Here is a 69,855-nt window from a genome sequence, read left to right as displayed (position 1 = left end):
ATGGTGTCCCCACTGTTTCCCCACCAAAACTACCTGCAACCAAACCATGTGAGAAATGGCCTTTCACTGCAGGGTGCCCAGTCCCCACGAACAGTGGGCCCAAATTCAGACAAATGAGGTATAAAAGTGAAGCAAAGAAGAAGAGAGGTGGGAAAATCTTCTGAACACGAGATGATGGGTGCCAGGATGGACACTGACCTGTAAACTCAAGCTGCCCCAGATGGCAACCATAGAGAAGAGCCCATTGTCCTTCCCAGGCCACCTCCCCACCAGCCCTTCCCTCCCACAGCTGTGACAGTTCTCCCTCACTCTGGCACATGGCAGAGCTTTGCCTCCTCCTCCTCCTCCTAATAGAGATGTGTGAGGGGGCAGAACACCTGAGCAGAAAGAGCCCGTTTCATGGCATTTTGGGGCCTGAACAGTCTGGCCCTGCAGGCTGGGTCCGGTCTTTGTGGCAAAGCGGGATTGTCACTGTGCCCTGGGTCTGTGCCTGCTCCTGCAGCTCCCATGGACCTGCCTGAGAGACGGGAGGGTGAGACCCCAACCCTCTGCACTGGTACCCCACGCTGGGCAGAGCACGGCTGTGGAAAGCCCATGGGAGAGCAGCGTTCCCAGGGCGAGACCCCCTCGGCGATGGCTGACACATATGGTCACTGCATACATGGGACCAGCGTGGCCCAGGCAAAGCTGCAGGAAAGGACAACTGGGGAACCCCGGGGTGAGGAGATGGGCGCTCGCACTGGGTGAATCACAGGACTTTGCAGAGAATCCTTTTTGCTGGAAAGTGTGACTGGCAGGGTGGAAATGTCTCTGTCAGCAGAATCATTTCCAAGGGACCATGGGCTCTCACAGCCTGCTGTCCCCAAGACATGTCTCTTCCCCACTCCCATGTTTTCCTTCTCTGTTCCCCCTAGTTGGCCTCAGGGAGACACTACAACTCCTGGGCAGGCAAGAAGAGCTCTGGCTCGAAGACTCAAAGGCTTTTAATAAGACCAAATACACGGGCACAGTATAAAAACAGGGGATTAAAAATAGAGCAACCGCCCAGCAGTTTCTGTTGCCCATGGAAAAGGGAGACGGTTCCCTGGTGCTCACGGCTCTCCCAGCTGCACAGAGCTCTCCTCCCTCCTGGCTGCACCCCGCTGCACAGCAGGGACGGTCTCTCCTGGCCCGGGGCTCAGGGACTGCTGTGCACTGAGATCCGGTCTCACAGCCTCTGTGTCCTCAGGGAGATGCGCCAGAGACACCTCTTCAGCATCATCGTAGCCCGTGCTCTCTGGGGACAGGGAACAGACATCCCCCTTAGCTCCAGGGGCCCCAGCACTTCTCTGGGAGCGCAGGGCTGCGTCTGCAAGCAGCAAGGCATGCTACTGCATGTTCACCCCATGGGGTGCCCCTTCTGGACTCTACATCTCCTTCCTCCCTTCTCACCAGTCCGGAGATGTTCAGCTCCCTCTCTCACCGTTACTTCCCCCAAGGAAAACTCCTGGGGCAGGTGCCCCCGTCCCAGCAGGTCGGGCTCTCAGTATGGCAGCGATTCATCCAGCACCAGGGATGGCACCCCAGGAACCGGCAGCGCTATCTCCCCCTCTCACCTCCGGGTGCATCCTTGGGCCCTGCTCCTTCCTCTGGCACCCTGGGCATTTCCCAGTCTTCCTGCCCAGGGGCAGGATCCTCCCCCGGGTCAGAAACCTCCCTGGCATCATCATAGCCATCCGCTGGGTCACCTCCGGCCAGGACAGGGACGTCTGAAAGGAGAGGGGAGCTGGTGACAGAGAGAAGATACATCCGCAGAGCAGAGGATGGGAGGATGCGCAGGGACATGGGGCTCAGACATTGGTGTTGGCAGCCCCACAGAAGACCCCCCCATGTCCTCTCCAACTCTGACGCTGACACCCAGTGACGCTGCTGTCCATCTCATGTCTTCAGGGAGGAGAGATCCACCCCTTCCTGCTCCACATTACCTGGGGCTGGCCCCGGACCATCCTCCTCCTTGCTGTCCCCGGGGTAGGACTGCAGCTTGGTCAGGGACCCCTCTGAAGAGGCGCCTGGAGAGAGGCACAGTGGGTGTTATGGGAGTGCGCTCTGCTGACACGGCTTGTGGCCAGTGCTGCTGGGGATGGGGGACCCACAGAGCCACGGCTGCATAGGGACGAGGGCTGAGGACTCACCCTGCTCCCCTGGGACAAACCCCTTCTCAAAGGGCCTCCCAGAGCTGCCCTGGGACAGCCCCTTCCCTCACTCCTCATGTGTCCCCCAGGGTGCCGGGGCAGGCAAAGAGGGGCCATCCCCAGCTGGGGCGGGCAGAGCTGGTGGGGAGAAAGCTTCTCTCCTGGGACCAGGACCTGTCTGCTCTCCCCACACACCCCACAGCCCCAGAGCTGCAGGGACCTTTGGCCAGGGGGCTGCAGGGGGTGTCAACCCTGGGTGGGAACCAGGGGAAAGGCACTGTAGATGTGTCCTCAATGAGGGACGCGCACCAACCTGAGCCGCTGAACCTTGCCTGCTTCTCCCATGCTGGGCTGTAACCGATCTCCTCGTACACGGCCTCAGGGAAGGGCTCCTGAGCTCTCTCAGAGCCTGCGGACAGAGACAGAGCTGGCCCAGGGGTGGTCAGAGAGAGGATGGGATTCCGCAGGTAGGAAAAACTTATTCCCCCAGCTCTGCCTGTACCACTCACTGACAGCCCACACCAGCCCTGGCCTTGCCAGGAGGCATCTTCCCCTGGAAGGGACCCACCTCTGCGCCCAGCCCTGGCGCGTCGCACTTGCCCGGCCAGGAGGGCCAGGAGCAGGCAGAGAAGGGCTCCCAGGATGATGCAGATGATGACGGGCAATGAGAGTCTCCCGCTGCCACTCAGACGGCCCCGGGTGAGATCTGCATGGAAGGAACCAAGGGCAGTACCAGGCCTGGGAGAGGTGAGGGGCTGGGACAGCCCAGTCCTGATCCCCACTGCATCTTGACTAGGGGACTCCAGGGCATAAGGGATGGGCACGCTCCATCCTTACTGGGTAAATGACACTCCTTCCCAACCTCCCCACCTCCCTGCTACCCTGGTGCCTCCTCCTGGGAGAATTCACACCCCAGAAAGGAGCCCCTTCCCTCTGGCTGTGGGTCACAGCCTGGGCCCAAGGAGAGCCAGTGCCAGTGGGGAGGACAGGTTACCTGCTCGAGGGGTTGGTGCGGTTGTCCTGGGTGCATCTGCAAGGAAGGAGAAGGAGAATAGGGCTGATGGGTGGGTGTGCAGGTACCAGGGAGCCTCCTCTCTGTCACATAGTGTGTGTGTGTGTGTGTTTGTGTGCACACGTGTGCATGTGCAGACATCCCTGACACATCCCACCCAAACTGCCCCTCCTGCACGGCTGGTGAGGGTGGCCAGAAAGGAGCCCAGGGCCCTACTCTGGCCTCAGGGCAGGACAGAGCAGGCAGCCCGGGAGATGCCCCTGGGGGCTGCAGGGCCCTGCGGGCAGAAGCTGGAGGACATCCAGCCCCACAGAAGCTGCTGCCCACTTGGCAAAAGGCTCCCGTGCTCTGCAGCGATGGCCTTGCTCTCAGGACCTCTGGAGCCATGATGGGACCCAATGGGGAAAAGGCTCCTTGCTGATACGCTTGTGAGGGGCACCAGCCCTGCTGCTCACCTGAGCAGCGCACAGCAGCATCCTCCTTATGGCGGCAGGCACCGCTGTCCCCATGCCGGGCCCAGCAGTCCTGCAGAGACAGCTCTGTCCCCCGGCACTCCACCTGCTCCAGCCAGATGGGGCCGGTCCCCTTCCCAAATGCAGCCTCGTGCAGGGCAGACACCGCAGGCCCACAGCCCAGCTGCCTGCATGCCACCTCGGCATCCCGCATGTCCCACCAGTCGTCACACACCGTCCCCCAGGAGCCACGGTGCCAGACCTCCACTCTGCCAGAGCACCCGTTCTCGCCTCCCACGGCACGAATCTTCTCCCTGTCTGGAGAAGGCAGAGAGCTCCCAGGGCAGCGGGACAGCAGGCAGAGCCCTGCCAGGCGAGAGGGGCACGCGGAGAAGCAGCTACCTGTGCAGCTCGTGGTGCTGGGGCACGCAGCCGTTGGGGCCGGGGGCAATTCTGGCTGACGCCCTGCAGAGGGAAATGCTGCGGTGAAGGGGCTGTTGCAGGGCATGGTGCAGCAGAGAGCGGGGCTGAGTTATGCACGTGCCACCTCAATTACGGCAGCACCTGAACCCCGGTCACTCAGGGGACACGCAGTGTGAGGGACCCTGACTGCTCAGCCCCAAAGGGACCCTGGACTTCACAGCAGCAGCAGGGTGTCCATGGAAGGGACACTGCTGGGACCCCTGGCTGTTCCCTTCTGAGACCTTGCCTCCAAAAACCTCTTCCCTGCCCAGGCAAAGCTAGGAGCCCAGCTGGCAATTCCCCTGCTGGTGAATGTGTGGGGCTCTGAGGGCTGAAGTCCCATTTTTGCTACCAGCAGCAGAAGTATCTGGCATGGAAAGGAAGAGCCTCGGCAGAGCCTGTCTCTGCGTTTGACCATGCCCAGCAAGGAGCAGGAGCTGGGGAGAAGCTGGTGCCCGGGTAGCTCAGAATTACCATTGCAGGTGATGTGGGTCTCATCTCGCAGGTCATCACATGACTGTGGGTTCCAGGGATCAGACAGACACTGCCAGAAGGAGCTGTGTTTCTCCCCACACTCCACATGATCCAGCCAGGCAGGGCCAGACAGCCTGCCGAAGGGCAGTTGTGTTTCCAGGGTCTGTATGTCCCCGCAGCCCAGCTCCTTGCATGCCAGCGACATCGTTTTGCGAGTCATTGAGTTGGAGCAAACGCTCCCCCACGTCCCATTGTAGAAAACCTGCAGGCGCCCGGAGCAGTTGTTGCTGTTCTCCAGCCTCAGGGCCACAAACTCTGGGAGGAAAGGCACCGAGGGGGAACAGGCTGGTGTGGGGCTGTGGCAGCAGGGACACCCCTGCACAACCCACACCTTCAGCCAGGCAAAGGAACGGCCAGCAAGTCCCTCTTGCACCCACGGGCAGAGAAATGTCCCTGATGGACAGACAACCCTGCCCTCCCTGCAAACCCTCAGGGACAGCTGAGCTCCCCAGGGACCCCCGAAGGGACTGAGGGGACCTGTGGGTGGGTGTCCCCAGGATGGGCTTTGTCAGGGGCTCAGAGGTGGCCAGTAACAGCCTCGGCCATTGCCGGCCCTCCCCTCATCCCAGCCTGCCTGGGCACTGGGCTCCCACTGCAGCCCCCAGCACAGACCTGAGCAGACGACTCCTGCGTCCTCTTTGTGCCCGCAGTCGTGCTGCCCCCAGGACCCTGCCGGGCAGTCCCAGAGAGCAGCTTCGGCCCCGGAGCAGTTCACTCCATCCAGCCAGATCTGACCGGAGCCTTTCCCGAACCGAGCAGAGCCAACCACCTCCACCGCCCCTCCACAGCCCAGCTGGTGGCAAACGACGGCAGCATCGGACAGGTCCCAGTCGTCATCACAGACAGTCCCCCAGCGTCCCTGGTAGTAGACCTCCACTCTCCCAGCGCAGCGCCCAGGCCCGTTCACCAGCCGCACCCGCCGGCTCCCTGCAGCAGGAGGAAACCCCAGCTGCCGTCACGGGCTAGCTGCCCACCCAGCCCAGAGCCTGGGGGGCCCTGCGGTGCCACTCACCCCAGCAAATGACCCCCACGTCCTCGGCAATCCATGCGTCCAGTGCACTCTCAGGCAGGGAGGTGTTGCAGAGGGTCAGGTTGGCCTCGCGCCCTGCGCACCGGACCCCTCGAAGCCCCACGGGACCCGTCCCTCGCTGAGGCTTTGGGGGGTTGTAGGCTGTCTCTGCCTCTCCGCACTGCAGCTGCCGGCACACCACGCTGGCCTCCTTCAGATCCCACTGGTCATCCAGGACTCTGCCCCACGTCCCGTACTGGAAGATCTCCACTCGCCCATCACACCGGCTTCCTCCACCCACCAGCCGCAAGGATGCAAACCGATCTGGGCCTGGGGAGAGCAGCCATGCCCCAGTCCTTGGTGGCATCGGGGAGCCTGGCAGCCTGCAGCATGTCTCCAGGCTCTGGCACCCTTGCAGAGGGGCCCAGAAGGGAAATTCCTTGCAGAAGCAGCTCGCCTGCCTGCCTCCAGCCCCCAAGGAGAGCTCCTTGTGCAGGGCTCCATGGGGTGCTTTCCCAGTCCCCGAGCCTTCCTGAGTAAGACGCCAGCTTTGCTCTTGGTGGGGCAGAGCCACAGAGCACGTCCCTGCCAAGGCAGGTGGGGCAGTTCCCGCAGGAGGGAGCAGCAGCCAGAAGTGGCCACTACTGAGACATGGGACAGAGCCCACACGTCTCTGTCCATCTGCATCCCTTGGGATGGGCGACTGGGAGCCAGAGCAAGGTGGGCCTTTGCCATCAAATGGGCAAAATTTGGGTCCTGTGCTGACCAGAAACCAGCCCTACTCTGCAGCTCACCCCCAGGTCTGATGCTGCTCCTGGTGGCCCCCGGGCAGCACCTCTGGCTGTGGGATTGGGCTCTGTGCGACTCTCTGTGGGGTGGGACAGGGCTGCCTGCAGGCAGAGGGATGGAGACAAGCCCCACAGCCACATCCCTGGCCCATCCCACTGTGAGAAGGTAAAGGAGCCTGGGCCTGGCGGTGGCCCCAGGGCCGGAGCTGCTGCCCTGAGGGGGAAAGACACTGACCCCCGTTCAGTCCTCTGCTCCGTCACAGCGGAGTAGTCAGTCTGAGCAGGAAAAGTGCTCCAGATGTCCCCTGGTGACGCCTTGCACTGCCACAGGGCCCCCTGCTTTGGGAGACCATGTAGCACGTAGGGAGAAAACAGAGTTAATGGAGTGTTTCCCCAGCACTCACCTGAGCATATGACAGCAGCGGCGTTCCCATGGGAGCATGGTGACATCCCCAGTGAGGTCACTAAGCACTGGCCCAGGTGGGATTCAGTCCCATCACAGTGGAATGAGTCTCTCCAGATGGGGCCAGTGCCTCTCCCAAAATGTCCTCCTCTGGGAACAGACTCAGCGAATCCACAGTCGAGGTGACGACAGAGAACGTGGGCCTCTGAGAGATCCCAGTGGGAGGCACAGAGGGTGCCCCAGGTCCCCAGCACCTGGACCTCCACCCTCCCCTCACACGCCGTGCTGCCGTTCACCAGCCTGAACCCTGTGAACTCAGGGACAGAGAAGGATGAGAGAGGGTGGACTTGTGTTCTCACTCTCTCAGGAGATGGAGGAGAGGCCAAATGGAGAGGAGCTTGTCATCCTTCTCCCTCTGCATGATTTTTTTGGCTGCAGACAACCACATCACCCCTTCTCTCCTCATGCCCAGCACAGCACGGTCGCTGCCCTTCTCCCCCATCCCCAGCACGCCCCTTGGTGTTTAACACTCCAATGTGAGTCCTTACGTGTGCAGGTGACACCAGCAGCGTTCATGTGGGTGCAGGGCTGGTCTCTGGGGGACCCCTTGGGGCAGAACATGAGGAAGGATTCATTCCCCACGCACTGGAGCTCCCTGTCCCACATGGGACCAACCCCTTCTCCAAAGTGAGCTGCCCCATGGACAGACAGGACTGTGCCACACTGTAGATCCCTGCAGACCACGTCGGCAGCTTTGGGACCAAAGTCTGAGTCACAGACGGTTTTCCATTGATTCCCATCATGGATCTCCACTCGTCCTGAGCAGGGGTTGTCCCCTCCAACCAGCTGGACAAATCCTGCAGAAATCAAAGACTCCTGCGAGTTCCCAGAGCCCTCTGGGATTCACGGGCCCATGTCCCACCTGGTTTCTGAGGTGGCCACAGGCAAACAGCCCCACAAGCCTCTCAGCAGCTCCCAGTGGGTTCTGCTGGCACAAATACCCCAGGGACACCCTGCCGCTCCTCAGACATCAGCACAGCACTTGCAGTCTTGCTTCTCTCCCAACCCCCAGCTGTAGGCACTGCTCAGACAAACTCCTGCCATTTTGGAGACCTTGAGCTCCCAGGCAGCACCCAGAGCACGTTGAGGCCCAGGGACATGGGCTCAGACCCTGTCAGCTGCTGCAGCCTGCTCTGCCCATCGAGCTCAGGGCCAGGCTGAGGAATCCCTTGGAATCGCACGAAACACACCCTTCTCTCAGGGCCGTCTCAGGCTGTTGGGACACTGCTGTTGGATGGGACATGTCACATGGTACAAGTGTGGCATGGCTACATCAGCAGTCGGAGTCTGTGCCAGCCCCTGACTCTGGCACCTGCCTCAGTCAGGGCCAGGAACACAAATGTGGCCATTAACGGGAAGGCAGAGGGCAGAACAGCGGGAGAGGAGCAGCCCTGGGCTGACACCAACTCCCATTGCAAGGACGGGCACTGAGCAGCGCCAGAATGTGCCGGCAAAGCCCCTGTGACACAGGGCAGCCCGGGCCTGGGGCAGGTGGGTCAGCACTGCCTGCACAGCGCCATGTCCCCATGGGCTGGCTCTTGCAGAGTGACCCTGGGAGAGGAACGGGTTGCTGTGTACCACCCTGCTCCTCTGCCCAAGGCCAGCGCTTTTCCCCTTTGAGCAGCCCCTTTGCTTTGGCTGAGGAACTTCTGTCTGCCAGAAAGCACAACCCGAAACCCCCTGGCCACTCTGTGCCCGTCCCTTGGGCTGTGGGTGGCCATCTGAGCAGCTCTTGGTGCACCTGGCACAGGGGAACCTAGCCCTCAGCAATGCCAGAAAGGTCCTGGCTGAATTGGAGGAGAATCACAGAATCACAGAATGGTCAGGTTGGGAAGTCCCAGTCCCACCCCCTGCCAGAGCAGGGGCACCAACAGCAGTTGCACAGGATGGTGTCCAGGTGGGTTTGGAATGTCTCCAGTTTGGGAGACTCCACCACCTCTCTGGGCAGCCCCTGCCAGTGCTCTGCCACCCTCAGAGTAAAGAAGTTCCTCCTCATGTTAAGATGGAACTTCCCATGGTCAAGTTTGTGCCTGATCTCTCTTGTCCTGTCACTGGACACCACTGAAAAAAAAGACTGGTCCCATCCCCCTGGCACCCCTCCTCTAAGCATTAAAAAAAGATGAGAACCAACAAAAAATGCGGGTCATGGAGGGGGATTCATCTCCCAGACTCAGGCTCTGACTGAGGGTTGGCTGGGCCATCCTGGGGCCTGGCAGTGGGTGGACGCCCAGGGTGGGATCCCACTGGTCTTTCCTCAGACACCAGGGACACCGGCAATGACAGCCCCAGCTTGGCAGTGCACCAGTCACACCGCACCCTGCTCTGGCACCCGTTCATGGGTCCCGGAGGGCACAGACAGGTCCCTTCCCCTGTCCCGGTCCCAAAGGTGCGGAACGGGTTGGCTCCTTACCTGAACATATCACTCCAGCATCCTCAGAATGATCACAGTCGGTTTCACCCCATCCGAGGTGTGTACAGTTAGACAGGGCAGACTCATTGCCGTGACACTCAACATCATCCATCCAAATGGGGCCAGATCCAGCCCCAAAGTGTCCGTTCCAAGGAGCTTCAAGAGCAGACCCACAGCCCAGCTGCTTACAAACCACTGCAGCATCATCCAGGTCCCAGGAGTCATCACACACGGTCCCCCACTGGCCCTGGTGTTTCACCTCCACTCTCCCAGCACAGCGCCCACCGCCGTCCTCCAGCCTCACCTCTGCAGCCCCTTCAAACACTGACATGGGACTGGTCAGGAGAACACTGAGCCCCAGACATGTCTGGGGTCCCCCCTGCCTGGGCCAAGCCACGGCCACCAGGGTGGGAGCCCTCTCCCCTCCGGGCTTTCCCTGGGGGAGTGTGGGTGACCCTGCACTCCCCGTGGGCTGTGCAGGCTGGGGGTGCTAACTCCAGACCCACGGGGCCATTTGCTGCCCCACAGCCCTCAGCACCTCCTCCCATCCCAAAGGCCCCCTGCCCTTGCTCACCCAAGAACTGTACCCCCAGGCCCTGCACAGGGTACCTGCTCCTCCCCAGACCAGCACCCCTTAACAGCACCGTGTCCCCAGGCCTGAAGCTCCGATAGCACACCACCTGCCCTGGCACAACAAAAACCTACCACCCCAGGGCTTTCCATGTCCCAAGGGACCGCCGACACAATCCTGAGCATCGCCTAACCCATGTCCCCTTCCAGCTACTGGCATCACTTCTGGGGCCTCAAGAAGGACATCTCCACGTGCAGATGCCCCAGTCCCCTTCTCTGTGTGGGGCACAACTGCCCTCCTGGTGTTAGGGTCCCCAGAACCTGGGGGCAGATAGCAGCACACAAACCCTCTGGGGTGCTCTGCAGGTTTGCTGAGCCGTGGGGACTGCTGAGTGCTGCTGTCATCAGCTGAGCCACCACCAACTCCAGAGGAACAGCACTGGGGAACAGGCGATCCCAAAAGGGTACCCTGGGATGGGGTGTCTATAAATGCAGCCAAAAATGAGCTGACCTAAATACTGGAGCCCTGGAAGTGGAGATACCCTCTCCTACCCAGATGGATGCAGGAAAAGGCATGGAGTCCATAGACCTGAACGCCCTCTGACCCTCACCTCAGTGTCAGCTACAAGGAAATCCCATTCCCAGAGATATCCCAATGACCACACTGGTGCTCACTAGAAGGGAGCCAGCACTTACCTCTGCAGAGCTGAACCAAGAGGAGCAGCCCCAGCACCAGACGGGAGATGGATCCCTCTATTCCCATCCTTCAACTCCTGCTCTGCTGGCACGGCTCTGCTGCACCCTGCTCCCTGTCACGGATCCTGGGGACTCATGGGGACAATGATGCTGGGAGGGTAATATATCTCTGCAGATGCCGACCCAGCTGCAGGAGGAGCCAATCGAAGCAGCAGCACCTTTTTAGACGTTATCGGGAGCTATCTCCCCTCCGACATAGCCCAGTCCTCCAATGAACTTCTCCAGCGCCGTTCATGACCATATATGAAGGACATACATGTCCCACTGCGCGTATCACGGTCGCTGTGGTGGTGGTGGATTGTCGTGGGACAAGCTGGGTGTGGAGGGAATATGAGTCGGTCACTCCTTGCACCTCACTGTGGGGACCAGGAGCACTGAGCATCTCTTACGCTGGCTCATCCATGAACCCAAGAGACAAGTGTCCAGCCCTCCCCGAGCCGTGGGAGCCATGGAGCTGGGTCTGCACAGGGGTCTGTGTCAGGATGGGCAGGAAACCACCCCTGCCCCTGCTACAGACCCCTCTGTGCTGGGAACAGCAGCCGGGAAAAGGCCTTGGCCAGGGCAAGAGCTCCATCCCAGCAGTGCTGTCTTGTCCAGGCCTCCCCAGAGAGCCCATGGTCGGTCCCTCGCAGCAGCTGGAGCTGGGACACGTCCCTGCCCTGGCAGCAGACATGCAGCCCAGAGGCTCAGACGTGTCCCTGACTCTCAGCCTGTCACCAAGGGGCCGTTATTCCCCGCGGGCGGATCGGGAGCTGGAGCCTGCAGGTGCACAACCCACAGCCCACGTGGCCTCGCAGCGCTCCCCGCGCTCCCCCCGCAGTGCCCGGGCAGGAAGTCTGTGGTTTCCTCCTGGCGCCGTGCCCAGGCACATCCCTGCTGTGCCCCCGAGACACCCCCACCCCGACTGCTCCAGCCAGGGCTGCAGGGGCTGCTCCTTCGGCCTCACAGGCACGCCGCCGGGCAGCTCCCGTCCCCCATGAGGCCCCTGTGATGCACGCGGCCGCTCTGCACCGACCCCACGGCCACGGGGTTCCATCGGTGACGTGACCTCACATCCCTCCTCCTGCCAAAGCTGTGTGCTCATGGGTTATACTGACGGTGACCTCACACTCTCCTACTTCTGCCGCTGTGTGCTCAGGACCTATACTGATGGTGACCTCACTATGGGCTTCTGCTGAGGATGGTTCTTCCAAAAGTCCTTATTTGGGTGGGGTCTAAATATTCTTTTCATGACATCAGAAGCACCCACACAACCATATGCCTACTTCTTGCATAAAAGCTACTCTGGCACCCGTGAGATCACAAGATCATTCCAAAGCCACGTACATATTCTTGGCCTATCTGCCACTCAGCCTCTGATGATGTCAGAGCATCTAAGCCTGACATGGGCCTGCTCCTGGTGATGTCAGAGCATCTAAGCCTGACATGGGCCTGCTCCTGGCCTATCAGGTGTTCGGACAACAGTGACCTCACAAACACGTACACAAGCTATTGTTTGGCTCTTAACCTATCAGAAACTCAGGCACCAGTGACACCACAACAATCGACACAACCCAGGGGTCTGCTCCTGGCCTTTTAGACACTAGGACAGCATTGACCTCACCAGCACCTAAACAACCCCTGGGCCTCTTCCTGGCCAATCAGCTAATTGGTCACAAATGACCTTGCAAACACCTACACAAGACAGGTGCTTACTCCTGGCCTACCAGATTCTCAGGCACCTGTGACCTCAAAATATCCAACGCAACACACGTTTCTCCTGGCATGCTCAGGCACCAGTGACTTCACAAGCACCTACACAATCCATAGGCCTGTTCCAGGCCTACTAGCTACTCAGGCATGAGTGACCTCATAAGCACAGACACATACCATGGGTCTGCTCCTGGCCTGTCAGGTACTGAGGCAAGGACGATCTCACAAAACCTACACAAGCCATGGGTCAGCTCATGGCCTGTCAGCTGAGAGTGACCTTATAAGTACGTATCTGCCCACCTGCCGTGTACTTCCTGGTGAGGTACTCAGGCTCCAGTGACCTCACAAGCCCCTATACAAGCTGTGTACCTGGTCCTGGCTTATCAGCTACTCAGCTGAGAGTGACATCACAAGTACATACACAAACCGTGTGTCTCCCTCTTGCCTATCAGCACCACAAGCACCAGTGACCTCACAGGCTCGTACAAGAGCCCTGGCCTTGCTCCTGCTCTATCAGCTACTCTGGCACCAGAGACCTGACCACCACATACCTACCTATTTGCTATCTGCTCACCTATGAAATAGGAGGAAAGAAGTGACCTCACAAGCTCCTACACAAACCATAAGCCTCCTCTTGGCCTGGTCTCTCAGGCAGCAGAGGCCTCAGAGGCACATACCAACCTATTTGCTCTGTGCTCATACTTTAGGGGTGACCCAAGCCAGTAGCTAAAACCCCTCTCAGTCACTTGCTCACTCCTCCACAGCAAGATGTGGGAGAAAACTGGAAGGGCAAAAGGAAAAAAAGAAAAAAAAAAAAACCAACAGAAAAAAAAATAGGGCTGAGATAAAGACAATTTAATAAGGGCAGAGAAAAAAAAGGCAAAAGAAAGAAGTGAAGGTGAAGCAATCACTCTCACCAGAAGACCAATGCCCACTCAGTCTTCAGGCAATGGCTACTTTGAAGAAATTCCCCTCACAGGTTTAGCGCTGAACAAGGAATAGTTTGGCATGGATCATCTCTCTGGTCCATTTAGATCATCTGTCTTGACTTTGTCTCCTCCAAGACTCTTGCCCACCCTCAGCCTCCCAACTGTGGGTGCAGAGTGAGAAACAGTGAAGGCCTTGATGCTATGCCAGCACTCATCAGCAAATGCTACATCAGAGTGTTCTCAGCACTGGATTAGCCACCAGCACAAAGCACAGCACCATCTCATCTGCTATCAGGGAAATCAACTCCATCCCAACCAGACTCAGGACAATCTCCACCCCTTATTCCATACCGTTTGCATCCTGCTCAGGTCCTGCAGTGTTCAATGCATTTGCAGCAACCACCAGCACCCCCTTCCCCATCCTTTGACACTACATACACACAGCATACTGGGTTTGGCTGGTGTGGCTCAGGTGGACGTGGACAAGTCCCAGCCCACTGCTGACTTCTCCCCTCACTCGGTTAGTTGGAGTTTTTTGAAAATTTCCATCAGACCATCAACTTAAGGACAAGGCAGAACATGTAGCACTGCCCTGCACCCCACGGTGGTCTGACAGGGATCTGTCATCTCCTCCAGAACCATGGGGAAAGGGAGCTCCCCACCACCACCCAACTTCTTGGCAGGACACCTCAAAATGTAGTTTGCAGTTCACTGGCCCATTGGCTGTTTTCTCTCGAGCACGTGGTACTTTTGGGGAAGCCCTTTGAGTTTTTTCTGCTTTGACCCCATGTGCATGTTCTTCTGCAGGTGGCATTTTGTCCTGGTTTTCCATTCTCATAGCCAGCATGGCCTGTGTCTTGCAGCACCGCTCAAAGCCCACACTCTGCCCCAGTCAGCCCACACGGCCGCCCTGCAGCGCTGGGCTGGGCTGTGGGGGCCTCCCAGTGCTGCTCACAGGAATGGGCCCTTCTTTGCACCTGACAGGATTTGTTCTGGGGGCCCCATGGAGGTCTCCAGGGAGGGGGCAACAGTACCTGGGCATGTCCCAGCTTGTCCGTGCCCCAGCACCTTTCGGGTACCCCTTCACCCTCTTGAATCCCCCCCAGCCCAGAGCTGCCAGGGCGTGTTCTGCCGCCTGGAAAAGTGGGGGACCCTGACCCGGACTTTTCCTTTTGTTTCTGCTCACACTTAAACTTTAATTCTTCAGTAAATTAATCATCATTACAGAAGGTTTCACACATCTACTTTTGTGTGTATATTAATTTCTGTAGCTTTAAAAAATGTTTATTTGTGAAAAATGTGTATACGTATATACATATATAGAAGAATATATATGAAAATACTGTAAATATTTATATATAGAAAATATTTCACTAATAGAATTATATACTTCCTTTTGCAGATCTATTTCCATACGTGTATATATTGAATATTAATGTATTTATTTTATATCCAAGCATTTCCTAGGCCAAAGGAGGCAGGCAGCCAATTACAGGGGCTGCCTGAGAACACGTGGGTGTTGCGATGTCCCAAGATGGCCATTAGCCAATTCCAGAGCAGAATGATGTTTAACAAAATGGCCTCTCACTGCCATGAATGGCGGCACCCTGACCTAAAATGGTGGTCAAACCAAAATGGCGGCCCCTGTGCATGTAGGTGAAGGGCCTTCTGGGTCTGATGTATTTCCGGGTGAACTGGAGTCCTGAGTCCTGCCAGCCAATCACAACAGAGCACATGACCAGAAGAGAGAGAGTCCTCTGGGGCCAATGGCCCCTGTGGCTGCTGGGAGGCGTTGGGACTATTTGTTTTCCTGCCGGGTGGTTGATAACACCCTCAGGTTTGTGGTTGTTGCTCCGCAGTCGAGGCCTTTTGTGCTCCTCACACCACCCCGCCAGCGCGTAGGCTGGAATGCACAAAGGGTTGGGAGGAGACACAGCCGGGAGAGCTGCCCCCCACTGACCAACGGGATGTTCCACACCGCATGACGTCGTGCTCAGCATATAAACTGGGGGAAGAAGAAGGAAAGGGGGACTTCTGGAGTTACGGCGTTTTGTCTTCCCGAGTAACCGTTCTGCGTGATGGAGCCCTGCTTTCCTGGAGATGGCTGAACATCTGCCTGCCCGTGGGAAGTCGTGAGGGAATTCCTTGATTTGCTTTGCCTGCGTGCGCGGCTTTTGCTTTACTTATTCACCTGTTCCTGTCTCAACTCACGAATTTCCTGACTTTTGCTCTTGTGATTCTCTCCCCCATCCAACTGGGAGGAGTGAGCGCGTGGCTGTGTGGTGCTTCGCTGCTGTCTGGGGTTAAACCACGGCACTGGTGCTCCCAGCCAGAATGAAAGTTTTATTAAAAGAAAACAATCTCCAGCCACTTTGGAGCTACTGAAACTTATTTCACCGTCAGTGACACTTTCATTTGCAGCACTTTGGGAATAGCCACACCAACCTGAAAGTAATGGCTCCTGCCAGAGTTTAAACGTTGGGCAGTGGCAGCAGTGGAGCAGCAGTTGTTGCGGCATGCTGAGAGGACGTCAGGGCTTGTGAGGTGCCCGGAGGAGCCTGAGGGTGTCTCTGGGCCCCTGGCACCTGTGGGCTGTGTGTGTGGAGGGACCAGCCGGCAGGCAACAGGTCTGGCAAGAGGGGTCAGCCGAGAGTTGTGCGGTGCATTGGTCCCCGCGGCCAGTTCAAACCACAGGACGCCACATATAACTGGTCCCTGAGGAGCAGCACGACGAGGGCGTGCAAACAGGGAGTGGTGTCAGCTGGGAGCAGTGTGACACTTTGCCCGGCACTTTGCACAAGAAGGGCAGCGCACTCTGCCCATTGTCGGGCTGCTGCCTCCTCTGCTCCCTGGGCAGGCGTAGGCTGCAGCCCTGATGGTAACCCCAGCACGCTGGTGGCTGTGCAAGCCCACCCAGAAGCTTGAGGTCTCCAGGAATTTAGAATTAGAAGGACAACATCTTTCAAAGCATTTTCCCTTTTAGATGTAAAAGAGCCATTTTTCCTGAGAACTTCAAAGAGACTGCATCCTGTGTGCAGTCAAGTGCAAGGTGGAGGCTGAAATGCAAGCAGAAGCTCTAAAGGCTTCCTATGCTGTCACCTCCACCCAAACAGAACTCCCAAGGACTGAAATAGCTGTCCAGACCTCAGGTTGCATGGAGCTCCAGCACCTGGAAGTCCCCCTAGTAAGCAATGGCCATCATAGCTGCAAGTGTGCCCAGCTGGAAGAGCTCCTCAAACCAGTAGGTGTGTTACCAGAGGAGCTCAACAGGCAGTGCAGTATCCGGGAACGTGAGGGAGAGATGGATGCACGGTCCTGTGCGCTGTGCCACGCTGAGCACCAGCCCTGCCTTAATGCTGCCCAAGGGGAAGGTAAGCCTGAATTCCACCTCAGGCTGACTGACACAAGTAAGTCCTGAGAGGAAGGAGATTGGTCCCTTGTCTCTGGTCAGGGCAGGAGGAACCTTCCCCCTTCCCCTGAAGTGCCCCTGTGTAGCAGATGTGATGCTCTGGGGATGGAGAATGAAGAGCAGGTGAGTAATGGGCAGGATTCAGGAAAAGCCGACCGTGCAAAGCTGATCCACCCACCCACCCGCATTAGAACCAGTGCCACCAGAAAGCACATAAAGTATTAGTAATTGGAGATTCCTTATGGAGAAGCACCGAAGTAACCATTTGCCTTCCAGACAGTTTCTCTGGAGAAGTTTACTGCCTACCAGGAGCTCACATTTGCGATGTCATTGAGAGGCTGCTGAGCCTGGTGAACCCTACATGTTTTCACTCACTCCTCTTCTTCATAGGGACTAATGATACTGCCACAAGGAAACTGAGAACCACCAGAAGACACTACATGTCCCACAGAGCAATGCTAAAAGGATCAGGGGCACAGGTGGTGTTCTCCTCTCTCCTCCCAGTCAGAGGAAGGGGCTTCAGAAGGGGGAGAGAAACCCAACAGGTGAATGCCTGGCTTTGTGGCTGCTGGTGTCACACTCAAGGTTTGGGCTTCAGTGATCATGGAGTGAGCTTTGAGTAGCTGGATCTTTTGGGAGCTGATGGGATTCACCTGACCAAGTGGGACAAGACGGTCTTCACCAACAAGCTCACAAGACTTCTTAGGAGAGCTTTAAACTAGGCTTAGTGGGGGAAGGGGGTGGAGTTTCTTGCTGCAGAGAAGAGCCAGGGGCTGCTGATGTATTAGGAACCACCAGGGAAACCCCTGTGAAATGCCTCAAAGGAATTAGGGCATCTTTCTCTAAAAAGGTGACATGATCCATAGCACAGCTGAAATGCCTCTGTGCCAATGCAGGTGTGCTGGGTAACAAAGTGGAGGAGCTGGAAGCCCTGTGTAGCAAGAGAGCTCTGATCTGATTGCTGTCACTGAAATGGGGTGGGATGAGTCGCATGACTGGGGCACTGCAATCGATGACTCTAAACTGTTCAGGAGGGACAGGCAAGGAAGGAGGGGCGGGGGGTTGCCCTCCATGTAAAAGACTGGATTGACTGCACAGAGCTGTCTTGGAAAACCAGCAATGAACAGGTTGAGAGCTTCTGGGTGAAAGCCAGTGGCCAAGCAAACAAAGGAATCATTGTGTCTGGTGTTTCCTACAGAGCACCTGCCCCAGGGGAGCCTGGTGACAACGCATTCTTACTTCAACTAGAGGAAGCATCGTGCTCGCAGGATCTGATCCTGCTGGGGGACTTCAGTCCTCCTGACATCTGCTGAACAAGGAGCACAACAAGCTGTAAGCTGTCCAGGAGACTCCTGGAGAGTGTCAAGGATAATTTCTTCATTGAGGTGATAGACAGCCTGGCCAGAAGAGAAGCGTCACTGGACCTGTTGCTCACCAACATGGAAGAACTAATTAGAGAGGTCCAGATTGATGGCAGCTTGGGATGCAGTGATCGTTCCCTGGTGGAATTCACAGTCCTGAGGGGTACGGGCCTGGTGAAGAGTACCATCAGGAGCCTGAACTTTAGGAGAGCAAGCTTTCTGTTGTTTAAGGAGCTAGTGGATGGGCCCCCTGAGGAAACTTCCCTCAAAGACAAAGGTGCTGGGCAGAGCTGGCGGCTCTTTAAGGATGTTTTCTTCAGAGCGCAAGAGCTCTTGATTGCCACGTGTAAGAAAACATGCATACAAAGCTGGAGGCTGGCACAGCTTAGTAAGGACCTCCTGCTGAAACTACAGTGTGAGAAGGAAACACAGAGACAGTGGAAGCAGGGACATGTATCCTGGAAAGAATATAGGGATGCTGTCCGGTTGTGTGTGTGTGGGATCAGGAAAGCTAAGGCACAGCTGGAGCTGAATTTGACAAGGGATGTGAAGAATATTAGGAAGGGCTTCTATGGGTATGTTGGCCAGAAAAGGAAGTTTCAAGTCAATGTACCTGCCCTAAGAAATGAGACAGGAGAACTAGTGACAGCTGACATGGAGAAGGCTGAATTACTCAACCGTTTTTTTTTGCTTCAGTTTTCCCTGGCAGTCAGTCCTCCCCTGTCTGTCAAGTCCATGAGCTTCAAGGCAGGGACTGGGAGAATTCAATCCCTCCCATTGTAGCAGAAGATTAGGTTTGAGGTCACCTAAGGAACCTGAACATACATAAGTCCACGGGACCCAACTCAATAAATCCTAGGGTCCCGAGGGAGTTGACTGATGCAGTTTTCAAGCCATTCTGCATCATATTTCAAACATCATGGCAGTCAGCTGGAGTCCCCAGTGACTGGAAAACTGGAACCATCAGGCCCATTTTGACAAAGGGTAAAAACGAGGACCCTGGGAACTGCTGACCAGTCAGCTTCACTTCTGTACTTGGTACAGTCAGGGAACAGGTCCTCCTGGAAGATATGTCGAAACCGATGGAAGGCAGGGTGGTGACTAGACAGCCCTCAAGGCTTCATTAAAAGCATGTTATGGTTGAGAAATCTAGTGGCCTTCTAGAATGGAGTGACTGCATCTGTGGGAAAGGAAAGAGCAAGTAATGTCATCTACCTGGACTTCTGTAAGGCCTTAGACATGGTGCCCCACAACATTCTTGACAGTAAATTGGAGAGAAATGGATCTGATGGATGGACTGGTAGAAAGGTAAGGAGTGTGCTGGATGGTGGTGTCCAATACAGTCAATGGCTCAATGTGCAAAGTGGAAACCAGTAACAAGTGGTGTCCCTCAAGGGGACCAGTACTATTGAATATTTTCATCAATGACATAGAGAGTAGGATTGAGTGTACCCTCAGCAGGTGGTCAGATGACAGCAAGCTGAGTGGTGCAGTTGATAACGCTAGAGGGAAGGGATGCCATCCAGAGGGACCTTGAGCGACTGCAGGAGCGGGCCCATGTGAACCTGAAGAAGTTCAAGGCCAAGGGCAAGGTCCTGCAACTTGGTTGAGGCAATCGCCAGCATCAATAGAGACAGGGATGAATGGGTTGAGAGCAGCCCTGCAGAGAAGGAAATGGGGACACTGGTGAGGGAAAAATTGATCATTACCCTCCGATATCAACTTGCAACCCATAAAGCCAACTGTATCCCGGGCTGCATCAAAAGAAGCATGGCCAGTAGGTCGAGGGAGGTGATTCTCCCCATGCACTCTGCTCTTGCAAGACCCCACCTGGTGTACTGTGTCCAGCTCTGGTGTCCCCAGCACAAGAAAGATGTAGACGTGTTAGTACAGTCCACAAAAAAGATGTGAGGCCGAGAAGACCTCTCCTGTGAAGAAAGGCTGCAGTGAGTGTGGGTTTTTCAGCCTGGAGAAGGGAAGGCTCCAGGGACACCTTCTTGTGGCCTTTCAGGATATGAAGGGGGCTTATAGAAAGACAGATGTTTTACCAGGGCCGAGAGTGACAGGGCAAGGGGCGAGGGGTTTAAACTGAAAGAAGGAGGGATAACATGGGACATGAGGAAGAAATATTTTATGATGATGGTGGTGAGACAGGGGAATAGGTTGCCAAGAGAGGCTGTGGATGCCCCATCATTGGAAGTGTTCAGACTCATGCTGGAAATTGCTTTTGGCAGCCTGATCTAGTGGAAGCTGTCCCTGCTGGTTGCAAGGGGATTGGATGGGATGACCTTTAAAGGTCCTTTTAACCTGAACCATTTGGAGATCTTATAGCTCTATGTCCTTATGACCTACATGCAAGGACACACATCCCAGTGGTGGTTACCAGGGGTTGTTACTCACACACTGAAGTGATCTCAAGAAACTCAATTTCCCACAAGAGGACATTCCCAGGAGGGGCTGATGGCACTTGTGTTCACTTAAGTTCATCCCGTCACACACAGAAAATGTGTATTCATAAGTCTGTAATGCAAGAAAAATCTTCTGATCTGGTCACTTTATGTCCCTCTGTGGAGGCACAAACCACCTCTCTGAGCTGAAGTGAGTGGCTATTGCTGGCAGTGGCAGCTGTGAGGGGTTGGTTGGTGATGAGTACCCTGGGGCAGCTTCCCTGGTGTGTCCAGGGACCATGGCACAGACCAGGTCCTGCTCTCCTGGTCCTTCATGTCTCTGCCAGAAGGCCTGGCAGAACACTGCTGTGTGCACCCAACCTTCATACTCACACAGCTGAGCTCTGCACTGGCATTTTCCTCTCCCAGGCACTTTCCAGCTCAGCCCAGGCCCTCCCCTGCTCTCCCCACCTCCCCTGCCATCTTCCCAGCCCAGCAGAGCAGCCCAGTCTGGGCTGACCCCACGGCAGTGCCTGCTGCAAGGTGCTGCAGAGTGCTGGGCACTCAGCCCACAGCCCCACGGAAGGGCACAGCAGGTGCTGGGGGGCAGAGAGGGCTCTCAGCTTCCCCATCAGCCCCAGGGCTGCAGGCTGGACGTGGAAGGATGAAAGAGAGGACTGTGACAGTGCCTCTCCTGCTGTCAGGCCCAGGAGATGCCCTTCACCAGCAGCCTGCAGCCCCCCTGTGCCAGCCCCACTCCCCAGGACAGCAGGAGGGTCCTTGCCCTGGGGCTCCTCTTGCAGCTCCTGCTCTGCCAGCGGCACAGCAGCCTGCCCCAGTTGGACACATGGGAATGGGTCGCTCTTTTTCTTCATCCCCTCCACACACATGGTCTCCTGCTCCTCTCCTGGGACACCCCCGATCACAGAGAGCCTTTTCCCATATGAGTGTGTCCGTTCTGGCCTGGCCGGCTGTTTCTGCACCCCTGCCCATGCTCCCCACAGGGCCCTGAGCTAAAGTGCTGCTCTTTAGCGGGCGAGGACTGTGGTGCCCTGCGGCTACGGGGTGCCCCTGCACTGGCTGTGACGGTCAGGGTGGGAAGCACACTCAGACGGACAGGGATCACTGCCGATGAGCCCCTTTCCAGCTTCCACTTCCTGATGGGCCTATGGCCAAGGAAGGGGCTTGGTAGGACTGTGGGGCACTTCCAGTGCCTCTGCGTTTGAGTGCTGCGCTTAATCTGGCGTGTGGTGTTTCAAAGAGGTGTCATGGTTTAACCCCAGTAGGCAGTGAAGAACCACACAGCCCCTGGCTGCGTCCCCCCTGGGTGGGAGAGAATCGGAAGGACAAACCTGAGAAAAATCAAGGGTGGAGAGAAAGGCAGTTTAATAGGTAAAGCAAAAGCTGTGTGTATAAACAAAGCAAAATCAAGAATTGCTTCAGTACTTCCAAACATCAGGCAGGTGGTTCAGCCATCTCCAGGAAAGCGTAATGGTTACTTGGGAAGACAAACACCATAATTCCAAACATCCCACACTTCCTTTTTCTTTCCCCGGGTTTTATTGCTGATCACGACGTCATATGGTATGGGATATGCCTCGGGTCAGTTGGGGTCATCTCTCCAGCTGTGTCCCCTCCCAACTTCTTGTGCACTCCCAGCCTACTCGCTGTCAGGGAACTAAGAGGAGCAGATAAAGCCTTGACGCTGTGTTACCCTGCTCAGCAATAGCTAAACCATCCCCATATTATCAACACTGCTTTCACCACAAATCCAAAACATAGCTCCGCACTAGCTGTTATGAAAAAGTTTAACTCTATCCCGTCAAAAGCCAGTGCAACAGGTATCAGGAATCCCTCTCCAGGGGTACATCCCCTGTCCTTCTGCTTGCTAAAAGCCCATCCGGGGATCGCAGAGTCAGAGGAGCTTCTTCTACAGCTCCAGGAAAGTTTCAAAAGCAGGAGCTGAAAACTGTGATTTTCTGCTGCTACCTTTATTTTATTTCAGTTACAGAGGGAGTCTGTCTTCTTGTGTACATGGGGTCACTGTGCCAGAGAAAGGAATGAAGAGAAGAGAGAAAGGAGAGAAGGAAAGAAAAAAAGGAGAGAAAGAAAGAAGAAAGAAAGAAAATGAAAAGAGAGAAAGAATGAAAGAAAAAGAAAAGACAAAAAAGAGAAAAGAAAGAAAGAAGGAAAGAAAAAAAGAAAGGAAGGAAGAAAGAAACTTACAAACGAGATCATCCTGCTGTTTTCTGTGAATATGCTGGGAGTCATAGGAGAAAGACAATTGCCTCATTGATGCTGAAATAGAGTATATTGCAATAGTTTCCTCAGGGCATACTTGATCTCCTGGTTCCTCATGCTGTAGATGAGGGGGTTCACTGTTGGAGGCACCACCGAGTACAGAAATGACACCACTAAATCCAAGGATGAGGACGAGATGGAGGGGGGCTTCAGGTAGGCAAATAAGGCAGTGCTGATAAAGAGGGAGACCATGGCCAGGTGAGGGAGGCACGTGGAAAAGGCTTTGTGGCGTCCCTGCACAGAGGGCATCCTCAGCACAACCCTGAAGATCTGCACATAGGAGAGCACAATGAAAACAAAACACACAAAAGAAAAAAAGGCACTAAACACAAGAATCTGAACTCCTCTGAGGTAGTCTGAGTCTGTGCAGGAGAGCTTGAGGATCTGGGGGACTTCACAGAAGAACTGGTCCACAGCATTGCTTTGGCAGAGAGGTACTGAAAATGTATGTGCAGTGTGCAGCAGAGCACAGAGAAACCCACTGCCCCAGGCAGCTGCTGCTATGCGGACACAAGCTCTGCTGCCCAGGAGGGTCCCATAGTGCAGGGGTTTGCAGATGGCCACGTAGCGGTCATAGGCCATGACAGTGAGAAGATAATATTCTGATGAGATCAAAAACAGAAACAGAAATACCTGTGCAGCACATCCCAAGTAGGAGATGTCCCTCTTGTCCCAGAGGGAATTGGCCATGGCTTTGGGGAGAGCTGTGGAGATGCAGCCCAGGTCGAGGAGGGAGAGGTTTAGGAGGAAGAAGTACATGGGGGTGTGGAGGCGGTGGTCGCAGGCGATGGCCGTGATGATGAGGCCGTTGCCCAGGAGGGCAGCCAGGTAGATGCCCAGGAAGAGCCAGAAGTGCAGGAGCTGCAGCTCCCGTGTGTCTGTGAATGCCAGGAGGAAGAACTGGGTGATGGAGCTGCTGTTGGACATCTCATCCCTTTGCTCATGAGTTACTGCCAAAGGAAAGCACACTCACAACTCAGGACAGCTCTGAGCAAATCTCTTTCCGTTCCTGCCCTTCAAAGCCACAACCCCCAAAAACACACATTGCCTTTCTCTTTTTATTCCCAGAAGTTTTTGTGTCTCTCTTGGTTCAGCTGTGGTTTATGCTGGCCAAGCGTGCCGTGAGGAACAGTGCTCTGCTTGTGGGCTCCCGAGGAGTCATCCCTGCTCCACAGCAGTGGGGATTTGGGAAAGGGGGTGACAGCTTCTGACATTTACTCGTTACCTCAACTGTAATGCACTTGTAACAAAGAGGAGCTGCTCAGCATATTCCTGCAGGAAAACCTCAAGGAAACTCCTGGGTGTCCTAAAACTGCAGTGACAAGAGCAGAGCCAGGTCACTACTCATCCCTACACACTGCATTGCCCAGAGGCCAACAGGTTAGGGTGGGCTGAAAGGCTTTGCTCCCAAGGACACAGCTGCATGGCAGGACCTGCAGCATGGTGTCAGCTTCCCCTGAACGCCCTTGTCCCCGGAAAGTCTGAGGGGTAGAACAAGGGCAGCACAGACAAGTTGGGAAGACAGAAAAATGCCCTGATGCTACTTCTAAGGGAGGACAGTGATGCAGGGATGGCACTTGGAAGTTTCATCACCTCAGGGGTCAAGCTGCTAAGCAGGTGAGTCAGCATGAGCTCCCACAACCTTGATGGCAGAAGCTCTATGCGGTAGGAGAAGAGACCAAGGGGTGTCTCTGGGGAAGGCATCTCCCTGGAGCTGCCCCTGCTGGGAGCTGTCCCCAAATCTCCTCCCTGTCAGTGATCACAGACCCCAACCCACCCACTGTGGCACTGTCCAGGGGCACCTCTGTGTTGGCGAGTCCCAACTCGGGATCAGGTATATTCTGAAGAGATCACAAAGGCAATGTTTGTGCTTTCTGAGGCTGAGGTGGGTGAAAGGACCTTATCAGGTTCTTTGAAGATCTATAGCTCAATCACTTCCATGCTGTAGAAGTCTCCTACTCTTGTGCAAATCTGACAGCTCCAGCACCATTCCCCACCCCCACCCCCACCTCAGCAGGAAACTGAAAGCAAAGACCCTGGAAAGCACCTTTACTCCCAGGTAGCCCTTGTCGTGATGGGCTTCTGGAGAAGTCCCCTGTGAAACGTCTTGGGGTGATGTGGAGCTGTGAGCCAACCTGACCCATGCAGCAGCCTCTCCACAGCAGAAGGACCCTGCCCTGCCCTGCCCTGCCGGGGGTCAACCCTTCAACCCACAGCTTCTGCCACAGGCTGTGGGGCGCTCCCTGGACAGGCTGAGTGCTGACCCTGGCAGGCGGCAGAGTCCCTGCCCCGGCACACGGTCCCCTGGGGTGCAGGGACCCTGCTGAGAAGGACAGCCCTGGGCACCTGTGCCTGCACACACACCTTCACAGCCCTGACGCCGTCCCCGGGAGAAGGCAGCCATCGTGCCCATTCCCTCTGATGGTGCAGCAGAGGATCCCTGCTCTGGAGCACGTCCTCCTCCTCTACGCTGCAGCGAGATCCCGTGGGTTTTGGGCTATGGCAGCTTTAGGAGATCCCTGCAGGAGCTGCGGCTGCATTGCCCCGCAGCCAGAGACTTACCGTGTCAGGGGCTGTGGAGATTTCTCTCTCTGTGAGCTCTCAGTGTCCTCCCGCTCCCAACTGCCTTTAACCCCTCTCTGCCTCGCTCGTCTGCCCTCGGACCCTGCCCTGCTGTGCTTTGCAGAGGAGCTCCTCCTGGGCAGAGCTGTCTCTCTGCAGCATGCCCACTTGCCATGAGCTCCTCCCTCCCAGGAGCCTGGATCGGTTTAGCGGCAGAGGAGCAGCCCAAGGCATTTTTATTACCTTTCTGGTGATTTTGGTGCTGAGTCCATGAACCTCAGACGCAGAGGAAGCTGAAGAAACCCCTCAAGAAGTAGAAGTCAGATGTTAACTCCAAAGTTTCTTGGAGTGTTAATGGGTCCCTCTGAGAGCCATTACTGCCAAAGCCTCCCTGGGGACTTGTTAACAATCTTTGAAAAGTTTTACAAAGTTGTGTGGTTCTTTAAAAAATTGTTAAAAAATGTTTTCTCTCACACGACTCTCACAGAGTTCCCCCTCTTGGGCTTCCCATCCATCTGCCATCAGGAGCGTCCAATGGCATTCTCTCTACTGCCTTCATACCTGGTCATGTTAGTGGGAAAGCTGCTGATCATTTCCCTCATTCTTGCTGAAGGAGACCTCCACAGGCCCATGTATTCTTTCCTCTATAAACTCTCCCGTGTGGAGAACTTCATCACGACATCCATCCCAGCCAAAGCCATCGGAAACTTGCTGATAGGGAGCAAAGCCATCTCCTACGCAGGCTGCTTAACTCAATGCTACTTCCTCTGCCTTCTGGGCTGCACCGAGTTTGTGCTTCTGGCTGTCATGTCCTACGACCGTTATGATGCCATATGCCACCCTCTTCAGCAGCCTGTGCTCACAAACAGTCAGCTTTACCTTTAGCCCTAAAGGTGGGCTTGTGGACTGCAGGCTTCCTGGCCATCCGTGTCTCCACTGTCCCGGTTGCCAGGCTGCCCTTCTGCAGAGTATTGAGCACTTCCTCTAGGACAGTGTGCTTTTGATGAAGTTGTCCTGTGCAGAAACTCAGATTATTGAGCTGATCACCTTCAGAGCCTCATGCATCATTCTCCTTGGCTCCCTGGGCATGACAGCAAGGTCCTACCTGTACATCATTAGTACCATATTTAGGTTGTAGTCAGCTTCCTCATGGCAAAAGGCATTCTCTGCATGTTTCTCTCCCTTCATCCTTGTCATCTTGGGCTACAGTAGCTGCATCTTCCTGCACGTCCAGCCTTCACATCACCACATTTTCTATAACAGGGCAGTGTCCCTTCTCAAAACAGTCATAACTTCTTTGATGAGACCCTTTATTTCCAGCCTGAGGAACCAGCAGATGAAAGATGGTCCCAAGGCGATCTTGAAGAGAAGTGTGATAATCTTCAGGAAACAGGAAATCTTCTTTTCTGTCTAAGAAGAGATGTTGTAAGCGTATTTGGAAGGGAGAAAGGGGTGGGGAGGGCAAACACATGATTCATAGAGTCATAGAATGGTTTAGGTTGGAAGGGACCTTAAATATCATCGAGTTCCAACCCCCCTGCCATAGACAGGGCCACCTCCCACTAGACCAGGTTGTCCAAAAGCCCAACCAGCCTGGCCTTAAACATCTCCAGTGATGGAGTTTCCACAGCTTCTCTGGACAAGCTGTTCCAGTGCCTTCCCATGGAAAAGTGAAAAATTTCTTCTTAATATCTAATCTAAATCTTCCTTCTTCCAGTTTGAAGCCATTACCTCTCATCCTATCACTACATGCCCTTGAAAAAAGTCCTTCCTCAGCTCTCCTGTAGACCCCCTGTAGAATCACATGATTCTGATGCAGTGTAAAATTTCTTGATATGAATATCACAACAGGTTCTGTACTGCAACATACCATCATAAGAAGACCTTCTGGCATCACAGAATCATAGAATGGCTTGGCTTGGAAAGGACCTTAAAGATCATCTAGTTCCAACCCCCCTGCCATGGGCAGGGACACCTCCCACTAGAACAGGTTGCTCAAATCAATCCCCATCCAACCTGCACCAGAGATGTCTTTCCAATGATCTAAAAGCACTTGATAAACATTTTACCATCCAAGTTCCTCTTTCTTTTGATTTATGAAACTGACTTATTGCAAATGGCTTCTGTAGGAGACATTAACAACTATCTGAGATGAATCCCTCCCAAATCACCTTCTCTAAGCCATTCCTCTTGGTGCCTTCTGCTCCTTACGGGAAGAGAAACATTTCCCATTTGTGATTCATCGTGTCCTGAGGTGGGTGACTACATGCTCACCACTTGAGAGATGTCTCTCCACTGAACATAGAAAAGGGCCTCAGACCAGATGTCCAATTTAGAAGCTAAATGTGATCTTAGATCTTAACATAGGTTAAGTTCAGAACTAAGGTTTGACCTTAATTTAGACTTGATGATCTGACAGCTGAAATGAGGCAGGAAAAATCCACATTAATATCTGTGTATTCCTATTGTGGTGTGTGCTGGGGGTATGAGAAACTTAGTATCCAGCCACCAGGAACTTTGGACTTTGAATCTTTGAAAACACAGCAATTTCAGGCCTTTTCTCCGTGTCCGGAGCTGAGACATGAGAGAACAGTAAGTTACCTGCCGAGGCCTACACTGTGCTGCAAGCAGATTGCAGAGGCAACACCCATCAGCCGCTTCTGGAGCTGTATATTGTTCTTCAAGAACGCTGTGTGAGCAGAGAGCAGTGTGACTCTTGGGCCAGCACAGGAAACCCTAATGAGATCCAACTCCCAGTGGCACACAGAGGAAAAGGGGAACGTTCTTATACATGTCTTTGTTTTATCCAGTCATTGTATGAAGGCAAGCTCCTGATGATTTATTCTGGGTGAGTGCACGTTGAGCCCTGTTTGCAGAGCCAGGAAGGCAGTTGTGAGGGGGAGGAGAAACAGAAGTGATACCTGCACATAGCTCGAGAACGGAGGGGATACGGTTAGTTTCAGGTAACTTTATACACCGTGGAGACGGCTGCAAAGTCTGAACTGTTCTACGCTTCTGCTGTGATCAATGCAGGGAGACTTCCTGAGGGCAATCCATTGCTTTTGGGTTCATCTGTGCAGAGCACCTCTGATGAGTTACCCTCATTCAAATTCTTTTTTTTTCCCATTGGCCCAGGGGAGCATGTGTTCACCTGGATGAAAGAAGATGGTCCGTAAAAGGAAACCGATGCTTCTAGAGTGATTTCAGTTGTCCACATTAAGTGGGATGAGTTATACTTCCTAAATACCATTGTGGGTATTTTCTTCCTGGAGAATGAGAAGTGAGGCCAGATGATGAGGTCAGGTGCAGGTTTTCTCTTAAGAATGTTGACACTTGATCAGAAGACAGTCTTCCCCTGACAGGGAGAAGCAAGAGCTGGGCCGCTCTCTAAAGGAAGGCAACCCTGGTGCAGCAATCGGATTATTATCCCGTTTTATTTTTTCAGGTAGGCAGTGATGATGTAGTAAGAAGAACGCCAAGGGCAATGAAGAAGTATTTCAGGGCCTTGGGACGACTGGTTAAGGGATCGGGAGCCCGTCTTGTTTTCTTCTATCCCTCCTGTTGCAGGGAGTGATGAGGGGGTTAACAGGAAGAGCCAGCAGGTCAATGACTGACTCCAAACTTGGAGCTAGCAGCAGGGTTTTGGGTTCTTTCATCACGGCCCGATTTACAGAACACCGGGCCTGCTGGCAGCAGATGGGAAAAGCCTGTCTCACAGGGGAAAAGGGGTCTTGGACTAGAGTTAGCAGGGCTCACTGAGAGAGCTTTAAAGTCAATTGGCAGGGGGGTGGGCATGTGACTGGGCTCGATAGAGAGGCGCCTGGGGGTAGTAGCTGAGCACTTGTGGGGCAGAGTGCTGGTATTTTTGAGGATTGGAAGGCCCACCACCCCTCAAGGGCAAAAACTATACACTCATTGGCTTTTCTGAAATGCCTATACACTAATGCGCGCAGCATGGGGAATAAACAAGAGGAGTCAGAGGTCTGCGTGCGGTCACAGGACCATGATCTCATTGCAATTACTGAGACGTGGTGCTCAAATGACTGGAACGCTGTGATGGAGGGCTATGTTCTCTTTAGGAAAGGTAAGCCAGCGAGGCGAGGTGGTGGAGTCGCTCTTTATGTCAGAGAGCAACTGGAATGTATCGAGCTCTCCCTGGGAGCAGACAAAGAGCAAGTTGAGAGCTTGTGGGTAAGGATCAAGTGGCAGGGTAATATGAGAGACACTGTTGTGGGTGTCTATTACAGGCCACCTGATCAGGATGGGGAAGTTGATGAGGCCTTCTACAGACAGGTGAGAATTGCCTCACAATCACAGGCCTTGGTTCTGATGGGGGACTTCAACTACCCTGGTATCTGCTGGGAAGGCCACACAGCTGGGCATGTACAGTCCAGGAGGTTCCTCCAGTGCATTGATGACAACTTTTTGACTCAGGTGGTGGAGGAGCCCAGCAGGAGAGGTGTACTACTGGACCTAGTACTGACAAACAAAGAAGGACTGGTGGAGGCTGTTGAGGTTGGGGGCAGACTGGGCTGCAGTGATCATGAGAAGACTGAGTTCAGGATTAAGTGCAGTATACACAAAAAGACAAGTAGGGTTGAAATCTTAAACTTCAGGAGGGCTAACTTTGATTGCTTCAAGGAATTGCTTGGACAAATCCCATGGGGGAGGGCTCTAGAGAGAAGGGGGGCTCAAGAGAGCTGGCTCACTTCCTCCAAGCTCAGGATCGGTGCATCCCAAAGAGCAAGAAATCAGGCAAGGGAAGAAGGAGACCTGCATGGCTGAGTAGGGACCTTCTGAAAAAGCTCAGGTGGAAGAAGGGAATTTACAATGGGTGGACAAAGGGGCTGACCGCTTGGGAAGAGTATAAGAATGCTGTCAGGGTATGCAGGGAGGAAACAAGGAAAGCCAAGGCAGCCTTGGAATTAAACCTGGCAAGGGATGTCAAGGCCAATAGGAAGGGTTTCTTTAAGTATATAGGAGACAAAAGGAAAACTAGGGAAAATGTGGGCCCGCTGTTGAATGAGACAGGTGCCGTGGTGACAGATGATGCAGAGAAGGCGGAGTTGCTGAATGCCTTCTTTGCTTCTGTCTTCACTGCTCAGGCCACTCCTTGGGAGACCCAGACTTTGCGGGTAACGGAGAAAGTCTGGAGAAAGCAAGACTTTCCCTTGGTTGATGAAGAACAAGTTAGAGAGATCAGTTAGATAAACTGGATAACTACAAGTCCATGCGGCCTGATGGGATGCACCCTCGAGTGCTGAGGGAGCTGAGGGAAGTCATTGCTGGGCCGCTCTCCATCATCTTTGAAAGGTCCTGGAGAACAGGTAAGGTGCCTGAGGGACTGGAGGAAAGCCAATGTCACTCCAGTCTTCAAAAAGGGCAAGAATGATGACTCAGGAAACTACAGGTCGGTCAGCCTTACCTCCATCCCTGGAAAGATGATGGAACAGCTTGTTGTGGGTGTCATCTCAAAGCACCTGAAAGAAAAGAAGATTATCAGAAGTACTCAGCATGGATTCACCAAGGGGAAGTCATGTCTGACTGATCTGATAGCCTTCTATGATGGGGTGGCTGGATAGGTAGAAGAGAGGAAGGCAGTGGATGTTGTCTACCTTGACTTTGGCAAGGCTTTCTATACTGTCTCTCACATCATCCTCACATGCAAGCTTAGGAAGAGTAGGTTTGATGAATGGACAGTGGAGTGGATTGAGAACTGTCTGACAGGTAGAGCTCAGAGGGTTGTGGTTAGTGGTGCAGAGTCTCGCTGGAAGTCAGTAACGAGTGGTGTCCCTCAGGGGTCAGTACTGGATCCAGTCCTGTTCAATATATTCATCAATGACATGGATGAAGGCATAGAGTGTACCATCAGCAAGTTTGCTGATGACACGAAACTGGGAGGAGTGGCTGACACACCAGAAGGCTGTGCCGCCTGGACAGGCTGGAGAGTTGGGCAGAGAGAAACTGTATGAAATTCAACAAGGGCAAGTGTAGGGTACTGCACCTGGGGAGGAATAAGCCCATGCAGCAGTACAGGTTGGGGGCTGACCTCCTGGAGAGCAGCTCTGTGGAAAAGGACCTGGGAGTCCTGCTGGACAACAGGATGACCATGAGACACCAATGTGCCCTGGTGGCCAAGAAGGTGGATGGCATCCTGGGGTGCATCAAGAAGAGTGTGGCCAGCAGGTCGAGGGAGGTCATCCTTCCCCTCTGCTCTGCCCTGGTGAGGCCACATCTGGAGTACCGTGTCCAGTTTTGGGCTCCCCAGTTCAAGTAGGACAGGGATCTGCTGGAGAGGGTCCAGCAAAGGGCTACGAAGATGATTAGGGGATTGGAACATCTTTCATATTAGGAAAGGCTGAGGGACTTGGGACTTTCTAGTCTGGAGAAGGTAAGATTGAGGGGGGATCTTATAATGCTTATAAATACTTAAAGGGAGGGTGGCAGGAGGATGGGAGCAGTCTTTTTTCAGTGGTGCCCAGTGACAGGACAAGAGGTAATGGGCACAAAGTTGAGCATAGGAAGTTCCGTCTAAACATGAGGAGGAACTTTACTTTGAGGGTGGCAGAGGATTGGCACAGGCTGCCCAGAGAGGTGGTGGAGTCTCAGGCTCTGGAGACATTCCAAACCGACCTGAACACCATCCTGTGCAACCTGCTGTAGGTGTACCTACCCTGGCAGGGGGGTTGGACTGGAAGATCTCCAGGGCTCCCTTCTGACCCCTGTCGTTCTATGATTCTGATTCTGTGATGTGCAGGTAGAGCTGTTATCCAAGTAATCATATACATCTGAATTGTGAACCACAAAAAAACAGTGCATTTAAACTTTTGCATAAAACCACAAAGAGTAAATAAACTATGCAACACAGTCGGCAGGTTAAACGGAGTTGACTCAGTTAAGAACAAACAAAGCTCTCTAAAGGTGCAATATAACATTTCATTTAAGAACGACGTGATGTGAGCTGTCTGTTCTAATCTCTGGGCAAGCTGGAATTCAAACTATTCAGCCAATCTATCACAGCTCTGGTCGGGCCCTGCTCAAGCCCCACACTGGGCACCAATACGTATGCTGAGATTTGGGCTGAACCAGCCACTGGGCGGAACAACATGTGCCCTCCCCAACCTCTCTTCAAAGAGAGGCAGGAGAAAGAGAGAGAGTTATGAGTTTAGAAGCAACTAAACTACTTTAATTGAATATTAATAATGAAATTAAAAGGCAATAATGAAATAGATACAAAACCCTATCAAGCTCCCAGGATGACAATCCCATCAGTGGTGGGACTGGGGAAGTCCCAGACTGAACTCAGCAATGGATGAGAACTGGATTCTGGATCTGGATTCAGGACTGGGATGAAAGGTAGATGAACAGAGTCCTTCTTGGATGTCAGCCATTGAAGAAAAAGAGACTGACCCTTTGTTCCCTCAGCTTTTACACTGAGCACGAGGCAGATGGGATGGAATACCCTGTTGGTCAGTTTGGGGTCACCTGTCCTGTCCGCTCTTCCCCGCAGGTGGGACCCCTCTGTGCTTTTCCGCTTCCGACCCTCCAATGGGGAAAGCAACAAAGTGGATGTTACAGCAATAAGTATAAGCAGGAGCCTCCCTGCATGCCTTTCCTTGGCCTCAACTATAAACACAGGTAAGCAGAGTCTTATCACTCCGAGAGAAGGCTGTGTCTGCACAATATGCTGTTAATTTCAGTAGTTAGAAGAGGCTCAGCTAAAAAGTGAAGTTCCTGAACAGAAAATTGATTCTGCTTCACCTCAAACCAGGACCACACTTTTAAATTCCGCTGGACAGGGTGCTGGGCCATCTAACTGACACTGTGCTTTTGCCAAGAAAGGTTGGACCAGATGACCCTTGAGGTCCCTTCCAACCTGCTATTCTATGATTCTAAGATTTTTTTCAGTGCTGTTCAGTGACAGGATCAGCAGCAATGGGCATGAGCTGAAACACAGCTCTGAACATCAGGAAAAGTTTTTGAACTGAGGAGTGGCACAGGTTTCCCAGAGAGGTTCTGGAGTCTCCATCCTTGATGATATTCAAGAGGCATCTGGACATGATCCTGGACAACTGGCTCTAGGTGGCCCTGCTACAGAAGGGGAGTTGACCAGATGACTTTTGGTGGTCCCTTCCGCCCTCAACCATTCGTCAATTCTGTGAAAAAGACAAGTGATCCTTGATTTGGCCTTTCCCTCTGGTCTCAGGTGTCTGGAATTACTGATGGCTCATCTAAGAAGCAAAGAGTGAGGTCAAAAGGGCATCAAATCCCTCAGCTTTGTCAATGTCTTCTGTCACCAGGACTCCTGCCCCATTCAACTGTGGTCTCATGTTTTCCCAAGCCCTCCCTTTGCCAGTGATATAGTGGTAGCATCCTTTCTTGTTCCCTTCATTTCCCTTCCCAGATAAAATGAGCATGTTCCCCATGAGAGCATGGTGCATGGTCATCTGAAGAAAGCTTTAATCTTTCTTAACTATCTTCCTTAATCTTCCTGATTCCCTGAAGAAGACACGCACTACCTCACCCATGTGTCTTTGCCCACTAACGCATTTGTTCTCAACTGACTCATCGCCTCTCCCCAGGCTGACATCCAGACATTCCTTCTGCTCTCTCTCATGACCTGTTGGAGTGGGTCCAGAGAAGGCCATGAAGATGATCCCACGCTCTTCCCTGATGTGTGTGAGGAAACACTGTTTACCCACGAAGAGAGTGAAGCACTGGAGCAGGTTGGACAGCAACATTGTGCTGTGTCATTCCTTTGAAGGTTTCAAAGCCAACGTGCATAAATCCCTGAGCAACCTGGTGTAACCTGATAGCTGCCCTTGCTGTGAGATGGACATTGGCCTAGAGAGTTTCTGCGGTCCCTTCAACATGAGTGATTCCGTGCTTCCTTCCACCACAGCTCTTCCCTTTATCATGGTAGGGAAAGTACTCAGACGCTCCAGGACCCTGAAAGTAAGTCAGACATAGGTTTGGTCAGATCATCTGGGTCATTCTTGTCCCACACCAGTCACTGCTGCTCACATCCAGAGCATCTTGGCAGGAACCCCCAAACCAGCCTTGATCTAGTCCTTAGCTTCACTTGCCATTTCCTTTCTCCCTCTTTTCTTCTCTTTGATCCTTCTTGTACCCTCCAGTACAAAGAGCCCACCCCTGTTTTCTCTTTCCTCACTGGCCCTGGTTTTGCATGCTTTGCAGATGTTTCTGAGATGGTCACCATGGATAATCCTAAATTGGAAAGAAGTTGCATTAAAGTAGCCCCACCTGTTAGTATCTGGAGTACCTTGTGTGGAACACATCATCAGGGCTGCCATCTGCATGCTAATGTAAGCAGCTGACAAAAGGGAGCTTCAGTCCAGGGGGGGGCTAGAGAAACTCTGGGATTTGGGCAACAGAAAACCTTTGAAATTTTACACAGAGAAGAGGCCAGTTGTGCATTAGGGGGAAGAATAATCCTGTAGCTGAAGGCAGCCTGGGACCTGCCTGGCTGAGTAGGCACCCTGAGGAGAAGGGCCTGGGCACCACGAGGGATGCCAGAGGAGCCAGTAGGGCATGCTCACCATGCAAAGGGCCAGGTGCATTTGGAGCAGCATTAGGAGGAGTGTGGGTCACCCACACCAGCGGAGCAGTCATCCCACTCCACTGAAACCTCGTGTGGCCATCTCTGGACTAGCGTGGCCCTCTTTGGGGCTTCCTGTTCTAGACAAGTGGGGAGGAATGGAGAGTGTCCAGAGGAGATCTGCCAATATGGGATTCATGGCCTCAAGCACATGTCCCATTTGGGGAGGCTGAGGGACCTGGGCTCCTTCAGCCTGGTGAAGTGGAGGCTCACATCACAGTCACAACCCCTAACTGCTTGAAGGGTGGTTTCAGAGATGGTGGAGCTTTTCTTCATAATGGTCAAAAAGCAGGAGAGAGGAAGAATGCCACAACGTGTGGCTTGGGAGGTTGAGACTAGAAATGAAGAGAAGGAAATGTCACTGCAAGGGCAGTGCTGTGGAACAATCGGGCACCCAGAGGGAGGCTGGACCAGCCCATGGCTTTGTCTTTCAAGGACCAGCCAGGGAGGATGGAGAGATATCAGTAAGGGCAGTGAGATATTGAGGTGAAAATGAAAGACAATTGAGTGCCTTCAAAGAAAGAAGGGGGCACTGAAAGCCCCCACCAGACATGATCTCTTCTTCACTATGGCTATGGCTACTGTCTATGCCACCAAGTCCTACCAGAAGGTACCTTAACCGTTTTCAGGAAGACTTCATGACCTCCTTGCCCCACCCAGAAGTGTCATGCCATACTCCTGCCCTCGGCATTGCACGTCCCCACATCACACTGCCCCAGGAAGAGCCCTGAGCAAGGGGTGAGGGACAAGATCTCCTTTCCCAGGGGCTGCAGGTCAGAGTGTGGCCCTTTGTCTCAATGTAACACATTCAGGTTTCCTCAGCATCAGAGCCACCTTTAATTTTCCTTTCCCTACCTGTCATTATTGACTCCTGTTTTCTGCTCTAATGAGCCCCTGGGGAGGCTTTGTTGGTAATGGTCCTCAGTGGGACCCATTAACACTCCAAGAAAGTGTTGGTTTTGCAGATGACATCGAAGTTCTGCTTCTTGAGAAGTTTCTTGTACTTCATCTCAGTGTCTGAGGTTCATGGACTGTGTCTCAAACCCACCAGAGGGGTCATTAAAATGCCTTGGGCTGGTGCTGTGCTGCTGAGCTGGGCCGGGCTCTTGGGACAGAGGGAGCACTTGGCGAGTTGGTGCTGCTGTAGAGAGACAGCTCTGCCCAGGAGCAGCTCCTCTGCAAAGCGCAGCAGGGCTGAGGGAACAGCTTCAGGTGCGACGATGAGATGAGCAATGCAGAGAGAGCTTAAAGGCAGTTGGGAGTGGAAGACAGCTGAGAGCTCACTGTGGGAGAAAGCTTCACAGCCCTCTGCACGGTAAGTCTCGGGCTGCAGGGCACTGCCACTGCAGTGTAGAGGAGGATAAGGGTGTTCTCCAGAGCAGGGCTTCCCTGCAGCACCGTCAGAGGAGCAGGACTGCCTTGTCCTTGGGATGGCTGCAATGGTGTGCAGGCGGGTGTGCAGCCAGGGGTGCCCAGGACTGTCCTTCAGAGCTGGGTCCCTGTGCCTTAGGGGGCTGTGTGCCTTCCCAGTGAGCTTCTGCCCTCAAGGATGTGGGATCCAGGGCAGCAGCTGCCTCATCTGCGGCCAGAGCTGGGGCAGAAGAGACTCTCCTGAGTGCCCTTCTGTCCCTCCCTGGCCTTGCCTGCCTTGGCAGAACCATTGGGCCATTTCTCCTTGCTTCTCCACCCATCCGTGCTCTTGCTGTTGCTCTTCTTTTTAGGTTCTCTGGGATGGGGCTTCAGCAGCAGCTCAGTGATTGACCCTGCAGGTCCTGCCATGCTGATGTGTCCATGGTCCCCCAGCCCCCTTCCAACCTGTGGGTCTCTCGGCAATGCATTCCACGGTCTGGGGATAAAGCTGACATTTTGTTAAGGACACCCCATCTTCTGGGCATCCAAAAGCTCACAGCTCTTCACTGGGGAGTGGAGGTTTAAGATCTGCACTTTGAAACCTGGATTCCTCTGATCTCTCTGTGATTATCCTCCAGAGCAAAGAGGTGCAAGAAAAAGCAGCTGAGCTTTTCTTCAGCTTTCTTCAGCTGAGCTGAGCTGAGATGGACAGATGGTCTGTCCATCTGTCCAAGACGGATGGACAGACCAGCTCTCCTCCTTCTGCACTCAGGCTCTGTCCTATTGCCTCCCAGGATTCTCCAAATAGCACTTGTAGTGTAATAAAAACGACAGGAACTTTTTTCTTCAAAAATGACTCCTTAGGTGGGACAGGGGTAACAGGAGCAAAAGAAACAAAACCCCCAACCCACATCTGTGTTCTGCCGCCAGGGGAACTGGGAGTGACAATGGTCAAAAGATTTTTATATCAGCGATAGGTTCAACCTGTGATCACTCCTGGTTCCCGTCTACCAATTGCTGCACAGCACGACCGACTCCTCTGGAGCCCACAGCAGAGTCCCCTACTCCCCACTGCACCCTCAGTCTGCACAAACCAGGATCACGCCAGGATCTGCACAGACGTCTTCCTGGAAGGACAGAGTTCACTTGGGAGACATTACTGTAACATATGGAACAGGCTCCGCTCAGAGTTGTCTGTTCTAACTCCTCACTGTTTTTTCCTCCTTCAACAGGCCCCTCTGTTCAGGGGGAACAAATGTCCAACAGCAGCTCCATCACCCAGTTCCTCCTCCTGGCATTTGCAGACACACGGGAGCTGCAGCTCTTGCACTTCTGGCTCTTCCTGGGCATCTACCTGGCTGCTCTCCTGGGCAATGGCCTCATCATCGCAGCCATCGCCTGCGACCACCACCTCCACACCCCCATGTACTTCTTCCTCCTCAACCTCTCCCTCCTTGACCTGGGCTGCATCTCCACCACTATCCCCAAAGCCATGGCCAATTCCTTCTGGGACACCAGAACCATCTCCTATGGGGGATGTGCTGCTCAGGTATTTTTGTTTCCCTTCTTGATCTCAGCAGAATTTTCTCTTCTGACCGTCATGGCCTATGACCGCTACGTGGCCATCTGCAAACCTCTGCACTATGGGACCCTCTTGGGCAGCAGAGCTTGTGTCCACATGGCAGCAGCTACCTGGGGCAGTGGTTTTGTTCATGGTGTGCTGCACACGGCCAACACATTTTCCATACCACTCTGCCAGGGCAATGCCTTGGACCAGTTCTTCTGTGAAATACCCCAGATCCTCAAGCTCTCCTGTTCAGAGACACACTATCTCAGGAAAGCTGGGCTTATTGTACTTAGTGCCTGTTTATTCTCTGTGTGTTTTGTTTTCATTGTGGTTTCCTATGTGCAGATCTTCAGGGTTGTTCTGAAAATACCCTCGGAGCAGGGGAGGCACAAAGCTTTTTCCACGTGCCTCCCTCACCTGGCTGTGGTCTCCCTCTTTGTCAGCACTTCATTCTTTGCTTACCTGAAGCCCCCCTCCATCTCCTCCCCATTGCTGGATCTGGTGATGGCTGTTATGTACTCTGTGGTGCCTCCAGCAGTGAAGCCCCTCATCTACAGCATGAGGAACCAGGAGCTCAAGAATGCCCCGTGGAGACTGATCCAAGGGGTCTTGCACCATCAACAGGAATTCTCTTCCCCTTCTTTGTGTGGTACCTGGAAAGTATTTTAGGAAGACCTCGGTATTTCTTTTCTCTGATAATCATACTTAGAGGTAATTGCTTGTGATCACAGCACTTCCCTTGACGCTCTGTCCTGTCATGTGTGATCCTTGAAGAAGTATGTGTCACCTTTTGCCTCCCTAATAGCATCTCTGCAAAAAAAGCGATGTCCCGAGTGTGGCGCCTGAAGGCTGGGGTCTCCTTGATTCAGTTGCTGTTAAAACCAAACCCAAGGAAATGGACAGCGTCTTTCCACCTTGTTTTCTCCCTGCGTTTGGGGGAATAAAGTTATGGTATCACTGGGATCTTTCAGACACCTAGCAGTTGAAGGCTCTCTTATTCACTTTGAGGTGCAGGAGAGATCACGCAGGACTTCCTTGTCACCCTCCTCAGGCTGTCACAGGTATGGTGGGGCTGATGGCAGATGTCAGTCCATGTGGAAAGGAATCTGGAGTAATCAGGGGAGGATGGGGACACTCCATGCCCTCTGGGGTGGGAAGGGAATGGAGACTCAGAAGGTGAAACACCCTCAAGATGAAGTCCCCCCAGGAGAAAGCACCAAAGCCAGGTGCCCACAAACCAGGACTGTGCCGTGCCGTTGGAGGCAGTGAGGATGCAGTGGGCCCAGGGAAGGGAGACTGGAGAGGTGGGGGAGCTGCCTGAGGAGCCCCAGGACTCTGGTGCTGTGCTGGGGAGCAGGGCAGGCGGGGAGGCCGAGCGGGGCAGAGGCAGTGTGGGCGGGGGATGCCCCGCAGCTGAATGCAGGAGAGCCCGAGAGTGAGCGGGCTCTGCTGGCACTTGGGGCCAGCTCCAGCCCTGGGCTGGTGGGGAGGCTGAGAGCCCGCTCTGCCCGCCAGCAGCTGCTGTGGCCTTCCGAGGGGCTGGGGCTGTGGGGGGAGTGCCCAGAACCCCACAGTACCCTGTGGCCAGCGCTGCTGTGGGGCCAGCCCAGACTGGGCTGCTCTGCTGGGCTGGGGAAGGGGCAGGGGATGTGGGGCAGAGCCAGGGAGGCTCTGGATTAGTGTTGATTGAGCCCAGGAGAGAGCAGTTCTTCCAATGTCTGGGCCACATAATAATACACTGGACCAGAACGATACATAATGGTCTAACACAAAAGGTAGAAAAGGTGGAGAGCAACGGAACAGAACACAGTAGTCTGCCCGGTCCCCATGGTCCTGCCGTATGAAGATAATAACGATGATCGGTCACTCCTGACAACATAGCATGGTTACATGGACCATCTTTTAACAATAAACAATCCCAACTTATATGATGGGACACCACTGAATTACTGGGGACAGGATCGAGAGTACTGAATAGCATAGATGCTGAGGTCTTAGTGAACAGACTAACTGCTAGTACCGATGACCTGACCAAATTGGAACGCCCACTACAGTCATCTTTATCAGCCTTGGGAGCAAGTCAGTGTCTCCAATCAGACATTTTACCTTATTGGGAAGAAAGTGAAAAAAATGATCATCAATTAATTGCAAAAGCCCTCAGAGCAACCCAAGGTAACACCTCTCTTGCCTTGAGTTGTATCCGAGCACACTTGTGGATACAGCCTATGGTAGCAGCCATTCTTAGAGAAGGAGGAGGAGGAACCCTACCACTGAAACTTGTAAATTGATTTGGGACAGTGCCTCCGAATTTGAAAAGCAGTTTCAATCCTGGTGGCAATTAATCAACTTCACTTATCACACAGAAAGTGATAAGATTATTGCCTTCATACTCACAATACGCAATGCTTCGGTGTGCACTATAGAACCAATTACTGCATTAAGACTAAATCAAAATGGAACTGTCCTCTGTCCCTTAGACCACAGAGTGTGGTCCCATCAAAGGGAGGAAAGTGGCAAACAGTTGATGACAATGCATGCATTATGAGAGAGCAACAAGGTTTCATTTGCAAAAGTATCATTCTTGAAGCTCAAGACATCTGTTAAGATACAGAACAAACCATCTGCCACCTTGAAATCCACCCAAATGAGATTCCTGAAACTGCCGTCATAGACATTGGAAAAGGACATGTCTGCATGCAAACATTGTGTGAATCTTTATTGATAGATGATCTTGCTTACAACATAACCAATCAGCTCAACTTATGTGTATGCAACCTGTTCATAATTGTTGGTTGTGGTTTTATTTTCTCTGTACCAATAACTATTCATGATGATTTGTCTTTTGAATACATGATATATCACGAGCTACAGCCCACACCTATCAGAATGAGTGTAAGTATAATCAAACAGCTCCTTCACCACCCGGATTTAATCAACCTTCTACAACGAACACGAGAGACTGGATAAAAAACTATTATCACAGGCTACAGAGATGTTGAAGAAATACACTGAGTGTTAAAAAGTGTCAAAGGAGGACAAGAACACCACTGGTGGGAAGTCCTGTTTGGATGGTCTCCAAGGGCAACTGGAATACTAAACCCGGTGTTACAGCCTATCGGGATCTTACTGACTGCTGTTATATTATGCTTGCTGTTAAATATTGTCTTATACATTGCAGTTTGGGGGATGGCTAAACAAACTACATTCCTGCAAAAATATCCCTGTGTATATAATGCCACTTAACCACATTTAACAAAATGCTGAGGAACTAACCAAACAAAAAGTCTCCCTCAAATTCTACTTAGACTGAGGCATTCCATGTTTATAGGCATAGAGACAAGAGGCAACAAAACAGCAGCTCTACGGATGAGGTAAATTAACGTTAGTCACAGGGCAGATTGTGGTGGGGAACCCCCTCTCTTTCCAGGCCACTTGGTACGTGGCGTGATTTCCTCCCCACCTGAGCCACAAAATAACACAGTGGACCAGAATGATACATAATGGTGTACCCTGAAAGAAAGAAAAGGCGGAGAGCGACAGACCAGAACACAATAGTGTGCCTGGTCCCCGTGGCTCCTACCCTTTGAAGATAATAACTACAATCCATCACTACTCACAACATATGGTTGTGGACACAGAGCTGGGGCACACCAGGACCCCAAGTCCTTGCAAGTTCTGGGCTTGTGTAACCAGGGGAAAGTACTGGAATGTTGCATTGTCTGAGCTGGTCCGGAGTGGAAAAGTATCTGACAAAAGTTAATTATCTCAGATCCTAAAAGTAGCGATTCCAGTAAAGAACCTTTGATCTCTTCTGGATCGCAGTGGGCTGTGGCCAGTATCTCCCCTGAGTGGGGACACCGCTCAGGCTGACACCTCGAGGACTGGAAGGCCAGACTAGTCGAGCCTCAACTACTGCCCCTTGAGGAACACCGATGCATTGTATTTATCCTAAACTCCGGAAAGGGAAATTGTGAATATAGGCTAGCCTCTCTCCCACTCACCCCTCCACCTATGTGTTTGTGATATACACATTAGATTTATGGAGGTTTTATTCTGCTGTTTGTCCATGTACACGTAGGAGTTAAAAGCAATACCTGTTGGCTCGTTAGAGCCATTATGAAATTATGAGCATTATAGCTAATATGCTATTATGAAATTCCTGATTCCAGGAATCCAAGACCTCTGTCTGTGTGTGGGGGTGTGTGCATGCGCACTTATATGCTTTCCTTATGTGCATATGTATTAACTTGAGACGTGTGCTCTTGCCCATATGTATATGTATTGCTTTGGAATACTCTATAGGACGTTAGTGTGAATCTTCCCATCTTCGAATCTGTAACTAAGTCGCTGTTCAATTATTTTGTTAAATCACTTTGCAAACCTCTAAATTGGTGCTGCTAAAATTCCACCTCTTGATCTACCTTAAATCACTAATAAATTTTTAATCACTGTAAATCATAACTGTGTCAAATATTTCCCTCTGCTCTAACAGACCCATGGGGAGGCTTGCTCTGGAAGGGCCCTCCGTGGGGCCAATTAATGCTCCAACACACTTTGGTGTTTGCTGCTGACTTTAACTCCTGGACAGTTGTTCACTCTCCTCTCAGTATCTGAGGTTCATGGGCTCAGCTCCAAATACGCCATGGGGCTCGTTAAAGTGCAGAAAGCCCAAATGAGCATCATCTCTTCTGTAATTTTCTGCAGGGCTTCCAGGCTTGTACAGCTAATTGGAGAGGTCTCAGGAGTCTACTTACAGTGGAAGATTTCAATGTGAACTTAAAAAAATATTGGTTTTAATTTTGAAGCATGTTTTATTTTATGTTTTCAGATTACAGAAGTGCTGGCAGCTTTCTCCAACCGATACTGAAGCAGAGAGTGTCCTGAGGAGATCTGCAGAGGCAGCAACAGCTGTCCCCTCGAGGTCCCCCACTGTATGTACAACTTTCCCCCCCACCTCCCCAACCCCACCACTTCTCTCGGGGGCCACCTGGGACTTGCATTCTTTTCCTACATCACATTTCTGCACTGAACTTTGTAGATGAATGTTAACAGCTCCTTTGCACCAATTCCCGCATGATTTAACCTGAGGCTTGGCTGTAAATAGACACAGGATCCTTATTAATTTTGAACAACCATAAGTAAAATAATTATATCCATTAGTAATTAATAAATTATATTAATTATTAATTAATTAACATATAAATTAATAATGTTAATGAATTAATAAATTAATAAAAAGAACAACATGCTTATCAACTGCACGGCAGGTCCAACACTCCAATAAGGTCCATCTTCCTCAAGCAATGACCATACATGACACATTTTAGACAAGAGCACATAAAGTAGCAACTCCCTGAAGGACAAAGCAGTGAGAGGTGACTGAAGGAACAATGTGGAAGGAGAGGACAAAATTCCTGAGGATTAACGGAAAGAAGATATGGCCAGAAAATACTGAACATTGCATGAAATTAACCATTTTCACATGACTTGGGGAAAAATTGTGGGATTTAGTAGTATTAGTCAATCACTTCAGTGAGTGACAAAGTGCTCACAGCTTTTTAAATGTTGACAAAATTTCTCAGGTTCTCAGGCAGAGCTCAGCATCCATTCTTGGCCAAATTCCCAGCCCAGAGCTTTGTCACCAACTCATGTCTCTCGCGATCTCCCTGCCCATCTTCCTGTGGTCACATCTACCTGGCTGCCTCTGCCTCCTGATCCCATGCCCACCTCTAGCAAATGAAGTTGGGGTGTTGTGGGCATCATTTGACAGTCAAATGAAAAATCACTTGTCAATGTGGAAATCAATACTGAGTCACGACTGAGAAAGAAAAGAACCTGTGTTCCATCATGTGCTTGTTAACATCGTCAGACTTTGCAAAACTCTTCCTCTAAGACACACTCTCCTAAAAATCCCTCTGCAACCGTACAGAAATTGAGATGCAAGAATAAACTCATTACAGTTGCTGCACACTAACAAGCTCCCAGGGGAAAGTCACAGGGAGTGGAGGGCCATGGCAGGAATAAAGAGGCTTGGAGGTTTAGCAGGGTCTGCTAAGGGCTGTGGGTGATGAAGCTGTTTCAGGGAATTGAAGCGGGCTTCCCTGGGGGCTGATTGGAGCACGAACTCAGAGGCTGCGATTTTGGGATGACAAAGAAAGGAGGCAGAGACGTCCTGTGTCGTGTAACCCCTTGGATGTGCCCTCTCAAGCACATGAAATGGTGATGCCTTTAGTCACCAGGAGCTCAGGTTTCCCTCAGGTCACATGAAGGGCAGAAGCATGCAGAGTGCCTACACCCCTTTGCCTCTCAGACCTGGCACTGCCCAGCTCACCCCAAACCTTTGCCTCTACCCTAAACCGAACACCTAACCTGGAGTTCTCATTGTTAACCCTTCCCTGAACACTAATGCCAAAGCTGAAACCCTCACCAGGTGCCTCAAGCCTAAATCCAAACCAAACCCCCTAATTCAGTCCCTCAACCTCCCTTCCTCTTCAACCCCTCTCTTAAGCCTCACTCATGTTTCCCAGGAGGTAGAAGGAGGAGAGGGATTGTGAGGTTTTGGAGGGAAAGGCCAGGAAGATGAGATGAGAGGTTGGGGGCAGGCAAGAGGAAGATGAAGGCAAAAGTGTCCTTTCTGGAGAGTAGGTTGGGATGTCATTTCTGCTGGAGGAAGCTGGCTGCTCAGAAGCAGCACTGTGAGGTGCTCCATAAGCCTGACCATTTCAACAAAGAGAGAAGGGAGTGCGGGGAAGGTCAGAGGAGAGGTGCGTGAGAGGGACAGCACTTAGTTGCTCTCTGTGAGGTCCCTACTCATGCCATGCTAGCCTTAACCCTGGCCCTCACCTCTATCCCTAACCCCCCCCAACCCACAAAGCTGACCAGTACTCACATCAATTACAAGAAGCCCTAAGAAGAATTCCAAACCCTCACCCTGAGCCTCACCCTGATCCCCAGCCCTAAAAGGGAAGCTCCTACCCCTCACCCTACCCTGAGCATTAAGTAGAAAGTCTCAGCAGAATTTCTGGTTCGCCTGAACGCAAACTGCTAACAGAAACCCCAACCCCCTAAGCCCCAGCACCCTCCCTCCAAACCCCTAACCTTCCACCTGTCCTCTCACCCTCACTCGGAGCTGTTTTTCCCCGGGAGGAAGAGTGAATGCAGAGATTGTGAGGTCATTGACCAGTTGGAAGATGTACATGGGGTGACATGATCAGCTCATAGCTGACAAGGAAGTGATGGGTGGGGAAGTTCCTCTTATTTCATCTGTGCCTCAGAATCCCACAGGTGAGTAAGGGGCAGGTGGCTGTGAAGGTGACTGGGAAGTCACTTCTGCCTGAGAACCTGACAGGCCAGCAGCAGGCAAACGGCTTGGATGGTGGTTGTGAGGTCCCACGTGTCTTTGCAGGTGATATTCCAGAGAAGACTCAAGGCTGTGTCTTACGAGGTCATGTCTACCTAAAAAGGGAAAAGGGCAGGAGGCTTGGCTGTTCCTGATGACACCACTTCTGCCTCAATACCTGACAGGCCAGCAGCAGGATCATCCCTTGGATGTTGGTTGTGAGGTCCTTCTGTCTCGGCAGGTGAGAGCCTGCCTGCAGCAGGCTCATGGCTGGGGTCCATGCATGTGAAGTCACTTCTGAGAGGACAGCAGTGATCACGTGACACAGACACACTCTTGTGACGTCACTTCTGCCTGACTTCCTGATAGATCAGGAACATTTGCATGGCTTTGGTGTTGATAACGAGGCCAGTTCTACTTTGCCAGAGGGTTGTCCACCCTGCTAGGGAGAACTTTTAGCTAGGAGAGATGTAGGAGGGAGGGAAAGAGCAACACTCAGGGGAGGAAGGGATGGTGGAGTTGTCATGGAAATGGACTTGCATGATGTGAACAGCAGGGAGATTGTACCAAACAGAACAGGGCTGAAGTGAAATCACCCCAAGTGTATGTTTGAAAGTGAGGAATTGCTGACAGCAGAGCATTTTGGGGAGAGCTCTCCTGTCCCCTCTGGGGAATCAGCATGCCTGGGTGGCTTTCTGCAGTCTTTGTTCGTTCATGTCTGCAGCACGGGGAACAAAGAGGAGCAATTAGAAGTCTGTGTGCAGATACAGGGCTACGATCTCTTAGTGATCACAGAGACATGGTGGGATCGCTCCCACATCTGAAGTGCTGCCATGGATGGATACAAGCTCTTTGGGAAGGACAGGACGGGCCAGCAAGGTGAGGAAGGGGAGTAGCCCTTTTTGTGGAGAGCATTGGAAATGTCAGGATTAGTCAGCAAAACAACACGGGTCACCTTGTAGTGGGAGTCTGCTACAGACCACCTGACCCGTAAGAAGAAGCAGATAAGGCCTTCTTCAAACAACTGGAAGAAGACTCATATCTACAGGCGCTGGTCCCTGTGGGGAAATTCAACCACCCCAATATCTGCTGGAGGGAGAACACGGCAGGGCACAAAGACTCCCAGAGATTTCTGGAGTGAATTGATGACAAGTTCCCCATGCAGGTGTTTGAGGAGCTGATATCAGAGATGCTGTGCTAAACCTCCTACTTATAAAGAAAAAGGAAGGACTGGTTGGGGAAATGAAGGCTGGGGGCAGCCTTGGCTGCAGTGACCATGACTTGGTGGAATTCAGGGTCCTGCAAAGAGGGAGCGGGGCAACAGGCAGGACCAGAGCCCTGGAGTTCAGCCCCTCTGTTTAATGGGACAAGGAAGCAGGTGATGACGGCATGGCAAAGTCCAAAGGACGCAGTGCCTTCTTCACCTCCATCTTTACTGGTAAGACCAGCCTTCAGCAATCAGTCTCCCCCGAGACCAGAGGGAAACTATGGAGCAAGGAAGGCTGACCCTTGGCTAACTCACAGGGAATCGCAGAATGCCAGAACGGTTGTGGGTGGAAGGCACCTCTGAAGGGAGGGTGTAAAGGCAGAGACAAGCTCTTTTCACTCTTGCCTAGTGACAAGACCAGAGGTAACGGGCACAACCTGAAACACAGGAGGTTCCCTCTGAACATCTGGAAACACTTTTTGACAGTGAGGGTGACTGAGCGCTGGCACAGGGTGTCCAGAGAGGTTGTGGCGTCTCCCTGCTTGGAGATATTCAAAAGCTGCCTGGACAGGGTCATGGGCAACGGGCTCTAGGCAGCCCTGCTTAGAGAAGGGTAGAAGGACCTCCTTCACCTGGTTTACCTTCAGGAGCTTTCTGTTGGCCAAACTCTCAAGTGTTTCAAGTCCCTTGGACTGAAGCTCCACTTTTCAAGCTCTTAAAAGCAAGTGTGAGATGGCTCATCCTCACCTGTGATAGCTCTGACAGGATAATAGCATCAGGAATTGCAGGACACTACACGCAATGACATGGGGCATACGTTGAAAGGATTTGCTGCCCAAGCTAGAAAGTACCGCAGCCCCAAGAGCATGGTGCATGGGGAAAGGGTTATCAGGGTAGGTGGATCTGAGTGTATAAGGATGTTTAAAAAGAAGAATGTGAGAGGGGGAGAAGAGGATAAACGGGAGTGAAAGAAGACAAAGCAGTGGTCAGGGCTGTTTGGGATCCCTGTGAAGCAGTCCTACGCTTGTTGTGAATTACATCTGTGGTCAGGGAGAACCTGAGTGCTTTCTGTAATGCTTACAAGGTGACAGGGAAGGAAGGACAGTGTCATTCAGGCTTGAAGGGACCTCAGGAAGCATGCAGACCAACCTTCTGCTGAAAGCAGGGTCATACCATATAACTTAGTGCTATGTCCAGACGGGTCTTGAAAACATGCAGGAGGGAGCTGGTGCACACTCTCTGGGAAACAGCTTCCACAGCTCAGCTGTCCTCATGTTGGAGAAGTTTCTGCCTACATCTGGCCTTATGCTCTCCTGTCTCTCATTGACTCTTGTCCTCATGTTTTGCTCTGCCTGAAAATGTCTTCTTGGACATATCACCGTAGGCAGTTACACTGCTACGTGTTTCCCCCAAAGAACTTACCTTTGCCAGACTGAACAAGCCCAGCTCCCTCAACCTCTCCTCTCAGGGCGAGGTCTCAAGCCCTGGCTGTCTCGGTGGCTTCCCCTGAACTGGTTCCAGTTTATCAATGCCTCTCTTGAATTGTAAGAAGTTAAAACCTGGGAAACATTCTGGATGTGGTCTGACAAGTGCTGAGCAGAGAGGGATAAAGATCTCCCCTGGCCGTGCTCCTGCTTATCCAGCCCAGGATACCTACAATCCAGGGCCTTGTATCAGAGCTGAAAGCCAGCCAGGCAGTCCGTAGCCTCTGTCATTGCAGCGGGCTACCCAAATCGAGGGGCAGGACCTTGGATTTGTCCTTGTTGGCTGTCGTAATGTCGCTATCAGCCCATCGCTCCAGCCTAGCTAGGTCCCTCTGGATGGCAGCCCTGCCCTCTGATGTAGCATCTGCTCCCTTTGATTTGGTGTCCTCCAGAGCAGGGCTGAGTGCGAATCCCTGCATGGGGCACCAGTGGGGCCGCACAGGGACCAGGCACTGGGCGAGGCAGCCAAAGCTGATGGGGACATCAGAGAGCATTGAAGGCTGACACCACAACTGTGTCAGGGGATATCTCCCCACCCCGAACACAACTGCCCCATGGGGTTTCTGTGCAGGGGGTCACGGGACCACATTTAGAGCAGCAGGGCTGGGCCAGCAAAGGGACAGGGCACTGACAGGGGACACAAAGCAGCCAAAAGGAGGTGAAAACAGGGACAGGCCACAGAAAAGGGATTGATATTTATTGCCTTTGTGTCACGGGTGTGTTTTTTGAGAAGGCAAACCTCAAAACCTGGAGTTGTTGGTTGCAAGGGAAGTCAAGAGCAAACACAAGGAGGAGCACATATTGACAGGAACATCATGAAATCCCGCAAGGACAAATGCCAGCTTCTGCCCCATCAGTGGACAAACCTTGGCAAAGGCAAAGGCTGAGGGCTGCCTGGCTGGGGAGCAGCCCTGTGGGAAACGTCTCATTGGGCAGCAAGCTGGACAGGAGGCAGCCATATGCCCTGGCAGCCAGGAAGGCCAAGAGCACCTTGGTCTGTAGGAGCAGGAGCACGGCCAGGAGACTGAGGGAAGGGACTCTCCCCCTCTACATGGCATTCGTTAGGCCACATCCAGAATACCTTGTCTAGCTTTGGCACCCCCAGTACTGAAAAGGTGTGGGCAAGTGGAGCAGGTCTGGGGAAGGGCCCTAAAAATGCTTGGGGATGGGTGGGGCTGGATCACTTTCCTTGTGAGGGAAGTCTGAGGAAGCTGGGTTTGTTCAGCATGGAGGAGGCTGAAGGGAACCACAGCAGGGGGGGCTCATCCTCTTCACCATTCGTCCACCAAAGCACTTGAACAAGCGCTGGTCACCCTGAGAAGTCATGCAGTCCTCCGTTCTTGGAGGTTTTCAATACTCAACTGGATCAAGCCCTGAGCCAGCAGGTCTGGCTGAATACCTGACGCTGCTTTGTGTAGGAAGTGTGACTACAGACCTCCCAAGGTCTACTCTGAATGAAAATGATGGAAGCACCCTCAGCGAGTTTGCAGACGACAGGAAGTTAGGCGGGAGTATTGGTCTGCCTGAGGGTAGGATGGCTCTAAAGTGGGATCTGGACAGGCTGGGTCCATGGGCTGAGGCCAATGGTATGAGGTTCAACAAGACCAAGTGCCGGGTCCTGCCCTTGGTTCACAACAACCTCATGCAGCACTACAGTGGCTGGAAAGCTGCCCAGCAGAAAAGGACCTGGGGGGTGCAGGGGGTGTTGGTTGACAGCCGGCTGAATATGAGCCAGCAGTGTGCCCAGGTGGCCAAGAGGGCCAAAAGCATCCTGGCCTGTATCAGGATTAGTGTGGCCAGCAGGATGAGGGCAGTGATTGTGCCCCTGTATTCGGCACTGGTAAGATCCCATCTCAAGTACTTTATTCAGTTTTGGGCCCTTCACCCCAAGAAAGACGTTGAAGTGCTGGGGCGTGTCCAGAGAAGGGCAACGAAGCTGGTGAGGGGTCTGGAGAAGAAGTGTTATGAGGAGTGTCTGAAGGAACTGGGGTTGTTTAGCCTGGAGAAAAGGTGGCTGAGGGGAGACATTATCAGTCTCTAAAACTACCTGAAAGGAGGTGTGTGAGACGACTTGGGCTGGACACAGGAACAACCACAAAACCACAGGTGAAAGACAAAGAACCAATTTAATCTCAATACCACGCAAATCGGGGAATCTCCGAAGTAACACCCGGGCAGAGGGACGCGAGCAGGGCATGCAGGCACCACAGAGCAGGAGAAAGTCTTTGTTAGCAGGAGCGTGTGAGCTCCGACTTGCTGTTCTCACCTGCTTTTCAAGGGTTCAAGTAGTGGTAGTTTTCCACTGTGCTTTGAGCTGCTTCAACAACAAGGCAGTGATCTCAAGTATGCCAGATAAGGTGTCCCTGAGTCCATCCCAGGCTTACGTTATCTAAGTGTGGATGTTCTACTTGTGAGCACTCAAGGCTGAACAACAATTAGTGTGATGTATGTGTTGTCCAGCAGCCCAGATGGGAGTCACTTGAGCGTGTTTACAATCCTCCTCTCCAATCTTCCATTATTTTCCCACAGGAGGCTGTAGCAAGGGGGAGTCAAACTCTTCTCCCAAGTAATAAGTGAGAAGACAAGAGGAAATGGCTGCGAGTTATGACAGAGGAGGTTTAGTTTGGATATTAGGAAAAATGTCTTCACAGAAAGGGTTGTCATTCTGTGGAACACGATGCCCAGGGAAGTGGTGGAATCGCCGTCCCTGCAGGTATTTAAAAGACGGGTAGACATTGTGCTTAGGGACATAGTTTAGTGGTTTAGTGGTGGTTTTGGCAGTGTTAGTTTGATGGTTGGACTCAATGATCTTAAAGGTCCCTTCCAACCTAGACAATTCTATGATTCTATGGTTCTATGACATTTCCGTTGAGTAACAAGGTTCAGTGTGGAGCTCCTTGCTTTCTAAACTCCTTTTTGAAGCCTAGGTCTGGCTGGATCCAATCTTAGTCTCAGATTTGGTCAATGGTTCATGTCTAATGGACTTATTCTTACAACATGAATAATATGTGGGTAGCTATATGGATTCACAGTGTGTCAGAGTATTAATTCAGCATGCTATCAGTCACTTACTGAGGATCCATCGTGGTTAAGAGATCTCTCCGCCTTGGGTAAGGAAGGATCTCTGAGTCTCAGATAAGGAATCTCTAACCTTGAGAGGCGTCCCTGCTCAAGGGGAGAGTCACCTGCCGTGCTGTCCGCCTGCAATCCAGGGAGAGCTCACGCTGAGCCCATCCTGATGGTAATATTGATGGAGTGAAGTAGTTGGCTGCTCATCAATAGTATAGACAAGACAGTTGTGTTTCACTCTGGTATCTTGTTCTGAACATTGGTTAACTTGTACTTTTGGTTTTCGAAACCACCTAGGTGGTCAATGAGTCAGTGGTCGTGGTCTCCCCCTGCCGGAATTACCTTTTATCCACTTCTCCTCTGATCTTGGCAGTTCCAAGTGGTTTTCTGGGTTTGCTGACCAGGCCTACAGTTCATCGCTCTCTTGACAGGAATACCCTGCTTATCAACAATGCTACATTGCCTGGTGGCTCGATCCTTAATTGAATTGTAAATAAATCACGTCTAATTACTATTTCTGTTTTTAATCTTAGGTAAATAATGAAATAGGGTTGGGGCAGTACAGAGGATTTGAGCAGCAGCAGGTTTCCTTGGTTGCTTCAATTACATTTTACATTCCCTTTTCCTGGTTTACGTCAGTATTACTACAACATTATCATATTTTGAAGCTCCTCAGTACCCAATTCTTGCCCAGTCCCAGCCACATCCCACACAGGGATTCACAGACAGCCCTGCTCGAGAGTCTACTGGGGTCTGGGCCAGGAGAGAGCCAGGGCAAGGCTGGAGGTTCCCCTGATACAGGCACTGGACATGGTCGGTGAGCCAGACTGGGGGGTAAGAAAAGGCCCTGGGCCATCTTCCCAGTGTGTCCATGCCACCGAGGTCACAGACCAGCCTCCTCTCTCCTGCACCTCCACGCCTTTGAGCCCTTCCCCAAGCCCTGGCTCTGCACCACAGACACTCTGGTGTGACTCCTCACCCTGCGTGGTCACACAGGACAAGCCAGACACTGAGGATTTTTACTCCTGGGCACTTTCCAGCCCAGCCCGGCTCCATCCCAGCTCTCCCAGGTCCCCTGGCCTCTCTCCATCCCAGAGATGGCCCCACAGCAGTGCCTGCCCCAGGGTGCTGCAGAGCTCTGGGAACTCACTGCAGAGCCCCAGCCCCTCGGGAGGGCACAGCAGCTGCTGGGGGGCAGAGCAGGGCCAGCCCCAGAGATGGGGGGCATCTGTGGCACAAGGACAAGGCAGTCAGCGGCACCCTGTGTCCTCCTCTCCAAGCTATTCGGAGAAGTCGGCAGCCCCTCTGGGCCACCCCCTCTCCCCAGGCCAGTACAAGAGCCCTGGCCCTGGGGATCCTCAGGCAGCTCCTGCTGCCCCGGTGACAGAGTGGCCTGCCCCAGGCTGCTGCAGCCAGAAAGGTCTCTTCATTTCCCACTCATTCATGCTCTGCTGATGGTGGGTCTCACAAAAAGAAGTTGCAGCTGCCTCATTTTTTTCTTTAAATACAAAGAGAGCCTGACTCTTATTTTACCCAAAGTCTCTGGGTCGCACAAGACAGGTGGATACTTAACACGACAAGATGAGTAAAAGAATTTCTTTTCAGAAAAGATCATCACAAGGGGAAAAAAAGACAAAAAGAAGGAAAAAAGGGGGAAGGAATGGAAGGCTTGGCCCATCACAACACACACTGGGAATCATTTGCAGAGGAAGGTACGCAGTTCATGGCTGCTGAAAAAATGTCTAATCCACTTCCTCAGGGCATCCTTGAGCTCCCGGTTCCTCATGCTGTAGATGAGGGGGTTCACTGCTGGAGGCACCACAGAGTACAGAAATGACACCACTAAATCCAGAGATGAGGAGGAGATGGAGGGGGGCTTCAGGTAAGCAAAAAATGAAGTGCTGATGAAGAGGGAGACCACGGCCAGGTGAGGGAGGCACGTGGAAAAGGCTTTGTGCCGTCCCTGCTCTGAAGGCATCCTCAGCACGGACCTGAAGATCTGCACGTAGGACAACACAATGAAAACAAAACATCCAAAAAAAAGAAAAGCACTGACCAGCAGAAGCCCAGCTTCCCTGAGTTTTAAATCTGAGCAGGAGAGCTTGAGGATCTGGGGGATTTCACAGAAGAACTGGTCCATAGCATTGCCATGGCAAAGTGGTAGTGAAAAAGTATTAGCTGTGTGCATTAGAGAATAGAGAAAGCCACTGCCCCAGGCAGCTGCTGCCATGTGGACACAAGCTCTGCTGTCCATCAGGGTCCCATAGTGCAGGGGTTTGCAGATGGCCACGTAGCGGTCGTAGGCCATGATGGTGAGAAGAAAATACTCTGCTGACATCAGAAAGGAAAAGAGAAAAACTTGAGCAGCACATCCTGAGTAGGAAATGTCCCTGGTGTTCCAGAGGGAATTGGCCATGGATTTTGGGAGAATGGTGGAGATGCAGCCCAGGTCGAGGAGGGAGAGGTTGAGGAGGAAGAAGTACATGGGGGTGTGGAGGCGGTGGTCGCAGGCGATGGCAGTGATGATGAGGCCGTTGCCCAGGAGGGCAGCCAGGTAGATGCCCAGGAAGAGCCAGAAGTGCAAGAGCTGCAGCTCCCGTGTGTCTGCGAATGCCAGCAGGAGGAACTCAGTGGTGGAACTGCTGTTGGACATCAGCTTCACAGGGAGCTGCCCAAGGAAGAGAAGTTATTGACAGTTATTAGGACAAACATTTTGCAATATAACTCATTATTTCTCATAGAAACGCTCCAGTTGTCTTATTCCTTAGTAGCACCTTTGTTCAGCTTCATTTCTGGAGCTCCTTTGGTTGCTGTTGGAGTGTGCCACGAGGAGCTCAGGCTCCACTGTGCGCTCCAGAGTACTCTGTTCTACTCTGCAACGGGGCAAGGTGGGGATTTAGCTTTCCCATTCACAATTTAAGTCAGATTTTAGCCACTCATAATCATAAGATTACCAGGGGAATATTATTTCAGAGCTGAAACTGTCAGCATCTTTCCTGTAGTCTGAGTGAACTGCTGCATCTGGGGAGATGCAAAAGCATTGCCTGTGGCTTAGGGCAGAGTGAGGAGAGCTGGTCTGTCCATCAGCCTTGTTCCTGGCTCCTTTGTGCTTGGTTTGACCTGGAGCACATTCACTCTTGGTTTGACCTGGAGCATGTTCACACTGTCATATTATTTCCCCAAAGAAACAGAGGATAGTGGAGAAAAGAGGATTCACTTACAGAGTGCAGATCTGCATGGCAGGACCCACAGGGTGGGTGTCTGAGCTGCAGCTGAAACCCCACTCCCCGGCAAGTTGAGGGGAAGCCCAAGGGCGGCACAGACAGGAGGGAGAGGAAGAAGGAGCATCACCAGGGTTCTCTGCAAAGGCATGCAAGGTGAGGGAGAGCCTGCAGAGACGATGCTGGAGCTCTCTGTAAGCTGAGGCAGAGGGAAGTTGGTGTTTGTGTTGCTTCCCCGAGACTTTGGCATCTTTCAGCATAATAGCTGAAGAGTCTCTGTTCCCCACCCAAACCTGAAAGGTGAATTTTAATTCCTCCTTCATCACCCAGCCCACCCAGAGTAGAAAAGTCAAAGCACAGACTCCTTCACTTTCAGGTTACCATCATAAATATTCCCCTTGAAAAGTCCCCTCAGGAACACCCTGGGGGTGATCTGGGGGTGTGAGCAGCCCTGCCCCACGCAGCACCCTCTTGACAGCAGAAAGATCCTGCCCTGTCCTGCCCTGCTGGGGATCGCTCCTTCCACCCGCAGCTTCTCCCCGCAGTGCCATGAAGAGCTCCCCGGACAGGCTGAGTGCTGCCCCTGGCAGGTGGCAGGGTCCCTGCCCTGGCACACAGCCCCTGGGGCACAGGGACCCTGCTCAGCAGGACAGAGCTGAGCACCCTTGGCTGCACACCCACCCGCACAGCCCTGCAGCCGTCCCCGGGAGAAGGCGGCCGGCATGCCCGTCCCTCTGATGGTGCAGCAGGGAAGCCCTGCTCTGCAGCGCGTCCTTCTCCACACTCAAATACTCTGAGCGCCGCCCCGCCAGATCCTATCTACGCTCATTTTCATTGACCGGCAGCCAGAGACTTACTGTGTTCAGCGCTGAGCAGATTTCTCCCCCAGTGAACTCTCACCATCCTCCAACTCCACACTGCCTTTAAGTCTCTCTCACTTCTCTCGTGTCTCTTCAGCGCCTGCAGGCAGTGCCTCAGCCCTGCTGTGCTTTTCCGGGGAGCTGCTCCTGGGCAGAGCCGCCTCTCGGCAGCGCTCCCACTTGCCGTGAGCTCTCTCCGTCCCAGGAGCCCGGCCCAGCCCAGCAGCAGAGGACCAGCCCAAGGCGGCACTTTCTGTGCCCCTTCTGGGCTCCCTTGAGGTGTCCCTGGGGCTCCAGGGGAATCTCCTGTGAAAGAGGCTGAAGCAATCACTGATGTTCCCTCCTTCACCAGGGAAGAGACTCTGACTTCCAGCAGTTTCATTTCTCCTCTCCGGGACAGAGTTAGCTCTAAATATCACCTTTCCTTGTCTCATCATTAGACAGGACGCCCAGACAGTGCCAGGGAGAGATCTTCTTCACCCTGCTGAGGGAAGGGATGCAGCTGCGTCAGTCAAGGCACCTCCTTCTGGGTTTGTAGTCCTGGGGCTGGAAGGGGACTCAGCTCCTCCCATGACTGCCACAACCCCACAGGTGGTGGGATTCCTCTTGCCTCAGCTCAGATGTGCCCAAAATAGGCTCCTGCAGGGGAGTTCCTTCTTTCATCTCCCATTGTAATTACCGGAGGTGGAGGCCAGGAGCGAGCTGTTCAGACACACACCCCTGGTGACATGTGAAGTGCCAGAGGGGACCAACATGGATGCTGGAAGCTGAAAGCTCTAATGGAGCAGTTCATAGAGACAGGGCAGCGTCTGGGGACATCTTGTTGGGGCTGGTAGGAAATTCTTTTGACCAACTGAAATGACAGCAGATGCCCACACGTACAAAAACTGAACCTGTAACTATTGCTTTTGTCCAGGACAGCCTATAGAGGTCTTCAGCTGACCAGATGGAGTAATGTGCCATTAGGGGAGAGAAGTCTCTCTCTTTCTGTTCTCCACCAGCTGTATTTTCTCCACGTCCTTTGAGTATAATGACAAAGGTTTCATGTGCATCTCTTTATTGCGTAACTGAATTCAGGGCAATTGCATCTCAATTTCATGGCCAAATACAGGCCTGCAGTGCTACGTGAGATGCCAGGGCTCTCCAGCAAAAGTGTACACAGCTGACACGGACGGCTCAGGTCCTATAGAGGAACTCCATCCACTGACTGAAGCCCACCACTGCAGTGACAGAAGGTGCGCCTGTTCCCTACCCAGTAGATGCAGGGAACTGCATGAATACAAAGCACATCACACCAGGGTCTCCACTCAAGTGCATTCCCTCTCAAACCCTGATGGGGTTTCCCCCATCATTTAACCATCCCCTTGATGATACAATCATGGATGAGGCCAATGATTTTCACAGTTTGCCTGTACCATAGCATGTCCACTCCCAAGGACATTTTCAACATCATCTCTTCCTTCCTGACATCAGCTTCTGCTCCACCACAGCCCCTCAGGCCTGCAGAGACACCACAGACAGCAGGCTCCTCTTCTGCTCTGACTGCACAGCCCATCCCCGTTTCTCTCTGGCTTCGGGGAAAGCACAGTTCACTCTTTATGTGGGCACCTGATTTCTTCCTTACATTGCCCTCAGCCATCCACTCCAGCGTGTCTCTGCCATGGAGCAAAGACTGTGCACACATGAGGTCTTGGAGGCTTGGTAGCAGGTTTCCCCATGGCAAGTCCACTCTCAGCCCTGGTGCCGCAGCCCAGACATGCACCGGTGCCCTCAGCTTGGGGCACAGGCAGGAGGAGTCCCACGTGCCATCTCTTCATTCACTTGAGGGGAATAACAACGGAGGTGTGTTGGGACAGCCCACGTGACTGGGGTGCTGTGATGAATGGGCAGAGGATGATCATGAGAGACAGGCCGGAAAGATCGGGAGGGGAGAGATGTCAGTGCGAAGGAGATATGCTTAGATATGTGGAACTCCTCTATGGGACCGACAAATGGAGTGAGCCCTTATGGCTGAGGGTAAGGGGAGAGGCTGGTAAGGGTGACATTGTTGTGAGAGAAAAGAAGACCAGAGGGCTCATGAGCTTGCAAAATGGCCTTATGTGCCAAGTGTGAGCATAATTTTCCTTAGTTTCTCAGGCCTTATGTGTCCCCCGAAGGGGTCTGTAATGACCTGGTGTTGACTGGAAAGGAAGCACAACAGTGTGCAGACAATCGTTGAGGTTTCTGGATGGTGTTTGGACACAGCTCGGGAGATGGGTCTTTATAGCACAGCTGCCCGATGGGCCAACTATGGTGACCAAGAGCAGGTCACAGTTGTGAAAACCAGTGTCGTCCTCGGCTGTCATTCCCTTAGCCTCACAAGGAGTCAAACCCTTGAGAATGTTTTAACACCACAAAGAGTTCGGTGAGGCGGGAGCTACTGGCTTTGCAGCTCCTGGGCCCCTGACAGACTAACCAGGAGGTGTATATGTGGCTTAGCCCAACGATTGGCTACGTAAAGGCTGAACCTCTCTTTAAGAAGTTGTAAGAGTGTGATAGGTCAAAGCTGACCTCAATGCATGTATTCACCCCCGGCAGTGGGGGATATCTGGGGTAATGACAGTGAATATTTAGAGACCGGTAACAGATCAAAGAATATAACATCACCAAGTATATTAATTTTATATATGTGTATATATGTATACACATGAGCATATATTTATTATTTGCTATAACATTTCAAGGAGTATCAAAAATACATATAACATGTTTCTACGTATTTCTAACATTTCAAAGAACATCATATATTTTGATACAGCAAACCAGTGACTGTTCTTACATTCAAAGATTGTAACTGGCACCTTAAATGAGTACCTTTAGCCCAAATTACAGCTGTGATCAAATAAAACTTCTCCTCCTTCCCATACATCATGTGGTCAGAGCGTTCCTGGCAAAGAACCTGGTTGGCTCAGTGGGAGCAGATGCCGGGTTCTCAGGCCCATAGCTCTTCAGATGAGCTTTCCTGCAGAGGAGACAGCCAGGTGGGAGGCAGGAGCAGGAAAGAAGCTGTCTCCATTGCCACCATGCACCATTGCCTGAGTGCAGCCTGTGCAGTGAAGGTTCCAAAGCAGTGGGCTGAGGGAGCCCACTGAGGGCTCCACTGGCAGCTGGATTAGATGGGAAGGGTGGGCTCCAGCTGGAGGGCAAACACCATAGAGGTGGGAGCCAACAAATAGAAATGGGATGGGATAGCCTGGGCATGGGCTCCTGGGGCTGCGTCTGATGCCTTTGGGTATGTGCAGTCTCTGCATGGAGAGAGAAATGTACCAAAAGCATTGAATGTCCAAAGAAAGGCCATAAACTGTGCTGGCAAAGGAGTTCCCCCTCTTCCTGGACCATCACCACCAGGATGAGGAGTGAATGTGCCCAGCTTGGACTGGGACCCCCAGCACCTTCCTTTCAGTGTGAGGCTCCCAAGATAAACTGTGATTCGATATCTCATGTCCATGAGAGCGACAGCACAAACGTCTGTGTCCTTTGGGCCTCCCTCTCCTGCCTTTCCAGCCAGGGCAGAGGAACAGGAGAGGCTTCTCCCAAAGTGGAAGCCCACCAGGACTGGAAAGAGCCATGCCCACTTGCTCCCCTTGGCTAGCAAAGGAGCAAGGGAGGCCCCTGTGCACCTCCTGTGCAGGAGAGAGGACACCTGTCTGGAAGGACATACCCACCGCTCTGCTGCCTTCAGCTGCCAACAAGGCAGGTCCCTCTGCCTCAGAAGGTCTGAGGCTTTCTCATGCTGTGTGAGTTGATGCAGTCATCTGAAGGGAACTGAGGTGAATGCAATTTCTGGGCATTTTCTTGTTCTGCTCACCAAATTCAGAGTAGCTCCTGGTTCAGTTTCCCTGCCTCAGTTTACATCATGTTTCTGGGGGGTCAGCAGTGCCTGGGGCTGTTGAAGCAGTTTCTACCACCTCAGAGCTTCCATCCCACCAGGGAGACAATTATACTGGTTCTACTCTCTGCAAATCCTCAGGGGCGACATGCCACAGCGAGAACCTTTAGAGTCTCCTTTCTGCTATAAACCCGGGCAGACTTGAGAGATGAGGGAGCCTTCAGGTGCTGCTGGAGACTGACCTTAGCAGCTGCTGGGAGAAGAGGGCAAGGGCAGAGTAAGGAATGAGCCCTGGTTCAGGGCTTGTGGTGAGGTCCAAGAAGTGAAGGTCATGGTAGGGAAGAGGCAGAAGGTAAGACGCTGAACTTGGACTTCATTGCCATGATCCATCAGAGCTGATGTCAGTGCTTCATGACGAGGACTGCAGGTTTGTGATGGGTGTGCGGGGGGCTGTTTAGGTCTGAGTGTTATTAGTCAGGCTGCTGGGACTTTGAAGAGAATAAATGAGAGCATCGAGATAAGAGTTTCAGCCCTGTCCTTTCCTGCATGTCTTCCCACCCCAGCTCCTGCCGTCCCCCAGACATCCCCAGGCCCCTGGCTCTGCACAGTGATATCCCAGGGACAGCCCCGGGACACTCTGCCTCCTTTGCTGGGCAGGCAGGGAGCATTTGGGCAGGTTGTGTGGGGCCACATTGCCTGTGCCCTTCACTTCATCCCTCACAGGGCTACTTCAATTGTCTCAAGATTTGGTTATTTTTTTGTTGTTATTGCTGGGTTTTGTATGTTTTCTCACTCTCAGAATTAGGATTATGACCATGTAGTTGTTTTTTTTTTTTTTCCAGCTCTCAGCTTTGTCACTCCCCTGCAGTGGAGAGGGCTGGGGGTATCAGGCATTCTGAATAGTTTTTGGCAAACTCTCGGCACAGTTCCTTTGATTATCCCCGCTGGAACAAGTGCATTCCAGCCCAAGAGGTGGGTGTGAGGCCCTTGGAGGGCACTGCTGTTGCACAGAGCTGTGGTTGTTGGGCATGAGCTTTCTCCAATCATGCGCTGAGGCATGTCCTGGCATTGCCAACGCCCCTGACCCTGATCGTATCCCACCTCAGCCCCAGCACCCTGCAGACACCCCGCTTAATGTCCTGCTTGCCCAGGCAGCCCCTCAAGCACAGCTGGCCATGCCGAAGTCCTGCTGCTGGGCTGGGATCTGCAGGCAGGCATCCTCAAACCCCTCAGGAACCACTGCTCATGAGGGAAAAATCTGAAGCAACAGGTTCTGCCCAGCAGCTCCCAGTCACAGAGTCACAGAGCGGCTGGGCTTGGAAGCCACCCCAGCATATCAGCCTGTTCAGCCCCTGCTTCCTAAAAGCAGAGTCAGCTGAGGCAGGTGGCTCAGGACCATGCCCAGTCAAGTTTTTAATAGCCACAGGGATGAAACCTCTGCAGCCTCTCTGGGCAGCTCTTCCAGTATTTCACCACGCTATCTTTAAATTCCAATTTCCTGTATTTCAATGTGTTCTTTCTTCTTGGAACCACTGAAGAGAGGCTGGACTTGGCTCCTTTTGTCCTCCCATCCTTCCTCCCTGCATAACTTCTCCCATGTGCCTTGGCTCACTCCCAGTAACCCCTTCCCTATTTTTTTTTTAATCTCTTCCTTGTCACATTTTATGCCACATTTTGACCCGCAATGTGGTTTTCAGCATGCTCTCTGGCAGTCCCCCAGCACAGTGCCTTGGTCATCTGAGGCAGTATCTCCTGACCTGCCCTTTCTCAATGGGAGGGATTTGCCTGTGTTGGGTGGTGGGGAAGGTGTGGGGTGGGAATCCTTTCCTCCTCATGGGAGTGTTTCCGAGAGCTGTGGCCACTCACCTGCGATGTGCGCATCCCTTGCTTTGGGGGAAGGGTGGTGTCTGCCATGACGCATCACACACTGGTTTATTTTGGAGAGTAGGGTTTGTTTTCTCTGGCACACTTTGTCTTTCCTGAGAGCAGTAGGATGTCAGTCCTCAACACCGATAGTGCAATTTGATGATCTTCAAGCTCCTTTCCAACCTAAACCATTTTATGATTCAGTGACTCTATGACTTCCTGGGCATACCCACAGGCATATGAAAGTTCTCTGTTTCTGTGTGAGCAAATGGACATCATAGTTCTATTTCACAGTGAGAAAGAAGAACTTCCATTGGGCAGCTCACCTCTGGAGTCTCCAGAGGGTCTGCTGGGATGAGTGTTCTTTACCCATCAGGAAAAACATCCTTTTTCTGCTTTCGTGAGGCACGAGACACATAAAGCTCATGTGAAGAGAACAATGCCTTACACAAAAAAATGTTGAAGGTAAACACTGAAGTGTGTTTCTCTGTCGTAGCACCTCTTTGTGGAAGCTGAGGAACTGAAAGAAAAACAACATGGAAGAAGGAGAAAGGGACAACAGGACATCATCCATGGATTTTGTGCTGCTGGGAATAAGTGATGTCCCCACGCTCCAGAACCTGCTCTTTCTCCTCTTGCTTATGATCTACTCAGTCACCATGGTTGGGAACATCCTCATCGTTGTGCTGGTGGTGGCAGACCGGCACCTGCACACCCCCATGTACTTCTTCCTGGGCAATCTGTCCTCCTTGGAGACCTGCTACAGCTCCACCATCCTGCCTCGCTTGCTGGCCAGCTTCCTGACTGGGGACAGCAGCATCTCTGCACACGGCTGCCTGGCTCAGTTCTACTTCTTTGCTTCCTTTGCCACTGCTGAGTGTTACCTGCTGGTGGCCATGGCCTATGATCGGTACTTGGCCGTATGCCAGCCCTTGCTCTGTGCAAGCCTCATGACCTGGAAGGTCTCTGTACAGTTGGCAGCTGCCTCTTGGTTATCGGGTTCACTGCTGCTGGTGGTAGTCATAGCCGCCTTGTCGCAGTTGCAGTTCTGCGGCCCCAAGGCCATTGACAACTTCTTCTGTGATTTTACCCCATTGCTGGAGCTTGCCTGCAGTGACACCAGAGCAGTCACAACTGTTTCTTTCTTGTTTGGTACCTTGGATATAGTTTTTCCCTTCCTTTTCACACTGGGCTCCTACGTGTGCATCATAGCTGCCATCCTGAGGATCCCATCCAGCACAGGCAGAGAAAAGGCCTTCTCCACCTGCTCCTCTCACCTCACTCTCGTCACCATTTTCTATGGAACCCTCTTTGTTGTCTACATGGTGCCTAGAAGAGCTCCTCTGAGGCAGCTTAATAAACTGTTCTCCTTTTTCTACACCATCCTCACACCCCTGGTCAACCCCCTCATCTACAGCCTGCGGAACAGGGAGGTCAGGGAGGCACTCAGGAAAATCATGAGGAAAGCCCTGGTCCTCACCCAGAGCTCATGGTCCCCTGTTGACACAGGCAAAAGACACTTCTAGCTCCTTTGAAAGCTCTGGATACCGGCTGGCTCTTCAGAAGTGCGTGCCACTGAGACCACTGGTGGAGTGGTGAGGGGAAGATAGCAAAAAGTCCTTGGAGAGAAATATCATTCTTTAAAAACCAAAGTTTAAAATGTCACACATTTCCTTTTTTCATGATAATAAACTCCTTGATGATCTTACGTGTTGGAACTGTTGAAGTGTCAAGGTTTCGTTTTCTGATGGAGGTAAGAAAAGATATTTGAACTAGAATATTATCTAAGGGCCACCAAGAGGGCACCTTTCTTCATATGGGTACCCAAGATGGGAGTCATCTCCCCCTGTGGTGCACATTTCAAGAGCTCATAAACACTCACAGAAAGAAAGACTGTTTTTAAACAGAAAGATTAGTTTAATGGGCTCTAATGACTTCAGTGCAGTGGGGGCGAACAAAAGCACAACTCTGGTACTCAACTCCGGTACTCAACTCCGGTACTCAATTCCACCACTGTTATCACCAAAAACCAAACCGTTTTCATACTGACACTCACCCCTGATGTGCCATATCTCTTGCCAAAGTCCTTTGACACTGATCAGGTGCTCATAGCCTTGTCTTGGTAAATGGAAATATCTCTAATGTTTGATATTGCACCACCTCTCCTGGGCCCTTGCTGCTGTGTTTCGCTCCGAGTGCTTTCTCAAGAAAACCCTAAAAACTAGCTCTCTCAGCCTCTCCTGGCACATCAAGTGCTCCAGGTCTCAACCATCTTTCCAGCATCTGCTGGACTATATAAAGTCTATCACAGTCTCTCTCATGCTGGGGAGCCCCACACTAGACATGGCAGTCCTGATGCGGTTCCCAGAGGGAAAGCATCACTGCCCTTTCCCTGCTGCCTCTGAATTTGCTAATGCAGCCCAGAATGCTGTTGGCATTCCCAGTCCTAAGGGCACGCTGCTCCCTCCTCTCCCACTTGCTGTCCACCCACCCTCTTTGCAGAGCTGCCTTCCAGCGGTCATCCCCAGCCGGGCCTGTTGCATAGTGTTGTCCCAGTGCAGTGGCAAGGGGAACATGGCATTTGTCTTGGATAAACATATTCCACCCAGGCAGCCCCTTTCACCAAGCCATCAAGGGCTACTGCATCCACCTCACCCCCCATCCCAAGGGCCCATCGTGTTGTTGTAAAAGGCATTCAGGTTGGTCAGGCACAGTTTGCCATTGTTGAGGTAATGCTGGCAGTTCCCAATCCCCTTCTTGACCATCAAGGTCTTGGGAATTGCTTCCAGGAATATTTGGTCCATCACCGTCCCGGGGACGTAGGTCAGGCTGACTAGACTGTAGTTCCTTGAATTTCCTCTTGGCTCTTCATGAAGATGGGTGGGATGTTTGCCTTCTGCCAAGCATCAGGAACCTCCCTGAGTGCCATGGCCTTCCCAGGATGAGAGAAGCAGACAAACGACTTTGACCAGCACCTTCAGCACCCTTGGCTGCAACTCTTCATGCCTGTATGAGTGAGAGTCGCGTAGCACCATTCAGCTCACTGACACTCTCTCCACATCCCCTTGGTCACCAGGCACCCTGCCCCACTCAGCAGTGCCACCACAACTTTTTGTCGCCCTCTGGCTGCCAACACTCTTACTGAAGCCCTTCTTGCTACCCTCTGCCTCACCCAAGCAGTGCCCAGCCTGGGGGAAGCTCTGCCCCGTGCCTGGGGAGGGTGGACAGATAAGGACCAGCGAAGGCTGGAAGAAGACAGGACAGCTCTGCAAGAGGCCAAGGGGGAACCCATTGCTGAAGCTGGGGCTTGAACCTGGGATTGGTCAGTCTAAGGCTCTTCCAGCTGAAATCCTTCTGCCCTGCCCCAGGAGCCCTTGTCTTGGTGCCAGCCTTGCCTGAGCTCAGACAGGCGCACAAGAGGTGTGCTCCTCAGGGAGATACTGTGACTTTTCCTGGTTAGTCCCCACAGATGGGACCTGCCCTCTCCCTGCCCAGGCCTGCCAGCCTGGCTGTGCCAAGAACCCATCCCTGCCACCCCACCTCAGCCTGTTCCTGAAAAGCTTGTTCCCGTCTCTCCAAGGGCTCTGGAGCTGCCTCAGACTCAGGCCTGCAGGGAGTTAACTGCTGTTCCCCATACCCACAGCCAAGCTGTGCAGATGTGATCAAACCCAATTTGGTTTCTTCTCCCTATGGCCACCTCCCACACCTTCCAGCTTATGTCCTGCTTCTCCCCACATCCTTGTGTCATGGGCCATCTTGTGACAGACACTCACCTTTTCAGGAAAGCTCACCACATGCACGGGCAATGGAAACGTGTCTGCTTTGGTCTGCAACAAGCTCTACCCTACCCTAGGAGGACTTTGTACCAGCAGCAACTGCTGTGCTGTGCCCATCCTCAGTGCTACATGGACAGCTGGGGAGAGGGAAATGGAGCTCCCTGTTTTAATGGACAGTGTTCCGCACAGGGACACTGCCAAGCCCCAAAGAGCCACGCACCCAACTGCTTCCATTTTTCACGGCAGTGTTTGCAGCACCATCATCATGGCAGTATTGCAAATTTTCTTGCTGAAGCCACAGGACCAGCAATGTTGAGCTGGGAGAGACTTTCCAGGATCCATCCCTGCCTTGCCCCTGAGGAGGATTTTCTAGTGCAGGTGTGAGTGAAAAGCCCTCTGAGCAACTGCATTCTATTTATTCTACAGGAGACACAGGGGGATGTGAAAGGCCCATGAAGTGTTGGTGTTGTGTGTGGCTGCTGATACAGTCAGTGGTTTCTCACTGCAGTGCAGGCTTGGGGTTCACACCATCACTTGGTTGTGTTTTCAGGCCAGGAAAGCATGTTCTTCAGCACTGTACCACTGACGTGAGGGTGGCTGACCCTGTGCACGCACAGGGACACTTGTCTACAATGAATTTCACCTGCCGTGTGATTGCGTAGTCATTCAGTCTTAGTAGGTCTTAGGCAGATGCCAGTGCACACCCCTGCAGACCTCCCCTCCACTGTGAGAACTGACCTGTCTGTCCTTCCTTTCTTTTCTTTCTCCCTCCCTCCCTCCCTCCCTCCCTCTGTCCTCCCCTCTTTCACTTCTCCCCTCCTTCTCTCCAAGTGTTGTTGCGGAATGGTGAGGAGTCCAGCCCATCCATCAGGCCACTGCAGAGTTGGTGGGGTCCAGCTGGTGGAAGCAGGGCAGGCTGTCAAGGAGGAACTTGGAATCACATTCCAGGGAAGCAGACAATGTTTTCGGAAAGCCAAAGCTTCCTCAGACTTGACCCTTGCAGGGGACAGGAAGGGTAAGATGGTGAGCTGCTACCACTTCCTTAACATGGAAAGAATTAACAAGGACAGTGTAGGGCTAGCTGCTCAGCTGGGTGGAGATCCTACTAACAGCAGATCCAGATATGTCTGAGGAACTCAAGGCCTCCTTCTCCCGACTCTTCAACAACATGTCCCATGCCTTTGTGTGTAGGGTCACATCTCCAGAGGAGAATTACAACCAGCAGTGGATGAGGGTGCGGTCAGGGATTACTTCATGAACTCAGCCCATGCAGGTCTGTGGGGATGAACAGACTTAATGGGAGTGTGTTGAGAGCTGCTGCTTTCACTGCGAGGCCATTGTCTGTCACTTTAATTTTCCTACAGTGATTCCATCCAAGGACACTCTGGATACTCAATGGGGTCTAGCAAGCGATTTCTCAGCCTGAGGGTACTCATCTTCTTCTCACGGAATGCGTCACCCTCTCATCCCTCTTGACTGCTTTGACTATTTTCCTTTCAAGGTACTGGCAGCTTGGGCAGACACAGCCTGAACAAGCGATTTGCAGTCAACTCTCCAGGGGAACTTAGGATGTTCTGGAGTAGGAAGATATCGAGGTGGAGCTACCCAAGATGGCAGGAAGGCCCCAGCAGAGCTATCGCCTTCCTGAGGAGGATCATAGCCAGGCAGGACACCAGTTTTCTCTAAGCTAATATGGGACACCTGTGTTCACACAACCAAACACCTTGTGGGGGCTTTTGGTACTGTTTCAGCTTATTTCACAAACTCTGCAGTATCACTTTCTCCATAGGAGTCTCTTCAGGGCAATACTCACTTCCTTATTCCTCAGGCTATAGATGACAGGGTTAAGCACGGGGGTCACAGCTGTGTAAAACAGGGCAAGGTATTTGTCAGTGTCTGCAGGGTCTCTTGACCGTCCTTTGAAGTACACAACCATCGCGGAGCCATAGAAGAGAGTCACCACCCCGAGGTGTGAGGAGCAGGTGGAAAAGGCTTTGCGTCTGCCCAGAACTGAGGGCATTTTCAGGATTGCCCTGACAATTTGCGTGTAAGAAACAACTATCAAGGAAAAGGGAAGGACTGCAAAGAGCAGGATGATGGTGTGCAGCATCACTCGGTTCCAGAAAGTGTCTGCACAGGCGAGTTCCAAGAGAGGGAGCACGTCACAGAAGAAGTGATGAAGGGCATGGGAGGCACAGAAGGGCAAAGTGAACACCTGGTACGTCTGCCCTGCCTGTACTGGTATGACAGCCAGCCATGACCCCACTACCAGTGTGACACAGAGCCTCCCATTCATGATGAGGCCATAGTGCAGGGGGTCACAGATGGCTACATAGCGGTCGTAGGCCATGGCAGCCAGGAGAAGGCTTTCGGTGCTTCCCAGCAAAACCAGGAAATACAGTTGGGCAGCACAGCCAAGGAAGGAGATCCTGCCGTCTCCCGTCAGGAAAGCCAGCAGCATTTTTGGCAGCCTGATGGAGATATAGCAGATTTCCCGGAAGGATAAGTTCCTCAGGAAGAAATACATGGGGCTGTGGAGGTTTGGGTCTACCAAAGTGATGAGCACGATGAGGCCATTCCCTACGAGGACCATGAGGTAGATGATCAGGAAGACTGTGAAGCACAAGTCTTGCAGGTTGGCCTGGTCAGAAAATCCCAGAAGAAATCCGGGTCCGTCTGTGTGATTCTCCAAGCCTTTTCTTTGGGGCATTTTCTGTCTACAGAGCAATCCAAACACCACGCTCACTGGACAGTGGCAGTGGCCCATCCACCATCCCACACCCCTCAAGCACAGCGAAAGACTGCAGACGCCAGCGCAGGTGTGACTGCAGTGTTAGCAAAGCCCCAACAAGATCTGCATGGCTGTACGGGAGTCTACCACCAGGTGCTTGTTGAGAAAGGGCTTCTAAGGAGAAAACAGAACAGAGATGTTCAGTCCAAATGATGGAGTTTGCAGTATGGACCGGAAAAACGTGTCTTTCCTTCTTGAGAGGAGATGTTCTAAAAAGCATTGTCTGGTGATAGATGAGGGAAGGGAAGGGAAGGGAAGAGAAGGGAAGGGAAGGGAAGGGAAGGCAAGGCAAGGCAAGGCAAGGCAAGGCAAGGCAAGGCAAGGCAAGGCAAGGCAAGGCAAGGCAAGGGTAGGGCAACACCAGATTTCACTCTTAGATTGTAGTGAGAGAGATTTACCTCAGCTCTTCTGAGACATAAGAACTCATCTCCTGAAGCTCTGTCCACACACGGTGAGCAGGGAGACATGCTTTGGATCCAAATTTTTCATTTCTACATGGCTGACAGGTGAACTCTGTCAGAAAGAAAACAAACTTCTCTCTGTCCATGAATCAGAAACATTGATGGGGCATTTCAACACGGCAGAAAAGGTGCTATTTGTGCATCTATCCCAATCCCTCAGGGTGCTAAAAGGAGCCACTGTGCAACACTGTCTCAAAGAGCTTTCAATGCATCCCAAAACGAAGGTGATCAAAGGCAGAAGAGTGGAGATTAGAGGGTGATCTCCCAAGGTATCTGGTTTTCCTGAAAAGGTCAGGCTTTTATGACTTCTGAAGGAGCTCTGTGCAGTTCCCTGTTCCTGACCTTGCTGCTCTGTCGCATGGATTTATGGCAGTTTACCGAGGGCTCGGTCGCTCTGATGCCAAGGCAGAGATGTTTCCCAGGCCCCTGGAAGCCCTTGCAGAGCTGAGCGATGCTCTCATTGACTGGGAAACTGAGCCTTCCCCTCTGCATTTCCCACAGCACACGGACTTCTCGTGGATCACACCGGAAGAACGTGAGCCATTAACAAGCAGCTCTGCAGTAGCAGGTTGCTTCTTGTGAATAACAGACTCAAACAAAGGGTTTCTAAAAGTTTTGATTTGATGTGGAGAAGGCATGTTCTCTTCCAGCACTGAGGGTGCTGGCTGCGTCTCTGCAGCTCTCGCTGACTGCCTTCCAGAAATCGTCTTAAACTCTGATGTATCGATAATGAGAAGAGCTGGTTAGAAAACATGTCATAAAAGCGTTCCCATTAGCCAAGTGAAAAACACACCATGTTTGGTCCAAGAGGTCGCTTGAATTCACAGACACCCAGTCTTAAGAGCATGATTTTTTTTTCTTTTGTTTTTAATATTCTCTTCCTACTGTTCCTGCCTATTTTGGTGAGTTTTATCCATGGAGTTCTCTTAGAGCTGCCCTTTGAAATCTCCAAGAGAAAATCAGGGTTTATGTGAGGGAAAAGTGACCACGATCTCTTTCCTAATCTCACAACTTATGAACGCCAATGCACAGGAGCATTAAATACTTTTTATTTCCTGAAATACTGTCAGATATTGCATTTAGTGTACACAAGTTTTTAACAGAAAGCAGACGCCTATAGGCAGCTTTTCCATAATCAGCATTGTCTGCTCCTTTCACTCCCCTCCCCCACCCAACCCTACAGCATCTTCTTTCTCAGCGCTTCACAGGATCACGCACAGTGCATGGATTGGACTGGCTTTGGCGTGGGAAACTGCTGGAGGACTCTTTACCCGGGACTGTCTCAGCAGCAGCGTTTCTCCAAGCTGAACCAAACCTGCTCCTCTGAGCCCAGCCGAGCCCCACAGATGCCTGCAGCTGCCGTGGCAGTGGCTGTGCTGCCACGGGCTCTCAGCACTTCAAAGCATGCCAAAAGGGAGTTACCATTGTCAGAAGCCACAATGCAGGGACACGCTCCTCACTCCATGATGCTGCAGGAGATGGTGCGGACCTCTCTTCCTTTCTGTCATTTCCCTGGAAACCACCTGGATGGGGTTCCCCGGACTCTTCTCTGCCACTCCTCTTCCCACCTGGTTATAAGTCAGTGAAGAACCCCAGGAGAGAAGACAGCAATGCTGGTGCGACCAGTGCTCCTCCCCAGACACCCACAGCATCATTACCAACTTGAGAAAGACTGTCAGAAAAATTATTAGAAGGGTCTGAGCAACTTCTAGAATGTGACTTCTGAAAACAGAGAAATTGAGAAATGAGATTTAGCTGCTCAAGGGAAAACTGCTAACCTTGTAAGGGGATGGGTGGAGAGGCAGAAGGCAAGAAAGGAGCAGTAAAGAAAAAAAATGAATCTGTATTTAACTTTAGTTTGCAGAAATGGAAAAGGCTGCTCTGCAACACCTCCTCCCAGGGCCTCCATTTTGGCTGTGCCCTGCATTAGCTCTAAGGTGAGATGGTCTTGAGAGGTCAAACTCCAATTGCTCATGCTGTTGGAACTCAGGTTCACCTCCAAAGAGGGTGCAGAGAGAAAGCTCGGGTTGGAGGTTCATGGGAAGGTAAGAAAGCCTGTGTCACAGAATCACAGAACCACAGAATGGTCAGGGTTGGAAGGGACCTCTG

The 69,855-nt window shown here is 52.5% G+C and overlaps 5 protein-coding genes and 1 pseudogene across 6 annotated transcripts; 3 read left to right on the top strand and 3 right to left on the bottom strand.

Moving 5' to 3' along the window:
• Positions 1–1,091: 1,091 nt before the first annotated feature.
• LOC309683885 (scavenger receptor cysteine-rich domain-containing protein SCART1-like) lies at positions 1,092–10,634 on the bottom strand (the record flags this gene model as incomplete). Its single annotated transcript, XM_082499872.1, has 11 exons — positions 1,092–1,276; positions 1,965–2,048; positions 2,485–2,580; positions 2,740–2,877; positions 3,639–3,953; positions 4,572–4,886; positions 5,244–5,558; positions 5,644–5,964; positions 6,833–7,138; positions 7,380–7,688; positions 10,568–10,634. 11 exons carry the CDS (start codon positions 10,632–10,634, stop codon positions 1,092–1,094), a joined length of 2,451 nt encoding a protein of 816 aa, XP_082355998.1.
• Positions 10,635–16,402: 5,768 nt separating this feature from the next.
• On the top strand, positions 16,403–26,682 carry LOC309683884 (olfactory receptor 6M1-like; annotated as a pseudogene). The gene is made up of 2 exons: positions 16,403–16,619; positions 25,756–26,682. The product of its transcript is annotated as an olfactory receptor 6M1-like (transcript).
• Positions 26,683–37,492: 10,810 nt separating this feature from the next.
• Positions 37,493–38,473, top strand: LOC309683883 (olfactory receptor 14A16-like; the record flags this gene model as incomplete). Its single annotated transcript, XM_082499871.1, has 1 exon — positions 37,493–38,473. One exon carries the CDS (start codon positions 37,493–37,495, stop codon positions 38,471–38,473), a length of 981 nt encoding a protein of 326 aa, XP_082355997.1.
• A 14,126-nt stretch (positions 38,474–52,599) lies between these two features.
• On the bottom strand, positions 52,600–53,556 carry LOC309683882 (olfactory receptor 14A16-like; the record flags this gene model as incomplete). The annotated part of the gene is made up of 1 exon (XM_082499870.1): positions 52,600–53,556. The coding sequence occupies one exon, from the start codon at positions 53,554–53,556 to the stop codon at positions 52,600–52,602; it is 957 nt and encodes a 318-aa protein (XP_082355996.1).
• A 7,698-nt stretch (positions 53,557–61,254) lies between these two features.
• Positions 61,255–62,244, top strand: LOC309683881 (olfactory receptor 9G19-like; the record flags this gene model as incomplete). Its single annotated transcript, XM_082499869.1, has 1 exon — positions 61,255–62,244. One exon carries the CDS (start codon positions 61,255–61,257, stop codon positions 62,242–62,244), a length of 990 nt encoding a protein of 329 aa, XP_082355995.1.
• A 4,024-nt stretch (positions 62,245–66,268) lies between these two features.
• Positions 66,269–67,204, bottom strand: LOC309683843 (olfactory receptor 10AG1-like; the record flags this gene model as incomplete). The annotated part of the gene is made up of 1 exon (XM_082499840.1): positions 66,269–67,204. One exon carries the CDS (start codon positions 67,202–67,204, stop codon positions 66,269–66,271), a length of 936 nt encoding a protein of 311 aa, XP_082355966.1.
• Positions 67,205–69,855: the final 2,651 nt, after the last annotated feature.

Source organism: Vanellus vanellus (assembly GCF_965231255.1).
Source record: "Vanellus vanellus genome assembly, contig: HAP1_SCAFFOLD_35, whole genome shotgun sequence".
NCBI classification, from domain to species: Eukaryota; Metazoa; Chordata; class Aves; order Charadriiformes; family Charadriidae; genus Vanellus; species Vanellus vanellus.
This window is presented reverse-complemented; position numbering and strand designations above follow the sequence as displayed.